Source organism: Xenopus laevis, chromosome 1L (assembly GCF_017654675.1).
Source record: "Xenopus laevis strain J_2021 chromosome 1L, Xenopus_laevis_v10.1, whole genome shotgun sequence".
Taxonomy (NCBI): Eukaryota; Metazoa; Chordata; class Amphibia; order Anura; family Pipidae; genus Xenopus; species Xenopus laevis.
Window position 1 is genome coordinate 6,296,797 of NC_054371.1, and position 72,089 is coordinate 6,368,885.

The following is a 72,089-nucleotide window of genomic DNA, read 5'->3' on the forward strand; positions in this document are numbered from 1 at the left end:
CAGGAACTGTCTGAAGTGGAGATTATTTTTATTATAGTCTGCCCTGTTCTGCATAAATACCAAGCTCCCATTAAATAAAGTAAGTGCATAACCAAGAGCCAGGCTATTATATAACCAGTTAGATGGAAAGATAAAGGTCTTTTCACTAAGTAGATCTGATAGTTTGTGTAAATTTTCTGCATTCTCCATACTCATTATCCCACAAAAAATAACAACGCTGGTTGAGGATCTCTGGATGATCTCCTTACACAAAGGATAATGTTTGTGGAACTCTTCATAGTGGATCTTTATTGTGAAGTCAATGCAGATGCCTTCACTGGAGAGATACTTTGTAAGCAGTTGATAAGCTCTGTCTCCATTTATATCATCCGATGTAATAATTCCAACCCAGGACCATCCAAAATATTTCAGTAATTGTGTTATAGCAAAATACTGGCTTTCCTCACTTTGTACTGTCCGGAAAAAGAATGGGAAGGTGTCTCTGTCACTGAGGAAAGGGTCTGTAGCTCCATAACTGATCTGTAAAAACAAAAGGGCTGCACACTGAAAAAGATGGTATACTTCAGTCAACACAACACATAAAGAAGACAAGCACTATTCACTAGGAATGAGCAAATGATGAATCTGGACTTGAATTCTGCCATTCGTTTTTCCAAAAAACAATTTATTGCAAAAATTATGCAGAGAAAAGATGAAGAAGAAACTGTGTCAATAAAATGACCATTTTCCACACTTTCACAAATGTTTTCACCACTGGAAAACAGGACAGTTTTGCTCATCTCTACTATTCACTGAATCTTGAAAGCCATGTGCCATGAACCACTGAAGTCTGCTCCACCTGTAGTCCCCCATTATTTCTTTTTATTCCTGAGATTAGTGATCAGACACTAACCCTAACACTGACCTTTCATTTGTCCCAGGCACATTGCACCCAAATAAAATCTGTATGGTACAACCATGAATGAACTAGCAGGAGAGCTGACATGTGTATGGTCTCTAATATTAAGTGCCTTTAAATGTCATAATATATATTTATAATACCACATGGGAGACCTAGAATTAATTGCATGCTCTAAAAATTATGATATAATTGGTATCACTGAGATCTGGTGGGATGAAACATGGGACTGGATTGTGAATTTAAATGGTTACACCCTATTTAGGAGGGACAGAAGGATTAAATAGCGGGTGGAGGAGTGTGTTTGTATGTAAAGCCTGAATTAAAGCCATGCACTAAAGAAATAACAATAGCTGCCACTGGTGAGGGTGTAGAATCCCTCTGGGTAGAGATTTTGACTGGGCTAAAGGTAACAAAAAGAATTATCATTGGTGTATGTTATAAACCACCTTGTATAAGTGTCGAGTATGAAGCCCAGCTACTCTTGCAGATACAAGCGGCTTCACAGCTGGGTCAAGTTGTTGCTATGGGTGACTTCAATTATCCAGACATTGACTGGGGTAATGGGGTTGCTAAGACAGAAAAATCTAGTAGGTTTGTAAATATGCTGAATGACAACTTTTTATTCCAGCTCGTTCAAGAACCTTACTAGGAATAACTCTCTTTGTACTGTAATAACTAACAATACTGAACTCATCTCTAACATTTGTGTGGGTGAGGGGCATTTAGGGAATAGTGATCATAACATGGTCTCCTTTGAGATTCTGTTGCAGAAGCAATTCTATAAGGTACGAACTAAAACACTACATTTCAGACGTGCAAACTTTGACAGTAAAAGGGCATCTCTGCAACATATTAAGTGGGAAATGCTTTTCACAGTGTTAAACACGGAACAAAAAGGGGAAGTCTTTAAAATGCTTCTTAATAAATATACTTGTCAGTATATTCCACTTGTAAGCAAGGAACGTCGTTGCAAAGCAAAACCTTTTTGGTTCAATAGAAGTGTTGGTGTTGAGGTGGGTAAGAAAAGACCTGCTTTTAAGGCTTTCAAGTTAGCTGGTACAGACGAAACATTTATAAGGTACAAGGAGGCCAATAAATCATGCAAAGAAGCTATAAGGCAAGCTAAAATTGCTATAGAAAAGGATATTGCAGCAAGCAGTAAAAGAATCCAAAATTATTTTTTAAATATGTTAATAGTTAAAAAATGAAGCAGGAAGAGGTGGGACCCTTACTATCAGAGGGGGGGGGGGTCAGCTGGTTGATAAAAACAAAATAAAAGTGCAGAATCTGAACTCATATTTTTCATCTGTCTACACAAATAAGGAACCAGTAAGTGAAGGTTTCCTTCTTAATAGTCCCAATTCTAGTAATACAACTAATGATGCATGGTTCACACATGAAGAAATTCAAAAGAGACTAGAACATGTTAAGATTAACAAAGGTCCGGGACCAGATGGTATTCATCCCAGGGTAATTAGCGAGCTTAGCTCTGTGATTGCCAAACCTCTTTACTTAATTTTTCAGGATTCATTGCGATCTGGCATAGTGCCGAGAGACTGGCAAATTGCTAATCTGGTGCCTCTATTCAAAAAAGGATCCCGTTCTCAGCCTCAAAACTATAGGCCAGTTAGTCTGACGTCAGTGGTAGGAAAGCTTTTCGAAGGGTTAATAAAGGATAAGATACTGGACTTCATGGGCAAATCATAATACTATGAGTTTGGGGCCAGCATGGTTTTATGTGTAATAGATTTTGCTAGACTAACTTAATTTTTTTTTATGAGAAAGGTGAGCAGGGACCTTGATTCGGGGATGGCAGTGGATGTGATTTACTTAGACTTTGCTAAAGCATTTGATACAAGTGCCACACAAAAGGTTACTGGTTAAATGAAGGAATGTTGGCCTGGAACATAGTATTTGTACCTGGATAGAGAACTGGCTAAAAGATAGACTACAAAGAGTGGTGGTAAATGGAACTTTTTTCTAATTGGACCAGTGTTGTTAGTTGGAGTACCGAGGGCTCTGTATAGGTCCCTTGCTTTTCAACTTGTTTATGAATGACCTGGAGGTGGCCATTGAAAGTACTGTTTCTATTTTTGCAGATGAGACTAAATTGTGCAGAACTATAGGTTCCATGCAGGATGCTGCCACTTTGCACAGTGATTTGTCTAAACTGGAAAACTGGGCAGCAAACTGGAAAATGAGGTTCAATGTTGATAAATGCAGGTTATGCACTTTGGCAAAAATAATATAAATTCAAGTTATACACTAAATGGCAGTGTGTTGGGTGTTTCCTTTAATGAGAAGGATCTAGGGGTCTTTGTAGATAACACGTTGTCTAATTCTGGGCAGTGTCATTCTGTGGCTACTAAAGCAAATAAAGTTCTTGTATAAAAAAGGGCATTAACTCAAGGGATGAAACATAATTGTGTCTCTTTATAGGTCCTGGTGAGGCCTCATCTGGAGTATGGGGGCAGTTTTGGACTCCAGTCTTAAGAGGGATATAAATGAGCTGGAGAGAGTGCAGAGACTAAGTGCAACTAAACTGGTTAGAGGGAGGGAAGAGTTAAATTATGAGGGGAGACTGACAAGGTTGGGGTTGTTTTCTCTGGAAAAAAGGCGCTTGTGAGGGACATGATTAGACTTTACAAGTACATTAGAGGACATTATAGACAAATAGCAGGGGACCTTTTTACCCATAAAAAGAATCACGTACCAGAGGCCTCCCCTTCAGACTAGAGGAAAAGAAGTTTCATTTAAAGGAACAGAGTAGGGGGTTCATCACAGTGAGGTTGGGGAATGCACTGCCGGGTGATGTTGTGATGCTGATTCAGTTAATGACTATAAGAGGGACTTGGATGATTTCTTGGACAGACATAATATCAAAGGCTATTGTGATACTAAGCTCTATAGTTAGTATAGATATGGGTATATCGAATTTAATTAAAATTAGGGAGGGGTGTGTGTATGGATGGTGGGTTTTCATTTGGAGGGGTTGAACTTGATGGACTTTGTCTTTTTTCAACCCAATTTAACTATGTAACTATGTAACATAAATATAATATAATATTATATACGTCTATACAGTACAACTGTCCCTTCACTTGTTCTAATAATTCTAAGCTACATTCCTCCTTAATTTCTATTCTATAGTGTATTGGGTCCATGGAAGTCTTGACTGGACATCACCATGTTTTGGAAACCAAAATGGTACTTACATATAATTTTACGATTCTGCCTATTATTTCAAGCCACAAACTGACATGTGAGTTAAAAATCAATGTTTTTGAGGGAACAAGTCCTCCCTTTGTCAGTAGAGTGCAGGAATATTATATGTGAGTGATCTTCCTGTTTCTCTTTTATGAACCTTCCCTAGTTCTACCAACTGGAACAAATAACTGTTCTAATGATCCCCATAGTACAAAGACAAAACAAAATAATAATATTATTAGGCAAGTACATAAGACTCTGACTGTATCTCACTAGACTACACAATTACTTCCAGAACAAATCCAAATGAAGCAAAAGGAAATCAGGTTATTTGCTTAAACTGGTCAAGTAGTGACATAAAACAGCAGTATTTATATGATTCATTGAGTGGATTGGACTACACCAACTTTTCTCACTGCACATGTGCAAATATAGAGCTATGCTTATTTTATGGGCCTATGTTTCTTACCTGGGAATAGCCAAGCACACTGAGTATATGAGCAATGGGAATTGTTGTTTCTGAGGTGAGATCCCCAATAAATCCAACAATATTTCTCTTCCCTGCACAGGAGTAATTGGGAATTGGATCTTTCAGTCCAGATAATATCTGTAATATGCTCCTCTGTGCCTTATATACATCTCCACAGGAATCATATATGTGGTATCCCAGCGTCAGGTTGTGTTTCAAGAATAGGGTCTTGTTAAATTCATTGATGTAGTAAAGGAAATCCAAAAGATATTTGTAATTTTGGGGACTTGGCCTAAAAAATGTATATAATTTCTACAATGTAGTTATTGTTCATGTAATATTATTGCTAATTCCTTAAAGTGTCTCCATCTCCACTCCAAAACCAAAGCATCCATTAATCTCAGAAATAGATCTATCTGTGGACCTAATTAAAACAATTCTGAGTTATGCAATGGGGTCGTCTTGCACCATCTCATGACACTTTGGCTCTTTCTTGTAACAACCAACAGGACATGGATAATGTTGGTTATATAAAGGAGGTATTTTTTCTACCAATTAAGATTCCTATATTGTAGGCTTAGTCAGAGAGATATTAAAGGACCAGTAACATCAAAAAAATTCAAAAATTCGTTAATATACATAAAAAAAAAACATCAAGGCAAATAAAACTTTAAAATTGCAAAGTCTTTATTAAGAAATAACTTACCAAAACTCCACTTCCGCTCCTCTTCAGAAAAGGCGACACGGCGACCATCCATCTTGCGGCACTGGATTGCTCCTCCCTGGCTATGGACAGCTTGTGAAGCAAGTGACAGAATGGCACTGAGAGGAGGCGAGTGGCGGCGGATCGGGCGTTTGGTGTTTCTTGTGCACCACAGCAGCAGCTTCCACTCACTCCAGGGGGCCATCACAGCAGCTGCCTGGCGGGGGCACTTGCGTGTCTTCGTGCCCTGTGGATTGTAAATCCCCCTCTCTCTCTATTCCTTGCCGCCGCAGAGTCGCTGGTAGGAAGGCTCAGCTGGCGCTGTTAGATTTGTACTGCCGCATCCCATTCTTTTGCAAACAGCAAGTCAAGTAGAAATCAGCCGGCACCAGATATCACCATTATTCTAAACCTTCGCCAAAACACGAGCCGGCTGCACAAATAAGTGGCAGTTGTTGACTTCGCTGTTCAATTCAATAACTTTTTTTGTCGGAGCACGCGTGTATTTGCCCCCCCCCCAGTAATTCCTTAAAACTGTTTGTGCCATTTCTCTGTTTTTGAATCAGCGCTGGTGCGAAATGATCCGGGCGGCACAAACCTAACAGTGCCGGCAGATTTTCACAGCAAAAGAATGGGATGCGGCATTACCAATCTAACAGCGCAGGCTGCGCCTTCCTACCAGCGACTCTGTGGTGGCAAGAAATAGAGAGGGAGGGGGATTTACAATCCACAGGGCAGGAAGACACGCAAGTGCCCCCGGCAGGTAGCTGCTGTGATGGCCCCCCGGAGTGAGTGGAAGCTGCTGCTGTGGTGCACAAGAAACACCAAACGCCCGATCCGCCGCCACTTGCCTCCTCTCAATGCCATTCTGTCACTTGCTTCACAAGCTGTCCATAGCCAGGGAGGAGCAATCCAGTGCCGCAAGATGGATGGTCGCCTTTTCTGAAGAGGAGTTTTGGTAAGTTATTTCTTAATAAAGACTTTGCAATTTTAAAGTTTTATTTGCCTTGGTGTTTTTTTTTTGATGTATACTAACACATTTTTTTAATTTTTTTTTTTGATGTTACTGGTCCTTTAAACTTTCTATCAATCTTTGAAGGAGTTTAAGGTACCTGGGCTACATAATCCTATCTGTCTGATGCTATAAGTGCAACTCCAAACAGGGATAAGGCCAGCACTGTCCACTACCCTACTTCATCTGGAGAGGAGATCCATCTTCTTCACTATATATATATATATATATATATATATATATATATATATATATATATATATATATATATATATATATATATATATATAAATACAGATGAAGCCACTTGAATTTGTGTGTTAAATGCGTCACTACTCGGGATTAACTAAAGAAACTGTGTTATCTAAAGTCATCTTAACTCATTTAATGCATTTAACCTTTTCATTATCATACCAATGCACCATTGTTCATAATAGTGAACACTTTAATAGAATGGGATGCTGTGACGCAATTTTATGTATTAAATGGTATAATTGGGATATCTGGGTTTAGTTATTCTGTGTCAAACACACAAACCAAAGTGGCTTCATCTATATATATATATATATACATCAGAAGGTGAAACCGCACCAAACGGACTTCACATTGTGTCAAAAATTAGACACAACGTTTCGGCTCTAATGCTCTAACCGTCTTCAGGAATATATTATAATATTATTTTCCTCAAACCAGCAAACAGGCATTGGAGAATAATTTGCTGAGCGCACCAGTTGCAAATGGTCTGCTATATATATATATATATATATATATATATATATATATATATTATATATATACTTTCAAAAAATGTCTGCACATTATAAAAATGGAGGAAAAACAATAAGGGCATCCATTTTCTGATCTTTGTGCCATTAAGAATAAAGCATTATAGAATTGAATTTAAGGGGCAGATTGAATTAATTTTATTAAGGTTCGAGTGAATTTTTGACGTAAAAAAAGTTCGAATTTCAAAATAATTTTTGGATACTTTGACCATCGAATAGGATACTATGACTTTGAATTTACTTCGACTTCGGGATACTGTCATGGTAACGTTTTTTTCTCTCTAAATGCATCAGTTAATAGTGCTGCTACAGCAGACTCCTGCACTGCAATCCGTTTTTCAAAAGAGCAAATTGATTTTTTTTATATTTAATTTTGAAATCTGGGTCTAGACATATTGTCAGTTTCCCAGCTGCCCCCAATCATGTTACTTGTGCTCTGATTATCTTCAGTCACGCTTTACTGCTGCTCTGCAAGTTGGACTGCAGAACAATGGGAAGGTAACCAGATAACAGCTCCCTGGTAGATATAAGAACAGCACTCAGTAGTAAAAAACAATAGCCTGTCAGAAAGCAGTGCAGCACTGGCTCTTTCTGAAAGCACAAGACCAGGCAAAATGACCTGAGATGGACACCTTCATACCAATATTACAATTTAAAAAAATACAGTTGTTGGATTAGGAATGAAATGTTGTAGAGTGAGTTATTTACAGTTAAACTGTGTAATTTAGAAACAAAAACGACACCATAAAAATCATAACAGGATCCCTTTAAGGACAGAGCAGAAAGACAGCACTACGACAGTGAGCTTTGCTTTGGGAACTGAAAAGGGAATAAAATGGAAATATTGATGTTGGAAGAGGGATCTCAGTCATCATTTACAATTAGCAACATAGTGTAGTTGGTTTATATTGGTTCAAGGTACATTGAGACACATGGTTGTTATTTATCATATCAGCATTATACAGGAGGTATCCAGGTATTAGCCACCCGTTTCTTAAAGCTAAATATATTAAAAAAAATAGCAGCTTACTAGAATAGGGATCTCTTCCAGCCAGGACAATGTACCAAATGTACTTTTGTATCAGTAAAAATAAACTGAGCTTCTCCAGACACTACTGTACTGGTACATGTTTGAGATGTCTTCAGAAAAGGGAACCAATAAAATCAGCAATTGGAAGAAGATATTGTGGCAATATATGTAGAAACAGCCATGTACAGGGCAGCACACATCCTCACCACTTATGAGCGTCTACCTGAACATTCTTCCCACAAACCAGAATTACAAAACCTGTATTCAATGTTAATAAAAAAAATAGCACTTACTTCAGACACAACATGAATTTATCATAACTGTGTGTATTTCTGAAACGAGACACCAACGCATTCACAGTTATCACTCCTCCGATCATGATATTTCCTTCTTGAATATATTCATAGTCCTCAAGTGTCTTGATAATCTCCAGATTACAAGAAGGATTCATGTCTTTATCTCCAGAATAACAATATCCAGCATACAGGACTGACATGAGATGTATCAGAATTGTGAAAACTTCAGTTAAATCCATATATCCTATAGCTTTATCCACACAGAACAATGTATCTTTGATAGAAGAGCAGAGCATCGCCACAACAGTGGTTCGTAACACAGAGACCTACAGGGGATCCAGGACTGGGCTGCATGTGTAGAACAGAGTAAGGAGACTGGCCAATCCAACCCTCATTTTATAGAGAAGAGATTGAATATTTACACACAATCTCCTGACAATACTCTGTGTATTCCAGATTTGATATGTTTACCACATAAACAGCCATACAAATAACATTCCAAATTTATTTCCTTTAGTTCTCTAAATAACTATATTATTTTCTCTAAAATATCTTCTTTTTAACTGAATCACAAAGAAGTTCTCAGATGTTGTATCTCTGGTGCAACTTCTTTGCACAGACTATTGAATAAAGACTTTACCCTAGAATAATCTAGAACAATAATTTAAACAAGGGCAAAAGACACATATTAAATCAAGCCACCTTAACTGAACTGCCCTAGCCTCTACAGAACTTGGACCAATCAGAAAAAAACTTCTCTTGAAGGCCCTCTACTCATAGGAATTTGTACATAACAAATAAAGAGCTCAAAGGGTGAGAAATATTTTCGTTTAGCAATGTGAGCATAATAATATTGGGAAATGAACTCCTGGGAGGTAGAACCACAACCTGTCACTGAATACATATAAAATGCAATAGGACATTGTGCCCAACACTGTCTGTTACAGTAACTACATACTAGGATGTCAGCTCTTTGTCTTGCGGTCACATTTATTCCTCTCCATACAATCCCTAGCAAAATCTTGCTGATTACATTTCAAAAATATTACAAGTATATGCTGCTCTCTCTGTCAGGAAACACCAAAAATACCAGTCCCCGTTTAATCATCTCCCATTGACATCCTGGTGATTGCAATCTCCTTATTGGCCAACCACTCACTCTCTTATCCTCTCTATGATTCACCCAGACTACAGCTGCCAGACTCCTCCACCTCACTAGCAAAGCTGTTTCTGCTGCACCTCTCTGTAGATCTATGTATTGCTATCAATACATTCAATTTCTAACATTTAAATTCCTCAAATGCACCTACAAAGCTCTCAATAGTGATGTTCCTCCTGACATCTCAAGCCTCATCTCCAGCTACTCTTCAAACTGACCACTTGGCTCCTCTAATGACTTTAGACTTTCCTCCTCTCTAGTACCATACCATACATTCATTACCATACAGCATCAGACAAAATTCTTTAAAGCTCACCTCTGCTGTGAAGCAAACACACTTACCTGATAACCAGACAGATATAGGATATCTCATAGCTCATTAATTTCACATTCTGCTGACTCATTATCTCTTTACTAACACTGTTAAAACAAATGTATTGGGTAATGGAGCAGTGCAGAAAGTTCTGTAGATGGAGAATGGGTTGGTAAGGAACATTGGGGCAAATTTACTAACCTCTGAAAATTTGCCAGCAATGGCTTCGCTCACATCGCAACACTTCGCCAAGGCGCGAATTGGCCTGGACAACACTAATTCACTACAATGTAAAGTTGCATCCAGGGCACGAATGATGGCGAAGTTGCGCTAGCGTTGGCTAATTTACATACAGCGGGAAGTTAAAGTTGAATGGACGTATATGTTGCAGCAAATACATTACATTATACCAGGGAACCTTAATAAATAAAATAGAGTTGTTATAATGCCCTACACATGAGCCCACTGTATAGTTTATGTTCCATATGATAGGAAATGTAGGGGGGAAGCCAGGTGCCCTAGAAAAAATGTACTATCTTTTGCAGCCTATCACCCTGAAAAATGAAAAATCGCCATCATTTTTTGGGACTTAGAAAAATGTTCAACTATTTTTTGAGGAACTCCTCCTTACGTTCAGTAAAATCCGCATCTTACTGAATTTGCATAGTTAAGTCCATTCGCCAGAAAGCAAATTCGCCAGGCATTAGGGAGCGAAGTACCACTATAGTCTATCTCCTTCCATAGCGAAGTTACACCTGTGACCATTAGTAAATCGCCCTTTAGTAAATTTGCCCCATCATGTTCTTTGTATTGTTTCTCATAGTGGAGTTGGTGCTGTTGGTAGAGAGGAGTTTTTGAACTATAAGGTGCAATACAATTATTACTAGGGATGCACCGAATACAGTATTCAATTCAGGATTAGGCCAGGATTTGGGCTTTTTCAACAGGATTCGATTCGGATTTGGCTGAATCCTTCTGCCTGGCAGAACCATTCCGAATCCTAATTTGCAAAACATTTGCACCACCTATGTAACCCGCCTTTTGTCACAGCCAATTTGACAAGAGGGAACACACACACAATATAGACACAAAGCTGCTCACAAAAGGACTTGCAGCTCAAGTCTTGGTGTAGGAAGGAAGGGTTTGGGATTTCTAAAGCACTGGGCTGATTTTTCCTTGGGGTACAACCTATACAGTCGTGACGGTTTGCACCTCAATGGAAGGGGGTCCACGGTGCTAGGGGAAAGAATGGCTAAGAGGTTGGAGGAGTGTTTAAACTAGGCAAGGGGGGGTGAGATAAAGAATTATGGGGAAGCTAGGGTAGATGGGGCAGTGGGATTAGTAAGGGGTCATGGGGGAGGAGTGAGGGGGGCATACAGCTAAGGAGGTCCCTCTGTTACAAGGAAAACAGAATAATACTAACTTAACATATAATTCACCACTAAGTAATTGTAACGGAGACTCACCCTGGTGGTCTAGTGGTGCGGCGGGGACGCCCGCTGCGCCGATCCTCTTCCCTGCTGCCGGCTCGCTCCTAGTGTGCACCGCGCGGGCACTTCTGGGTTTAGTATGCGCATGTGCGCTGGCGTGATGACGTCAGCGCACAATGGCGAGAAAATTTAAAGGTATAAAGGGACATTTTTACTATTTCTCATTGCCGGTGATAGAATTAGTTTCCTGGTGGTTCCTGAGCCTTGTGCTAGTACCTGTTTTGCCTGGATTCTGTCTTGAACTTCTGACTTTTGACTTCTCTGACCACCGTAACCTGACCCTTGCCTGAAACCGACTCTGATTCCGTCTGTCCCTCCTGATTGACTTCCTGGTTTGACTCCTGCCTGTTGTTTGATTCCGATTCTGCCTCTATCCCATCTGATTGATTACCCGGTTTTGACCCTTGCGTGCCTGACAATCCTTTCTATCTACCTGCCTCGATCCTGCCTGTCTCACAACAAATTTGCCTATTCTTGCTTGTACGATGACCTTTGGCCTTAAAGACTTTATCTACAGTCGTGCCCCTCTACAAAACCGTTTTGGTTCAATAGAAGCGTTGGTGTTGAGATGGGTAAGAAAAGACCTGCTTTTAAGGCTTTCAAGTTAGCTGGGACAGCCGAAACATTTATAAGGTACAAGGAGGTCAATAAATCATGCAAAGAAGCTATAAGGCAAGCTAAAATTGATATAGAAAAGGATATTGCAGCAAGCAGTAAAATAATCCAAAATTATTTTTTAAATATGTTAATAGTAAAAAAAATTAAGCAGGAAGGGGTGGGATCCTTACTATCAGAGGGGGGTCAGCTGGTTGATGAAAACAAAATAAAAGCGCAGATTCTGAACTGATATTTTTCATCTGTCTACACAAATGTGGAACCAATAAGTGAAGGTTTCCTTCTTAATAGTCCCAATTCTAGTAATACAACTAATGATGCATGGTTCACACATGATGAAATTCAAAAGAGACTAGAACATGTTAAGATTAACAAAGGTCCGGGGCCAGATGGTATTCATCCCAGGGTAATTAGCGAGCTTAGCTCTGTGATTGCCAAACCTCTTTACTTAATTTTTCAGGATTCATTGCGATCTGGCATAGTGCCGAGAGACTGGCGAATTGCTAATGTGGTGCCTCTATTCAAAAAAGGATCCCGTTCTCAGCCTCAAAACTATAGGCCAGTTAGTCTGACGTCAGTGGTAGGAAAGCTTTTCAAAGGGTTAATAAAGAATAAGATACTGGACTTCATAGCAAATCATAATACTATGGGGCAAATTCACTAAGCCGCGAAGCGCCGAACGCTAGCGTTAATTTGCTAGCGTTTGGCATTTTCCCTACTGCGCAAATTCACTAACGAACGCTGGCGTAGTTTCGCTAGTGTTACTTCGCAACCTTACGTCAGGCGAATTTTCGCTAGTGATGAAACTACGCAAATTCACTAACTTGCGCAGTGTACTGAACGCTACCTTTTACGCTAGACTTCCTTCACCACCTCAGACCTGGCGAAGCGCAATAGAGTAGATAGGGATTGTTTAAAAAAAAGTCCATTTTTTTTCTAAGTCCCAAAAAAACGCTGGCGTGTTTTCTACATGATGGCTTTAGTGAATTTGCCCCTATGAGTTTGTGCCAGCATGGTTTTATGTGTAATAGATCTTGTCAGACTAACTTAATTTCTTTTTATGAGAATGTAAGTAGAGACCTTGATTCTGGGATGACAGTGGATGTGATTTACTTAGACTTTGCTAAAGCATTTGATACAGTGCCACACAAAAGGTTACTGGTTAAATGAAGGAATGTTGGCCTGGAACATAGTATTTGTACCTGGATAGAGAACTGGCTAAAAGATAGACTACAAAGAGTGGTGGTAAATGGAACACTTTCTAATTGGACCAGTGTTGTTAGTGGAGTACTGCAGGGCTCTGTACTAGGTCCCTTGCTTTTCAACTTGTTTATTAATGACCTGGAGGTGGCCATTGAAAGTACTGTTTCTATTTTTGCAGATGATACTAAATTGTGCAGAACTATAGGTTCCATGCAGGATGCTGCCACTTTGCACAGTGATTTGTCTAAACTGGAAAACTGGGCAGCAAACTGGAAAATGAGGTTCAATGTTGATAAATGCAGGTTATGTACTTTGGCAAAAATAATATAAATGCAAGTTATACACTAAATGGCAGTGTGTTGGGAGTTTCCTTAAATGAGAAGGATCTTGGGGTTTTTGTAGATAACACGTTGTCTAATTCTGGGCAGTGTCATTCTGTGGCTACTAAAGCAAATAAAGTTCTTGTATAAAAAAGGGCATTAACTCAAGGGATGAAAACATAATTCTGCCTCTTTATAGGTCCCTGGTGAGGCCTCATCTGGAGTATGGGGGCAGTTTTGGACTCCAGTCCTTAAGAGGGATATAAATGAGCTGGAGAGAGTGCAGAGACTAAGTGCAACTAAACTGGTTAGAGGGAGGAAAGAGTTAAATTATGAGGGAGACTGACAAGGTTGGGGTTGTTTCTCTGGAAAAAAGGCGCTTGTGAGGGACATGATTAGACTTTACAAGTACATTAGAGGACATTATAGACAAATAGCAGGGGACCTTTTTACCCATAAAGAGAATCACGTACCAGAGGCCTCCCCTTCAGACTAGAAGAAAAGAAGTTTCATTTAAAGGAACAGAGTAGGGGGTTCATCACAGTCAGGACAGTGAGGTTGGGGAATGTACTGCCGGGTGATGTTGTGATGTCTGATTCAGTTAATGCCTTTAAGAATGGCTTGGATGATTTCTTGGACAGACATAATACAAAGGCTTTTGTGATACTAAACTCTATAGTTAGTATAGATATGGGTATATAGAATTTAATTAAAAGTAGGGAGGGGTGTGTGTATGGGGCTGGGTTTTCATTTGGAGGGGTTGTACTTGATGGACTTTGTCTTTTTTCAACCCAATTTAACTATGTAACTATGTAACTATGTAACTATAAGAAGACATGTTGTGGCCTTTCAAGTGGAGTGTACTTGGCTGTTGTTCTGTATAGCCGCATTGAAACACACAACAGTCACGTATACTGCAAACCCACTTCTCCTATAGATCTTAATGTCCTCCGTTTAGGGACAAGACAGGAAGATCATATATATCAGTGCTGTGCAACTGGCAGCCTGTGGGTCATAATTGAGCCCTGGATTCTTCCACCTCAGATTCAGACTGTAACTGCTGCATTGTTCTACCTCACACTCACATTGTAAGTCTCAATATGGCCTAAGCAATGCCCACAAAAGTCAATGTACAGCTGGACGTTCAGTAAACTTGGGTAAATGAAGTCAAGTAGAAGTGTAACTTTCACATATATTTACTACTAATACTGGTACAAATAATTAGCAGAACATCAAATTGATTCCGTGTGATTAAAATAGAAAAAATAATTTTATTGTCCAACATTCTCACATGGCAGTCAGCAGTATCAGCTATTGGGCTCTGACATAATGATATCACCAGTGCTTGAAGAAAGAAAGGGACTGCAGCGGCAAATTCCATAATTATACATGAGTAGAATCTAATTTAGAGAATGATAATCATTTGTCTCTGTGCCAACAACTGCATCATTATCAGATTGATGCAAAAAAGAAACCTAAAATTCAAATATAAAATAGATAAAGATGAACCTCTTCAAGTACATACACTAGTAATCCTCACTGAAAACCACATAGAGCAAAATTGACTATAGTGACATGTATTAAGAATGAGCCCTAAAACTTCACTCTTTATTGTCAGCCCAGTTGCATTCATAAGTACAAGAAGAATGGTCCAGAAATAGGCACAACTGGGATCTTGTAATTGACTTTCGCTTGCGGGGAAATGCGGAAATCCGCCGCAAATTTGCTCTTGGCGAATACATTCGCCCATCACTAGTCTCTTATCATGCACATTGGCTCCTTCATGCACATTTAGCTATAGATAATTCTGTGTGATTATTTCTATATAAAATATATTTCTTTGTAAAATATAACAAATTGAGCAAAAAAAAATCAAGAACATCAAAAACCTGTATATTTTTTATCTCATTCTCGTTGTAATATGTGAGACTCAATTGGCACACAGCACCTTATTTCTTTTTGCAGTGCTCACTGAATTCACAGAAACAATGATTTTTTATATCAAATAATCAGATTTATGCAAAGCTCTTTGTTGCCCCCATATACTTCCTACAAGAATCCTTAACTTCAGTATCTCTCTCTCTCTCACACAAAATCGGCCTAAAATGGTCAAGTTATCACACCAGTAAACAGCAAGCCTTCACAATATGGGAGTCAAAATATGTGGCTCAATGTTTACTATTAGATATAAAATGTTCATTATTATTGCTGTGCTAAAAATTATAGCAATGCTGTTTACTATGTTTTTTAAACATTACTACCCAAACACCACAATACAATACTAAGCTTTATACACACTTAGGGCATTATTGAATTTGCATTTGTGTAATTTTACAGTTTTTATTTCTAACATGAATTAAATCACAATTAAAAGCACATATGTTTACTTATTTATTTAAATTAATAAAAATTGTGAATGAATAAAATCAATGAATAATGAAATAAATGAATAAAAATAACTCAAAAGCCTCATTTATGTAAGAATTTTTGTGCATTTACAAGCAAAACAAATCCTGAAGAAATTGTAAAACCTCAAAATAAAATTATTGTAAAATATTTTGCTACGGATAGCTCCATTGACTTCTACATGACCGTTGCAGCTTTTATGTGGCAATGTTTTATATCAGCGTGTTTTGTGGATTTTACATTTAATAAATTACAAAAAATCCATTGTTTTAGAGTAACTATTTAAATACACAATTTTTAGCAATAAAAAGTTCAGTTTGTGGAAAAGGAAAAATATGAACGTTAATAAATTGGCCCCAAAATGTCAACCATTCACATAGCAAAATGTTGCGTATCTATTTTTGTATGAATCAATCTTTAGTCAACAACGGTATTCCCACCCAAAAATGTAACTTCTTATTAAGAGCACAAATATGCCCTTTTGACATGAGCTCAGTTGTTTTATGTAGAAAAGTTGAATAAAAATTATCTGAACTTCCAGAAATACATATATTTTCTAAAACAGGTATACCTGGTTCACAGATTGAAAGGAAAATCAGGAAAATCAGAAAAATATTGAACAGATAAATACCTGTGATTAAAGGTACACAATTTCTACAGTGGCTTCATTTATTTCTAGAAAAAAGTAGATTTTACAGTGATTTTACAGCTAAAGTGACATAAGATAAATTAAGTAAATAAGATAAATTAATTCTGAATCGTTTCTTTACAAAGCATTATACGACACAATTGAAGTTTGCATAAAAAAAGAGAAAGTGCTTTTTCATAAAACAGGGTAATTAAGAGATAACAATTTCCGTTTAGCTATGTATTCATCAATGTGTCAGAGTGATCTTCAGTCTTGGTGTAAAGTGTAAAGTTCTCCACACCAGTTCTAGATTCTTTAGACAATAATAGATTACAGTGGATTCTGTAAAAAAGAATAAAAAATAAACCTTAAACTAGTTCTAGTCAGCAGACAAAGTCAAGGACACTAAGGAACTGATCTGAACAGACCAACTGCATCCTGACAAAATCACAAACAGATCTGAAAAAAAAATTCAAGAGGCCTTAAATATGGCAGATGAAGAAGCACAAAAACTTTATAGTAATCGGTAACTACTATATATAGATATACTATATTCAATTACATACCCAACATTATCTAAATTGGCCCTGGCTTAAAATTGTGCCACTTTTACATTTTGATGTAAATATAAATGCTATGCATTGGATTTAAAAAAAACTGATACATAAATTATATTTGGAACATTTTCAGGTTTTGACTAAAAATAAATTTGATTTTTTATTAATATCAGGTCTAAACAAAATTGTGTAACATTTTGGAAGAAATATACAGAATAAAAGTCCAGCACTTGAGGTGAGTATGGCAAATATCTCCACACACACAGTGTTTTTGCCTTTGGTGCTCAGATAAGCCGGGATCATTGTGATCCAAACACTGCAGAAGAGCAGCATGCTGAAAGTGATGTACTTGGCCTCATTAAAACTGTCCGGTAATGTCCGAGCTAAAAATGCTAAAACAAAACTAACAGCTGCCAGAAGCCCCATATACCCAATAACTGAGTAAAAGCCAATAGCTGAGCCCTCATTGCACTGAATGATGATGGTTCCAGGGTAAGTGTGAAGGTCCAGTTCCTGAAAGGGAGGAGAAATGGCCAACCAAGTCATGCAGATTATTATTTGAATGGATGAGCAGAACAAGACTACAGAATTGGACAGTTTGACTCCCACCCATTTTCTCCATGAGCTCCCTGGCTTGGTGGCTTTGAAAGCAACACAAACCATGATAGTCTTGGCCTGGAGAGAAGAGACAGCTATGGAGAAGGTGATTCCAAAAGTGATGTTACGCAGCATGCAGGTTATATCCACAGGGCGACCGAGGAACAGAAACACACTAAGGAAGCTCAGCTTGATGGAGACAAGGAGGAGAAAGCTCAGGCTCCTCTTGTTGGCTCTCACAATGGGGGTGTCCTGATATTTAATAAAAACTGTCAATATCATCGCTGTTACAGCAAAAAAGAAAAGTGACATGAATGTGAAAACCACAGAAATCATGTCAATTGTATATGAGAGAAAGTGTTCAGATTTGGGGATACACTGATTTTTCTTCTCGTTGGGCCATTCCTTGTCTGAGCAAAGGAAACAGTTGTCACTGTCTGCAAAGAAAACAAAATACATGGCTGATGTTATTATAACAAGTATTTATTCATATTTTAAGATGTAACTTTAACAGGGGAAGTTATGCACTTGCAGATATGTAAGGTATTACTTGAGTAGATGATTGTTATTAGCAGTGACATACATTGATACAGTGAGACATGCACTGGGACATAAGCAGAGAATATGAGCTTACACTCCACCAGCCTCTATAATTTCCCATAGCACATTGGACCCCCTTCCACTATGGTGCAATCCATTCTGACTACAGCTTACATGACCTCAAAGAAAATGATCCTGCTAGGAGTCTCTTTTCTGTTTATTCTACAGAAGTGATGAGTTTGCTAAGTTTTGCAGCAAAAATGATGCCCCTAGACGCACATCAAAAAAATGTTGTCATCGGGGGGTGGAGTTTGCCTGCTGACTGGGATGGACGCTTAGGCTGAGCGCTCCATCAGAAAGAAGGAAAAACCGAGGGAGAAATAAAAGATCATCTCCCCCAAACAGTACAAAACTACAGCGCTGCATCGATTAGGTGACTAGGGCAAAGCAGACGCAAAAAAAACAACAAAAAGTTGTCACCACTTTCTTCCATTCGGCCTCAGCTAAAGCTGCGCGTGAGGAAATTCACGCTGATGCCATCTTGAACTCACACTATAATTTAAGGTGCCGAGCACAGATAAAAGAAATACTTCAGGACATGAAGCACACATTGCGGTGTGACCTCAAACAACTCACTGAAGAACTCAAATAGGACATCAGGGATCTTGGAGATTGCACGGCACATTTGGAGGACAAAATGGGTGAGTTCACTGAAGCCCATAACGAGAAAAGAGGCTCAAAGCAAGTTCCAGACAGAAATACAGAGCCTCTCAGATAAAGTGACAGACTTAGAGGATAGGTCCCGAAGGAACAATTTAAGGTTCAGAGCCATCCCAGAGGCTATACTCCCTAGAGATCTGGAACAATACATCACTGATCTGCTTAAAACAGTGCTCCCAGACCTACATGCCCTGGAATTAGCAATTGACCCTATACACAGGGTTCCTAAACCCAGAGCAGCTCCAGACAATGTACCTAGGGATGTGCTAGCATGGTTTGTGTTTTACCAAACAGGGGATAAATTACTTTCTCTGGCTCGCAAAAAAGACAGTTGGCCTAGAAATATATATGGACCTATCCCCTGCAACTCTGCTGAAATGCAAAGCCTTTGCAGAAATAACCAGAATACTAAGGCACAACAATATCCCATATCGTTGGGGATACCCAGTCACTAATTATTCAACGCAATGAACACCTACCACTTTATCTACAGTGAGTGAGGCCAAAAAAACATTGGCAAGGTGGGACCTTCCCTTGACTATTGACAACGAGTCGCCTAGTAGACGTCCAAATACTCCACAAACACCGAGGAAGCTGCAAAAAAAAAAGAATGGCAAACAGTGTCACGCTCTCCTGAATGCTTACAGTTCTCTCCCATGCTGGCTTTGATATTGCATATCACTTCAACTCCTTTTGAAACAAAACTTTGACATCTTTCTCCTACCCCACAGACTCCGTAGCAAGATCTCTGGAGTCGCTCAGTGGTTTCCATCAGATAACCACATATGCCAAATTGGCTCTTTATGCACCGTATGGCTTACATATCTCTTTTTTGTTTAATCTAGTTTTAAATGTTGCTTGTTTTTAATTTCTTGGTACATGGATATATCGGTTTTCTTCCTTTTATATTTACTCACTGTATTGGGATGTAATGTCAATATTAGGGAACAGCATGCTCTCCTTTAAAAAAAATGGTACGATTTTATTCAATTAACTGTAGGGGGGTTAAACTCCCCTAATAAACGTAATCAAATTCTTAATGACGCTTAAGTCTAAAAAAGACATTCTGTTTGGTCAAGAAACACATTTTTGTAAAATATCTCCTCCTAAATTCTTTAATAAAATAACTATCATGCGTATGCTAATAACAAATCTAAAGGGGTTTCAATCCTAGTCACATCCAACATGCCATTCCAGTTTAAAGGCATGCATGCTGATCCTGCAGGTAGATACTTGATGTTAATATGCAAACTGGGTAATGTCACATGCTCTTTGATAAACATTTATGCCCCAAACGAAAATCAAAATGTCTTTCTGAAAAATGTTTTTGCAAAACTTTTCCAGTACAGGGTTGGGAAATGTGTTATAGCAGGGGACTTCAATATGATTTCTGATCCCAGCGTTGATGCTTTGAAAGGTAGGGGGAGACCTATTTCACAAGCACAAAGGAATCAGGCTAAAACATTCAGTAGTCCACTTCACACACAAAGGCTGATGTATGGAGGGCCAAAAACCCGTTAGCCAAAGATTATACTTACTTTTCCCCTCGTTTTCAGACACATACAAGGATTGATGCATTCCTGGCAGACCCCCAAACTACCACGCAAACCACACGAACTTGGATTGGGTAAAGGACATGGTCGGACCACGCTTCAATAGGAATAGAAATCCATAACACCACTTCTTTGAGAGATAAACTACCATGGAGATTAAATGATAGGTTGTTGCTTAAAGAAGAAAATAAACTCCACATAGAGCAGCTTATTACACAATACTTTAACCTAAACTCAGGGGTGAAGTAAATTCGCAGACAGTCTGCCTTGCGCACAAAGCAGTGATACGGGGTGAATTCATTTCCTTAGCAAAGAAATTTAAACAAGGAAGAGAAGAGTCCCAACTCCAAATAGAAACAAAATTAAGAGATCTAGAAAAACAAGCATACCAGCAAAATACACCTCCTCACCTAAAAGAGGTAGCTGAACTAAGAAGTAAAGTAAATGAAATCATCACAGCAAAAACTGCTTATAGGCTAAAACTGCTTAAAAAACTATATTACACTAAGGGAAATAAAGCAGATCAGCTACTTGCAAACCAACTTAAAAAACAACAAGCTCAAGCCAGAATTAGCCACCTAACTTCTGCGCAAGGGAAATTAACTGACCCTAAAGCAATAGCAGAGGAATTTGCTAAATATTATGCATCCTTGTATAACTTAAAATTGGTACATTAAAGCAACCAAATTTTAGTACTATTAGGACGTTTTTTTGTAAGTTGAAACTTCTCAACCACAACTCGAAATGTTGAATGCACCAATATCAGTAGAGGAGATTGTAAAGTTTATAAAATACCTAAAAATAAACAAATCCCGAGGCCCAGATGCGTTTTCTAACTCTTACTATAAAGTGTTTACAAAGCTACTTCAACCCCATCTCCTTAAAGTCTTCCAAAGCATTGTGGATTTGGGATTTGTTTACCAGGAATATCTCCAAGCTCATGTATAACCAGGAAAACGTCAAGACTTATGCCAAAATTACCGCCCAATAGCTCATTCAATAACAGACCTTAAGATTTACACCAAACTTCTGGCACAAAGACTTAACCAAATCCTTCCCTCCCTAATAGACCCTAATCAGGTAGGATTCATCCTCCATAGACAAGGCTCAGAAAGTACACGAAGGATCCATTATATAACACATATACTGAAGACACAACAAATCCCTGCACTGCTGTTGTCGCTTGACGCAGAAAAAGCGTTCAGTAGGGTCAACTGGGAATACATGGGAATAATCTCGCTACCCAACCTTTTCAAACAAATAGAAAGTTTTCAGGCAGTCTCATGGTTTAAAATAAATCATTCTAAAACACAAGCACTCCCCGTTAATATCCCGCAATGTATATTGCAATGATATAAGCTTGTGATATACGATCTCAGCCTGGCAATTATAGGCCAGTAAGCTTGACATCTGTGGTGGGCAAATTATTTGAAGGCTTGTTAAGGGATCACATTCAAAATTTTGTCCTAATGAATGGCATTATGAGCAACAATCAGCATGGCTTTATGAAGGATAGGTCATGTCAGACGAATTTGATTGCATTTTATGATGTGGTAAGTAAGATTCTGGATAGTGGGGGGGCAGTAGATGTGATCTATTTGGATTTTGCCAAAGCGTTTGATACTGTGCCCCACAAACGACTGCTTTCTAAACTAAGGTCTGTTGGGCTTAATGAAGTCGTTTGCACATGGATAGGAAACTGGCTACAGGATCGGGTACAGAGGGTGGTTGTTAATGGGACATTCTCTACTTGGAGTAAGGTTCTTAGTGGGGTCCCCCAGGGCTCAGTATTGGGTCCACTTTTATTTAACTTGTTCATTAATGACTTAGGGGAGGGTGTTGTAAGTAATGTATCAGTGTTTGCAGATGACACAAAATTATCCAGCCCAATTAATTCCATCCAGGATGTGGCATCCTTGCAACAGGATCTTGACAAACTGGCAATCTGGGCAGCTAAGTGGCAAATGAGATTCAATGTTGATAAATGTAAAGTCATGCACCTGGGATGTAAAAATATCCAAGCCACTTATACCCTTAATGGGACTGCACTAGGCAAATCCATTATGGAAAAGGACCTTGGAGTCCTTGTAGATGATAAACTTGGTTGTAGCAAGCAATGCCAGTCAGCAGCATCAAGGGCAAATAAGGTCTTGAGCTGTATTAAAAGGGGCATAGAGTCACGGGAGGAGGGGGTCATTCTTCCACTGTATAGAGCACTTGTAAGGCCCCATCTGGAATATGCCGTACAGTTTTGGTCTCCATCACTCAAACAGGACATTATTGTATTAGAGAGGGTACAGAGAAGGGCAACTAAGCTGGTAAAAGGTATTGAAAATCTTAGCTATGAGGAAAGACTGGCCAAATTGGGGATGTTCACGCTGGAGAAGAGGCGCTTAAGGGGTGATATGATGACTATGTATAAATATATAAGGGGATCATATAACAATCTCTCTAATGCTTTATTTACCAGTAGGTCTTTCCAGCTGACACAAGGTCACCCATTCCGATTAGAAGAAAAGAGGTTCCGCCTAAATATTCGGAAGGGGTTTTTTACAGTGAGAGCTGTGAAGATGTGGAATTCTCTCCCTGAATCAGTTGTACAGGCTGATACATTAGATAGCTTTAAGAAGGGGTTGGATGGCTTTTTAGCAAGTAAGGGAATACAGGGTTATGGGAAATAGCTCATAGTCCAAGTTGATCCAGGGACTAGTCCGATTGCCATTTTGGAGTCAGGAAGGAATTTTTCCCCCTCTAAGGCAAATTGGAGAGGCTTCAGATGGGTTTTTTGCCTTCCTCTGGATCAACTGGCAGATAGGTAGTTAATAAACAAAAAAAAAAAAAAAAAGGTTGAACTCGATGGACAAGTCTTTTTTCAACCTTACTTACTATGTTACTATGTTACTATAAATTTGATTGGAGAGACTCATACTTAACCTTAACCAGTAATGCAACGTACTATTAACAGATTCATTTGGGTAAATAAGCCCCCTAGAACAGTTGTTCACAGTTTTCTAGGAAGCCCGGGGGGTTGGGAATTCCAAATATTAAAATGTACTATTTTGCAACAATCTTGGAAACAGTGGCTGCCTACACCCCCCTTCATCTATAAGGAATTAGGTTGACCTTGAAACAGGTTCAGCTAGAGACTAGGAACTTGATTCAACTATTTTGGCTTCCTAAACATAGCAGACCTAGGAACACACTTCTGCGACCAACAACCCAACTCTCACTTCACTATTGGGACATTCTAGCTAAAAAACTCAATGTTAAAGTTTCTCCGTCAATACTAACCCCACTTACAGCACTGAAATACATAATTCCAAACGTCAACCTTCAAGAGTGGGAAGACAGAGGGATTAATAATATCGGCCAACTCTATTTTGCAAACTTTCTCAAAAGGTTCGAAGATCTAGTGGAAAGATTTGACCTACCACAGTCTCACCATTATACTTATCTTCAAATAGTTCACCTTTTGAGAACTAAGGCCTCATGTGAACCTAAAACCCAATACAACACAGATATGGAACACCTATGTGGCAAGGCATGGAATTGTAAAGCTATCATCTCGGAATGTTATAAACAGCAATTACAAACTCCGGAAGTTTGGAGGCAAATAGCTCTTCTCCAGATATATCCAGAACATACAGTTGGCCTCAACAACAAAAAGCTATTATTCCATATCTTCAACTCAGCAGTCACCTTGATTGCACAAACTTGGAAGCAACCTGTAACACCAAACATACATCTCATTTCGCAACTAAAAGTCAGAGAGAGCATTGAGAGAATGGCGGCATCTACACCAGAAACCAGTATCAAATGTGCGAAAATATGGGACCCTTGGCATTCTACCCAAGAACCACAGAGTGATGCTTCCTGACATCCATAAATTTGAATACTCTCTTTGGTTGAGATTTTCCTCTTAGCAAGGGTTGAATATCCGATATATCAACATGTACCAGGTCTTTGTTTTCTATATTCTCTTTTCCACAATCTTTTTCCTTTTACTATTACCTAAGCATATAATTTCTATGATGTAATATTTCCTTATTGTGATGACTGTGCTTATTTAAAGATTTACATGGCTCTCATGTGTTATTAACCATGTAGAATCAATGTTCATGCTATGTCAATGCACAATAAACTTGCAATTTGAAAAAAAATGTTGTCACCCATAGACTTCAATGTATTTTGGAAAATGTCATAATTTTGCTAATTTTTGGCGAAGCGAAACAGGTCAGATTAGCCCATCAGAATTTTACAGGTAATATTTGCACTATTTATTTCAAATCCATCTGTACTATGGCCCTGAATATTGCATTATTACTTTTATTATAGGTAATTGTTGAATTATTTTATTTCTTGTACTTTTACTTTCCAATCTATCATGCCAATATTCCTTTGCTCGCCCAATTAATTGATTTTATAACCCCCCCTTGTAAAGTTCTTTAAGCTTGGGGGACTATCTTCACTCTTCCACTGCTCTCGTCCCGTGACATGGCTGAGGGATTTTATTTGTTAGTTAAGTGGCTGCAATCAGCTGGAATTCCTCAGTCATGTGTCCAGGAGTGGCCCAGTCTGATCTCCCTACAGATGCAGCCACTTTGGTTTGTCTGTTTGACACAGAATAACTAAACACAGATATCCCATTTATCTCATTTAACACAGAAAACTGCGTCACAACATCCCATCTAATTAAAGCATTCACCATTGTTCACAATGGTGCTTTGGTATGCTAATGGAAAGGTTAAATGCATTAAATGAGTTAAGATGACTTTAGATAACGCAGTTTCTTCAATTAACCATGAGTCATGACGCATTTATCTCACAAATCCAAGTGGCTTCATCTGTATTTCTTAAGAAATCATTTGGGAAAGCAGCACAAGGGTGAATCCTTTAAAGTGAATCATTCACAAGTGATCTGAAAAGGAGTTTAACAAGAAGAGCAACAAGGGAGCCACAGTAAAAGATTTGTCAGCCTTTCTGTTTAGTAAACTGGAATCTAATTTTCAAGATCTACTGGCAGAATGTCACTAGTCCTGTCTATGCTTCCACACAATAATGGAGTGCTCTAACCTTGCGTGATGAGTCCCTTAGGACCAGGTGCTCGAACAGTGTTAAATCCACAAATTCAATGTAATAGTCCAATACACTGCAGCACACTGTAGAGTTTTTTTTAAATAAGTGAATTTATTGGCTTTATAGTTTTTGAGAAGACAACATGATAAAGGGTCCTGTGAGGCCCGAAACATTGCCACTTAGTTGTCTGCTCAAAAACTACCAGCCAATAAATTCACTTATTTAAAAAAAAGAATTTACTCTACAGTGTGCTGCAGTGTATTGGAGTATTACATTGAATTAGTCCTGTCTATGCTCTCATTTATCTTTGTGCTTCTGAAAGTAGCTTCTTCCTTTACAATTCCAGCTGACTATTTCCACTCTATCATAATATATCCCTCTCTGCTCTCACTCTCTCTTCTACTGTTACTTGTTGCCATCAATATCTCTACTAATTCAGGTCCCTGCCATATACTTATCTGCCATCACCACAAATGCTGCTATCCTTTGTAATCTTATTCAAATTTCCACTCTTCCTTCTGCTCATCTCCCCTTCTCCTGTGTGCTTCTTAATACCCACTCTGTTACTTACAAATCCACTTTAATTCATGTTGTCTTCTGCTTTAAGTTGTTTAAGCTCTTTTCCCTAACTGAGACCTAACTCTCTCAGAATGACAATCAGCGCCGATCCGCGCCTTTATGCCGCCTGAGACGGCCTTCCGTTGCCGCCCCTCCTCACGGCGCTCACATTTTCTGCGCAGGAGGGGGTCGGGGGGGTTCACGACGCTAGTGCAGAGAGCGCAATTTTTTCCAATGCTCTGACAGCCCTGCAATTATATTGGGTAACATCAATTGTCACATCCATGACCCCTCCCAGTCACGGCCATTACAATTTCTCCATCTAGTCACCTCCTTTGCTCTCCATCAGTGGACAAATACAGCAACAGGATGGTCACTTCTTGATCAGGTCTTTACTAAAAAACAGAACATTCATTCAACATTGATCCTGTTCCTCTCTCTGATCACCATCTTATCTCTTTTTCTATTTTGCAGACTTAGCCAAAAATACTGGTTAGTAACACCCGCACTGTTGATATAAGAGCTCTATCTTATTCTCTCAGTTCTAGCTTCTCCTCCATCACTAATTCCTCTGATACTGATTCACTGGTAAATACCTACAACTTGGTTCTGTCTGCTGAAATCAATACCCATGCCCCTCTGCAGCAACAACGCAGTTGGGCCCACAATCCCCGTCACTGGATGAATGGCCAGACGTTATTTCTGCAGTCCTGCACCCGAGTGGCAGAGCACATGTGGAGGAAATCCCATACAAAAGCGACTTCCTCCACTTTAAATTACTCATGACTTGCCTTGTACTGCCATGACCCAGGCTAAACATGTACACTCATAAAAAATAATTAATCCAACCCACTACAGTTGTTTTCAATATTCAACTCACTGCTCCATCTTCTACAAATGAAACGTTGAAATCTAAACATGTCCCCCTGGACTTTGCTGACTACTTTAAAAGCAAAGTCAATTACATCCACAATTTCCCCACCCTTCAGATACTAACATTCTTACTCTTTCTAAATCTCCTCTTTCCCTTTTCAGCTCTTCTGATCGTATAACTGAGTCTGAAGTCTCAAAACTTCTCTTGTCGTCCCCATCAACAACTTGCTCACTTGATCCTATGCCGTCACCAGTAATAAAACAGTGTGCCCCTGTCCAGCACTTACTCACACTGTATATTCAATTACTCACTCACTTCTGGTACTTTCCCCTCATTGTTTAAACAGGCCTTTGTCAAGCACAATCTGAAAAAGTCTACACTGGACCCATCCTGTTTGTCTAATTATCCCGTGTCTCTTTCTTACCGCTAACCACTAAACTTCTGGAACGTCAGGTCTTTTCTCATATTACTTTCTCTGCACCAATAATCTGCTAGACACTATACAGTCTGGCTTTCAACCTGCACACTCCACTGAGACTGCCTTATGTAGAGTTACAAATGATCTCCACACTACTAAGGCCAAGGAACATTACTCTATTCTCATTCTCCTGGACTTATCTTCTGCTTTTGAAACTGTTGACCATTCTGTTCTAATTCAACTTGTGTCCGGGACCAAGCTACATCCTGGTTCTCTTCCTACCTTTCTTACATCTCATAGTAACATAGTAAGTTAGGCTAAAAAAACACATTTCATCAAATTCAACCTTTTAAATTTATATATAACCTGACTAACTGCTAGTTGATCCAGAGGCGAAAAACAACATTTGGTCCTCCCAGTCCTTAACAGTACCTACAACCATATTTCCACCTCCATTTTCCCTTCCTATGAACATTTTAGAACATAAGTCTAGTCCTGGTACCTATTGGACAATGCATTTACCTTGTGCCCTTTATCCCCTCCCACACACTGCGGGGCAGGGACCCCCTTCCTACTGTGGCTCTTACCACATACAGTTGCACATAAGCTCTGTGTAATCATATGAGCTCTGTGTACTGAGTAATATTTAATCTAAAGTGACTTGTCCTCCCTTTGAGTACTTTTTTATATTGTTTATATTGTACTTTTATATATATTGCACTTTTATGCATTGTACAGTGCTGCAACTCTTTACAAATAAATTTACACATACATAAATAAAAGAATACACACAAGAGCATTAACCCTTTGCCTGCCAAGAACGTACGCCGTACGTTCTGGCAGGCAAGGCTCAGACTGGCAAACACGTACATAGTACGTTGTTTGGCACTTCCGGTATTCTTGTGTGATCTGCGGCTTGCAATGCAGCGAAAAAGCTGCAGATCACTTGGCAAGCCCCTAGGCAATGGGCAAAGGGTCCTCAATCCCCTGCTGGGCCCCCCGATCGACCCCCCACCCGACCCCAAGATGGCCGACCACATGGACACGTACCTTGTGCGATGTGCGCATGTACGATGTCCGCATGTGTAAATCTTCTGTGATCTGCGGCTTTTCCCTAGCATCGCAAGCCGCAGATCACTTGGCTCTCCCTAGGCAACGAGCTCCGGGTTGCCTGCAGGCAACTGATCGCCCCACCGACCGCCCCACCGACCGCCCCACACATGACCAGAAGCAGCGCCGACATCAGACACGTGGCTGCTTCTAGGGGCTGCCTACCAGCACTGCCCCCTTCTCTACTGGTGCTGATCTGTCTGGGAGCCTTCCTGCTGCGGTCCTCCAGTGTTGCTTGAGAAAGAGAGACTTTCCAGGTACAAAATTTGCTTTATTTCACATTTGTTTTTATCAAACTTGTCTTTTTTTTTTGCTTTTTCAATTTTTCACTTCTTTCTCCCACTAATTGTTGTACACCCATATACCCACACATATACTCGCACATATACACACCTACACACACCTATACACACCTATACACCTGTATAATTGTATTTATTTGCTGTAATTTTATCATTATTGCATTTTCTGTGATTTTTTATTGAATATTATTTTCTGTTTTGCTTATGTATCTTTAGTATAGTTTTGGTGTTTGGTGTTTTGGTATAGAAATATGTTTTTTACTTTGTTTGATCCGTGAGAATTTGTGCTTTCCAAAAATATATGGGGTTTCTGGGTTTTTTTTTTTTTTACAGTTTGGGGGTCTTACCGCACATAATGCAGTCGGGGCTGAGTTGGCCAGCGTGAAAATTCATATGCACTATTTTTATTTGGGGTCTGCCCATGCCATTTGCTTTGGTATATCTATGCATATTGGGCATCAAACTGATCGGTAGACCCTTGCCATCAATATTTAGGGTGTTTTACAATTGTATGTAAGAAATTGGGTGAGATATATGCGGCCAATTGCAATATTTTTAGGCGATTTTCAGAAATGTCATAAAAACCGCTGCCTTTAGCGTAGATTTGCAGTATGGTAGTTTGGAGTAGAAAGACATAATTACCTATTTTTGATTCGTCAGCATGTGTACTTTCCAAAAATATATGGCTCTGGGGGGTCTTTGTACTGTTAGGAGGGTCTTGTGGCAGACAATGCTCAGTCACAGATCTTTGTTCACAGAAAGCGAATCGGCAGCGGAAAAAAGAATGTGCACTGTTTTTATTTGGGGTCTGCACATACCAGCTCCTTTGGTATATCTATGCATATTGGGCATCAAACTGTTCCGTAGACCCTTGCCGTCAATATTTAGGGCGTTTTACAATTGTATGTAAGAAATTGGGTGAGATATATGCGGCCAATTGCAATATTTTTAGGCAATTTTCAGAAATGTCATAAAAACCGCTGCCTTTGGCGTAGCTTTGCAGTATGGTAGTTTGGAGTAGAAAGACATAATTACCTATTTTTGATTCGTCAGCATGTGTACTTTGAAAAAATATATGGCTCTGGGGGGGTCTTTGTGCTGTTAGGAGGGTCTTGTGGCACACAATGCTCAGTCATAGGTCTTTGTTCACTGAAGGCGAATCGGCAGCGGAGAAAAGTCAAATTCACTGTTGTTATTTGGGGTCCGCACATGCCAGCTGCTTTTATATATCTATGCATACAGGGCATCAAACTGTTCCATAGACCCTTGGCATCAATATTTAGGGTATTTTACAATTGTATGTAAGAAATTGGGTGAGATAAATGCGGCCAATTGCAATATTTTTAGGCAATTTTCAGAAATGTCATAAAAACCGCTGCATTTAGCGTAGCTTTGCAGTATGGTAGTTTGGAATAGAAAGACATAATTACTTATTTTGGATTCGTCAGAATGTTTACTTTCCAAAAATATATGGTTTTGTGGGATCTTTGTGCTGTTAGGAGGATCTTGTGGCAGACAATGCTCAGTAACAGGTCCTTGTTCACAAAAGGCGAAACGGCAGAGGAGAAAATTCATATGCACTGTTTTTATTTGGGGTCCGCACATGCCAACTGCTTTGGTTTATCTATGCATATTGGGCATCAAACTGTTCAGTCAACCCTTGGTGTCAATATCTAGGGTGTTTTCTAATTGTATGTAAGAAATTGGGTGAGATAAATGTGGGCAATTGCAATATTTTTAGAAATGTAAAAACAGCTGCCTTTATCGCCAAATTTCGGAAAGGTTCTGGCTTGGTGCTTTGGAGTAGAAAGACATGCATATCCAATTTGGATTCGTGGGAATGTGTACTTTCCGAAAATATATGGTTTTCTGGGGTGAACATATTTTTTCTACCTTTGCCGCCCCCCAAAACAATGTAAATGTTGATTTTGCAGCACCTGAAATGACAGACCATATGGGGGGTCTTCGTTTTGGGGCCCCTATATGCCACGTGCTTTAGTACACCTATACATATTGGGCATCATACTGTTCAGAGGACCCCAGGCTTTCATATTTGGGGTGATTTATCTTGATACTCAATAGTATGTGGGACATACAATGCCGCAGGCTGGAAGTTTGGAGGTGATTTTTGGAAATGTCACCAAAATTGCCAAATTTAGGATTGTTTTACAGCTTGGTGCTTTGGTGTAGAAAGACATGCATACCCAATTTAGATTCGGGGGAATGTGTACTTTCCGAAAATATATGGTTTTCTGGGGTGAACGTATTTTTTTCTACCTTTGCCCACCCCAAAACGATGTAAATGTGTTGATTTTGCAGCACCTGAAATGACAGACCATATGGGGTCTTCATTTTGGGGCCCTTATATGCTACGTGCTTAGGTACACCTATACATATTGGGCATCAAACTGTTCAGCGGACCCCAGGCTTTCATATTTGGGGTGATCTATCTTGATACTCAATCGTATGTGGTACATACGATGTGGCAGGGTTGATGGTTTGAGGGGATGTTTGAAAATGTCCCTAAAATTGCCAAACTTAGGAAAGTTTTGCAGCTTGGTGCTTTGGAGTAGAAAGACATGCATACCCAATTTGGATTCGGGGAATGTGTACTTTCCAGAAATATATGGTTTTCTGGGGTGAACGTACTTTTTTCTACCTTTGCCGCCCCCCAAAACAATGTAAATGTGTTGATTTTGCAGCACCTGAAATGACAGACCATATGGGGGGTCTTCGTTTTGGGGCCCCTATATGCCACGTGCTTTAGTACACCTATACATATTGGGCATCAAACTGTTCAGAGGACCCCAGGCTTTCATATTTGTGGTGATTTATCTTGATACTCAATAGTATGTGGGACATACAATGCCGCAGGGTGGAAGTTTTGAGGTGATTTTTGGAAATGTCACCAAAATTGCCAAATTTAGGATTGTTTTACAGCTTGGTGCTTTGGAGTAGAAAGACATGCATACCCAATTTAGATTCGGGGGAATGTGTACTTTCCGAAAATATATGGTTTTCTGGGGTGAACGTATTTTTTTCTATCTTTGCCCACCCCAAAACGATGTAAATGTGTTGATTTTGCAGCACCTGAAATGACAGACCATATGGGGTCTTCATTTTGGGGCCCTTATATGCTACGTGCTTAGGTACACCTATACATATTGGGCATCAAACTGTTCAACGGACCCCAGGCTTTCATATTTGGGGTGATCTATCTTGATACTCAATAGTATGTGGGACATACAATGCTGCAAGGTGGAAGTTTTGAGGTGATTTTTGGAAATGTCACCAAAATTGCCAAATTTAGGAACGTTTTGCAGCTTGGTGCTATAGAGTAGAAAGACATGCATACCCAATTTGGATTCGTGGGAATGTGTACTTTCCGAAAATATATGGTTTTCTGGGGTGAACGTACTTTTTTCTACCTTTGCCGCACCCCAAAACGATGTAAATGTGTTGATTTTGCAGCACCTGAAATGACAGACCATATGGGGGTTTTCATTTTGGGGCCCCTATATGCCACGTGCTTGGGTACACCTATACCTATTGGGCATCAAACTGTTCAGGGGACCCCAGGCTTTCATATTTGGGGAGATTTATCTTGATACTCAATAGTATGTGGGAAATACGATGCTGCATGGTGGATGTTTTGAGGTGATTTTTGAAAATGTCCCTAAAATTGCCTAATTTAGGAAAGTTTTGCAGCTTGGTGCTTTGGAGTAGAAAGACATGCATACCCAATTTGGATTCAGGGGAATGTGTACTTTCCAAAAATATATGGTTTTCTGGGGTGAACGTACTTTTTTCTAACTTTGCCCCCCCCAATCTATGTAAATGTGTTGATTTAGCAGTATCTGGCATAACAGAACAGATAACTCAAATGGGGTGTCTATATTTTAGGGCCCCTATACACCACATGCTTAGGTACACCTATACATATTGGGCATCACACTGTTCAGTGAACCCCAGGCTTTCATATTTGGGGTGTGTTACATTGATACCTAATGATGAGTGGGAGATATGATGCTGTAGAGTGGAAGCTTTGAAGTCATTTTTCAAAAAATTCACCAATTTCTATAAAACATTATAACTTTAGGAAACAATTGCAACTTTGTAGTTTGGAGTACAAAGATATATTTACCCATTTTTGATTCACCAGAATCTGTTCTTTCTAATAATGGGTAGTTTTCTAGGGTAAACCTATTGTTAGTGGAATGTTTGGCCTTGAAATCAGAAGTATGCCGTTTGGGGAGTGTTGCTTTGCAAATTTGGTAGTGTACTGCTTGTAGATTTTGATCTATACAAGTGAGAAATCTCCATAAAACTATATATATTTGGTATTGCCGCATTCAGGAGGCATAGACCTTTCCAAATCAGCTGTGTTCTTGTACATAAAATAAATGATGTTTCTGATATATGTGATTGTTCTTTGTGAAATGTGATTTTTTTCATTTTATTAGACACTTAGAAGCCTATATTTTTTTACAGAAGTAGAATTACACCAAAATTCTTGCATATTTTGAAAGTTCAGGTTCTCCTGAAAAAAACAATATATTGTTATACTGGGTAAACTAAAAGACCACCCCAAGAAAGGCCCTTAAAGTGAAAGAGTACAAAATGTCTAAAAACTGCTTGGCAGTAGATGTTCGCATCTAGTACAAAATGGCTGGCAGGGAAAGGGTTAAACCAGCAATGTTAATTTAGCTATTGCCTAACCTACACTTTTTCTTCATGAAAGGATCAAGATCAAACACAATACCATTTTACATGCAGTTATACCAGTAACAATGGAGATCTCTCCTTCGGAACACAGGACACAATCATAACAACAGGACTTGGCTCCAGACTTTGTTGCCTTCCTAAAGCCAGGGAGACAGCTTTGTGAACACTGAGCTCTTGGAATCTAAAATCAAAATGTATGAAACTGAGAATTAGGTGGGTTCTTACCAATAAGTGGAGAACAATGTGGAGCCAAATAATTGTGTATTCATTAACATGGAACTGGACTATTCACAATAGAGTATGTCTACTCAGTTACATAGTCATGTATTACTGGAGATAGAAAGAATGAGGCAAATTAAATCAGAGCTCCCAATTAACCTGTCCTATTTTTACTTAATGTTTCTGTTTTGTGAAACCCTTTCACTTAAAGTGAAAAATAAAGAGATGAAGAAATCTTTGCCTACTTCGTTGTTTGTTGTTTTCCATCTGATTGTATCCAGTGTGATATTGAGTTTCTGATCTCTCGGGGCCCAGGCTACATATTGTCCAATTCTGGTCTCTGTTACTTGTTGATTAGGCTGAACATAGAAATTAGTAATCTGATAGGGAGAAGCAAACTCCCCATTGTCATTGAAAGATTTCAGTAATTGACCTTGGAATTGAATCTGCATTTCTTTCAGAAGTTGGTGTATCTGTAAAGGACATGTTAGATGGCAAGTAAATGTCAGGGTTAGTAAATGTTGGACAATCATTCATTTTATTAGTTTGTCATTTTTAACATATAAAAGAAATGTCTCAATTGCATCTATAATGGGAACTAACTATACTTATAATGAACAAGCATTGCATTGTGTTTGGGAATTCTTCTCCTTGTTTATACTGAACCCAGTTGAAGACACCATTAATACAATGAGATAAACCATCTATACAAAACTGCTCTTAAATAAATGAAATATGGGCAAAACAAACTGTACGTTTTGTGTGACTAACACAATGAATTATTATCTATGTTTTTGTACAGTAGGATCTTGGTTTCAAGCAAATGTCTTTGAGTTAAATGATAGGGATAGTAGGATCGTTTTTGCACTTCCTTTTTCCAACATTTATAATCAATCAAGTTTCAGATTAGGCAAGTATATGGAGAGGAATGCCATGGTAAGATAGATGAAGAGCAAGAACATAACACTTATGGTTTATTTACTAAAACTCAAATTAGCTCCTTTTTTTATGAAAACAAAGCCAACCAAACTACCTTCCACAAATTGAACTCATTTATCAATCATTTTTCTCAAAAAAATCTGAGAGACAAAACGTCAAAACAAAATGGAGCATGAATTTGTAACGTACATTTGACATTATGAAAACTCAACTTTTTTGGATTATGGGAAGAAAATGTTGACTTTTTTGGATTATTCAGCTCAGATCACAGTATCAAGAAACAACTTCAGGGACATCTGCAATTGGCTTCTACATGGCTGGATTTTTAGCAGCTTTTTGGTATAATAAATCTCTAAAATAGTTTTTTTCCCCACAAAAAATTTGAGTTTTCCCCTAAAAAATCTTGACCAGAAAAAACTGAGGTTTAATAAATGGACCCCAACAAGATTTCATATTTGAACTACTAGGGATTAGCATTTCTTTTCACCAAGTATGGAGTAATAGCAAAATTCCACATTTCACCATCTGCTAATATTTTCATAAAACCACATCAAAATGATGTAAAAATTTAGAGAAAATTTACACTGCAAAAATGTCAAATCTCTATTGCTTCATATCGATTACATATGACTGTATTGCACCTTCTATCTCTAATCAAATTATAAAGTTTGTAGTAGGTCTCATCCCTGATAATAATAATTTATAGAGAAGAGGGTAAAGAGCTGGCAGTTTGGTGTGAGGAATACAATCCATCACTAAGGGGCTAATTAACTAACATTCAAATTTCTATTTTTCATTTTTATTTTTTCAACAAAAAAAGTATAAAAATCACAAAATCTCTAATACAAACATTTGTAGTTGAGGGCTTATAGAAGTCAATGGGAGATGTGGTTAGAGGATTTAATATTTCTCAGAACATTGTTCATCTTTTTTTTTGGTTTGTTCCTTTTACATTTGGATATTTTAATGAATTACATGGCATTCATGGTTTTAGATAGAATGAGTTTATTAGTGGTTTCCAAAGCTTCTAAAACCACTAAAACAAGAATGTTGATAAATGGGAATCTGAATGTTGAAACAACAAAAGAGATAATTGTAGATTTTGGGAACTCCATTTCATAACCCACTAGTGAACTAATCACAACATAGACCACATCGTCTATTTCTGCACACTGGACTATTTTGAAAATTCTTAATTTCATCTCACTGTGCATTTTTATATATTTGTGATGATAATAAAACCTAATCTGAATCTGATTCATTTAAGCAAGAGATGCAACTTTTCCAAGCTCATGAAAAACAACATCTCAGAGCTGTATAATTATAACACACCCTCTGTATCAAGAATGGACCTAGGATGTACAAACATATGTAATAATCTGAGACTTAAATGGAAAGAAATAACAAACTAACTGTCATTCAGACACACAAGTTAGCAAGTGGCAGAACACGCAGGTCACAATGGATTCCTATCCTTAAAACTAGCTCATCTTTAAGTAATTGCTTATTGTCATTAATATAGAATTTATTTCTGTCCGCATATAGGAAATATAATTTAAATCCCTATAAAAACCACATGGAGTCAACTAATGAAACAAACTGCCAATAAAAGTGTCCAAGTGATATGTGGCTACAATCAGTGACAAGACATGTTTCAGAGAAAAGGCATCCTTTAACCTCCCTCTGCTGCATAACAATGGACTCTATTCCACCTCTAAATAGAGAAACATATTGGATTGAAAACAGCAGTGACCCAATGGCAGTGGAAGAACAAACAATTGTTTAATATAGTGCCCCTTTGTGCTTATGAGCTCTTGCATCTGGGCAATGTTCTTTTACAAAGCACTCCAAAGGCAGGTGGTAAAGTCAGGGCAGTCTTGCAACTTCAGGCCCCTGGATACATTCCATGAATATAGTGCCTTCATCCAGAAAATCTCCCAGATCTGCAAGGGGCCAATGCTTAACACAACAACACAGTGCCATCTTTACCAGCATGCAATATGATAAACTACCATAATCTCTAAAATGTACCTGATACTTATAATGGATCACCTTGCTAGTTCCCAAATTCTGCTGATTATGTAATTGCAAATAATGCAGCCCGTCACTCACTACAGCCAAGGTATGAACTGCAACCATGATACTAAACGTATGAAATTCATCATCAAAGGCATTAATATCTATTAGTCGTTCTGCTCCTGTGCATTTATGAAGATGTTGTGAATAAAGGAATTCATGTAAAATATTCCTTTTTTCATCTTTTGACAAACATAAGTGATAGAACATCCAAATGTCTTCTAGCAATTTATCATCTGGGTATGCTGAAGGATGGACACTTTCCAGGAACTGTCTGAAGTGGAGATTATTTTTAGTATAGTCTGCCCTGTTCTGCATAAATATCAAGCTCCCATTAAGTAATGTAAGTGCATAACCAAGAGCCAGGCTATTATATAACCAGTTAGATGGAAAGATAAAGGTCTTTTCACTAAGTAGATCTGATAGTTCATGTACATTTTCTGCATTCTCCATATTCATTATCCCACAAAAAATAACAACGCTGGTTGAGGATCTCTGGATGATCTCCCTATACAAAGGATAATGTTTATGGGAATCGCCATAGCGGATCTTTATTGTGAAGTCAATGCAGATGCCTTCACTGGAGAGATACTTTGTAAGCAGTTGATAAGCTCTGTCTCCAGTTACATCATCCGATGTAATAATTCCAACCCAGGTCCATCCAAAATATTTCAGTAATTGTGTTATAGCAAAATACTGGCTTTCCTCACTTTGTACTGTCCGGAAAAAGAATGGGAAGGTGGCTCTGTCACTGAGGAAAGGGTCTGTAGCTCCATAACTGATCTGTAAAAACAAAAGGGCTGCACACTGAAAAAGATGGTATACTTCAGTCAACACAACACATAAAGCAGACAAGCACTATTCACTAGGGATGAGCAAATGATGAATCTGCACTTGAATTCCTCCATTAGTTTCGCCAAAAAAAAAACTTATGCAGAGAAAAGATGAAGAAGAAACTGTGTCAATAAAATGACCATTTTCCACACTTTCACTAATGTTTTCACCACTGGAAAACAGGACAGTTTGGCTCATCATTACTATTCACTGAATCTTGAAAGCCATGAACCACTGAAGTCTGCTCCACCTGTAGTCCCCCATTATTTCTTTTTATTCCTGAGATTAGTGATGAATAACCAGACACTAACCCTAACACTGACCTTTAATGTGTCCCAGGCACATTGCACCCAAATAAAATCTGTATGGTACAACCATGAATGAATTAGCGGCAGAGCTGACATGTGTATGGTCTCTAATATTAAGTGTCTTTAAATGTTATAATATATATTTATAATATCATATAAATATATATTTATAATATCATATAAATAGATATAATATTATATTATATAAGTCTATACAGTATAACTGTCCCTTCACTTGTTCTAATAATTCTAAGCTACATTCCTCCTTAATTTCTATTCTATAGTGTATTGGGTCAATGGAAGTCTTGACTGGACATCACCGTGTCATGGAAACCAAAATGGTACTTACATATAATTTTATGATTCCGCCTTTTATTTCAAGCCACAAACTGACATGTGAGTGAAAAATCAATGTTTCTGAGGGAACAAGTCCTCCCTTTGTCAGTAGAGTGCAGGAATATTATATGTGAGTGATCTTCCTGTTTCTCTTTTATGAACCTTCCCTAGTTCTACCAACTGGAACAAATAACTGTTCTAATGATCCCCATAGTACAGAGATAAAGCAAAATAATAATATTATTAGGCAAGTACATAAGACTCTGATTGTATCTCACTAGACTACAAAATTACTTCCAGAACAAATTCAAATGAAGCAAAAGGAAATCAGGTTATTTGCTTAAACTGGTCAAGTAGTGACATAAAACAGCAGTATTTATATGATTCATTGAGTGGATTGGACTACACCAACTTTTCTCACTGCACATGTGCAAATATAGAGCTATGCTTATTTTATGGGCCTATGTTTCTTACCTGAGAATAGCCAAGCACACTGAGTATATGAGCAATGGGAATTGTTGTTTCTGAGGTGAGATCCCCAATAAATCCAACAATATTTCTCTTCCCTGCACAGGAATAATTAGGAATTGGGTCTCTGAGTCCAGATAATATCTGTAATATGCTCCTCTGTGCCTTATATACATCTCCACAGGAATCATATATGTGGTATCCCAGCGTCAGGTTTTGTTTCAAGAATAGGGTCTTGTTAAATTCATTGATGAAGTAACGGAAATCCAAAAGATATTTGTAATTTTGGGGACTTGGCCTAAAAAATTTATATAATTTCTACAATGTAGTTATTGTACATGTAATATTATTGCTAATTCCTTAAAGGGTCTCCATCTCCACTCCAAAACCACAGCATCCATTAATCTCAGAAATAGATCTATCTGTGGACCTAATTAAAACAATTCAGAGTTATGCAATGGGGTCGTCTTGCACCATCTCATGACACTTTGGCTCTTCAATGTAACAACCAACAGGACATGGATTATGTTGGTTATATAAAGGAGGTATTTTTTCTACCAATTGAGATTCCTATATTGTAGGCTTAGTCAGAGAGGTATTAACCTTTCTCTCAATCTTTGAAGGATTTTAAGGTACTTGGGCTACATAATCCTATCTGTCTGGTGCTATAAATGCAACTCCAAACAAGGATTAGGCCAGCACTGTCCACTACCCTACTTCATCTGGAGAGAGATCCATCTTCTTCAATATATATATATATATATATATATATATATACAGATGAAGCCGCTTGAATTTGTGTGTTAAATGTGTCATGGCTCGGGATTAACTAAAGAAACTGTGTAATCTAAAGTCATCTTTACTCATTTAATGCATTTAACCTTTTCATTATCATACCAATGCACCCTTGTTCATAATAGTGAACACTTTAATAGAATGGGATGCTGTGACGCAATTTTATGTATTAAATGGGATAAGTGGGATATCTGGGTTTAGTTATTCGGTGTCAAACACACAAACCAAAGTGACTTTATATATATATATATATATATATTCTGTACATTATAAAAATGGAAGAAAAAAAAATAAGGGCATCCATTTGTTGATGTTTGTGCCATTAAGAATAAAGCATTATAGAATTGAATTTAAGTGTTAAAGGGATACTGTCATGGTAAAGTTTTTCTCTCTCTAAATGCATCAGTTAATAGTGCTGCTACTGCAGACTCCTGCACTGAAATCCGTTTTTCAAAAGAGCATATTGATTTTCTTATATTTAATTTTGAAATCTGGGGCTAGACATATTGTCAGTTTCCCAGCTGCCCCCAATCATGTTACTTCTGTTCTGATAAACTTCAGTCACGCTTTACTGCTGCTCTGCAAATTGGACTGCAGAGCAATGGAAAGGTAACCAGATAACAGTTCCCTGGTATATATAAGAACAGCACTCAGTAGTAAAAAATAATAGCCTGTCATAAAGCAGCACTGGCACTTTCTGAAAGCACATGACCAGGCAAAATGACTTGAGATGGACACCTACATACCAATATTACAATTTAAAAAAAGTACAGTTGTTGGATTAGGAATGAAATGTTGTAGAGAGAGTTATTTGCAATTAAACTGTGTAATTTAGAAATAAAAACTACACCATAAAATCATAACAGGATCCCTTTAAGGACAGAGCAGAGAGACAGCACTACGACAGTGAGCTTTGCTTTGGGAACTGAAAAGGGAATAAAATGGAAATATTGTTGTTGGAAGAGGGAGCTCAGTCAGAAAGAAAATAGCAGCTTACTAGAATAGGGATCTCTTCCAGCCAGGACAATGTACCAAATGTACTTTTGTATCAGTAAAAATAAACTGAGCTTCTCCAGACACTACTGTACTGGTACATGTTTGAGATGTCTTCAGAAAAGGGAACCAATAAAATCAGCAATTGGAAGAAGATATTGTGGCAATATATGTAGAAACAGCCATGTACAGGGCAGCACACATCCTCACCACTTTTGGGCATCTACCTGAACATTCTTCCCACAAACCAGAATTACAAAACCTGTATTCAATGTTAATAAAAAAAATAGCACTTACTTCAGACACAACATGAATTTATCATAACTGTGTGTATTTCTGAAACGAGACACCAACGCATTCACAGTTATCACTCCTCCAATCATGATATTTCCTTCTTGAATATATTCATAGTCCTCAAGTGTCTTGATAATCTCCAGATTACAAGAAGGATTCATGGCTTTATCTCCAGAATAACAATATCCAGCATACAGGACTGACATGAGATGTATCAGAATTGTGAAAACTTCAGTTAAATCCATATATCCTATAGCTTTACACAGAACACTGTATCTTTGATAGAAGAGCAGAGTATTGCCACAACGGTGGTTCATGGTACAGGGGATCCAGGACAGGGCTGTATGTGTAGAACAGAGTAAGGAGACTGGCCAATCCAACCCTCATTTTATAGAGAAGAGATTGAAGATTTACACACAATCTCCTGACAATACTCCAGTGTGTGTATTCCAGATTTGATATGTTTACCACAGCCATGCAAATAACATTCCAAATGTATTTCCTTTAAATAACTATATTATTTTCTCTAAATTAACTTCTTTTTAACTGAATCACAAAGATGTTCTCAGATGTTGTATCTCTGCTGCAACTTCTATTTACAGTGAAAGGTTTCTATAGATGCAGATGTAAATATGATGAAGAACACATGCACAGGCTATTGAATAAAGACTTTACCCTAGAATAATCTAGAACAATAATTTAAACAAGGGCTAAAGACACATGTTAAATCAAGCCACCTTAACTTAACTGCCCTAGCCTCTACAGACCTTGGACCAATCAGAAAAAAACTTCTCTTGAAGGCCCTCTACTCATTGGAATTTGTACATAACAAATAAAGAGCTCAAAGGGTGAGAAATATTTTCGTTTAGCAATGTGAGCATAATAATATTGGGAAATGAACTTCTTGGAGGTAGAACCACAACCTGTCACTGAATACATATAAAATGCAATAGGAAATTGTGCCCAACACTGTCTGTTACAGTAACTACATACTAGGATGTCAGCTCTGTGTCTTGGGGTCACATTTATTCCTCTCCATACAATCCCTAGCAAAATCTTGCTGATTATATTTCAAAAATATTGCAAGTATATGCTGCTCTCTCTGTCAGGAAACACCAAAAATACCAGTCCTCGTTTAATCATCTCCCATTGACATCCTGGTGATTGCAACCTCCTTCTTATTGGTCAACCAATCACTCTCTTATCCTCTCTATGATTCACCCAGACTACAGCTGCCAGACTCCTCCACCTCACTAGCAAAGCTGTTTCTGCTGCACCTCTCTGTAGATCCATGTATTGCTATCAATACATTCAATTTATAACATTTAAATTCCTCAATTGCACCTGCAAAGCTCCCAATAGTGATTTTCCTCTTTACATCTCAAGCCTCATCTCCAGCTACTCTTCAAACTGACCACTTGGCTCTAATGACTTTAGACTTTCCTCCTCTCTTGATCCATACCATACATTCATTACTATACAGCATCAGACACAATTCTTTAAAACTCACATCTTCTGTGAAGCAAACACACTTACCTGCTAACCAAACAGATATAGGATATCTCATAGCTCATTAATTTCACATTCTGCTGACACATTACCTCTTTATTAACACTGTTAAAACAAGTGTATTGGGTGGTGTAGCAGTGCAGAAAGTTCTGTGGAGACAAGTAGATGGAGAATGGTTTGGTAAGGAACATCATGTTCTTTGAATTGTTTCCCATAGTGAAGATGGTGCTGTTGGTAGAGAGGAGTTCTTGAACTATAAGGTGAAATAGAATTATTACAATATGATAATAGTGCAGACTATCATTAGTTTTGTGCTTTTTCATTTGAACCACCTATGTAACCCGCCTTTTGTTGTTGTGTATAGCAGCAGTGAAACACACTAGCACAGTCATGTATACTGCAAAGCCACCGGCCCACTTCTCCTATAGATCTTAATGTCCTCAGTTTAGGGACAGGACAGGAAGATCATATATATCAGTGCTGTGCAACTGGCAGCCTGTGGGTCATAATTGAGCCCTGGATTCTTCCACCTCAGATTCAGACTGTAACTGCTGCATTGTTCTACCTCACACTCACATTGTAAGTCTCAATATGGCCTAAGCAATGCCCACAAAAGTCAATGTACAGCTGGACTTTCAGAATACTTGGGTAAATGAAGTCAAGTAGAAGTGTAACTTTCACATATATTTACTACTAATACTGGTCCAAATAATTAGCAGAACATCAAATTGATTCCGTGTGATTAAAAAAGAAAAAAAATAATTTTATTGTCCAACATTCTCACATGGCAGTCAGCAGTATCAGCTATTGGGCTCTGACATAATGATGTCACCAGTGTTTGAAGAAAGAAACGGACTGCAGCGGCAAATTCCATAATTATACATGAGTAGAATCTAATTTAGAGAATGATAATCATTTGTCCCTGTACCAACAACTGAATCATTATCAGATTGATACAAAAAAGAAACCAAAAATTCAAATCTATAATTGATAAAGCAAAACCTCTTCAAGTACATACACTCGTAATCCTCACTGAAAACCACATAGAACAAAATTGACTATAGTGACATGTATTAAAAATGAGCCCTAAAACTTCACTCTTTATTGTCAGCCCATAGAGTTGCATTTATCTGTACAAGAACAATGGTCCAGAAATAGGCACAACTGGGATCTTGTAAATGACTTCAGCAGATACAACTGCCGAGATACATTATTGCTATGGAAAATTTTCAATTAATAGACAACACTATCATAGAAGGACAGCACCAACTCAGAAGAATGATAACATGATGAATTTTCTGTTGATTTGTATTGCTCTGAAGTCACAACATGTGTTATTTTCTTACTTACATAATACTGCAGATATATTAATTGGTTGGAGAGTGAAACCTAATATCTTGCTCTATATCATATAACATAGAAGCTCAAAACTGCAGCTCACATTAGTAGATTGTCACGACCGGCACCCAATACCAGAACAAGTGCCAAGCACCTCGGTCTTGTCTCGGCTTCACCAGTAGTGTGACCACCGTTGGGCTTCGGGAGGAGCCCTCAGCTTACTTGGGTGACACCTGGACTTAACGAGGGGTACAAGGCAAGATGTTCTGGCTGGCAAAGGGGCACGGCGGTTAGCAAAGTCTTTTGGGCCGAAGGTCACGGTACAAAGGATTAGGCAGAAGGATGGTCAGACAGGCTGGGTCGAGGCAGGTGGATATCAGAATCGTCAAACAGGCAAAGGGTCAAACCGGATGATCAAACAAAGGGTTAAGCAGAAGAGTTGTCGTAGGCAGGTAAAGGTCAGGATACAGATTGGAGAGTACTCAGGAAGCAGGCTGGGTCAAAACACAGATAATCAGATCAGATCAAAATACAAACAGACGCACAAGGCTCAGGAAACCAGCAGAACTTAGTTCTATCACGGGCAATGTCTGTACACTGAATTGCCCTTAAATAGGATTCAAATTTTAAATCCTGCTACACTGTAGATCATTTAGACATGCACAGGAGACAGATTTTTGGTAAAATGTAACAGTTACATGTCTTGAGATTATGTGATGCCACCCGATTTGATTTGCAGTTACATATTACCATGGAAGAGAAGTGTAGCCTTCTTCTCCACTTAATTCTAGCTCCACAGATTCTAATACCTAAACAACGGAGGGATTTCAGAATTCCTATTATTGGCCAATTGCTTGTAGGTGTAACTAAAATATATTTCAACTTCCGGTTCTGCGCCTGAAGGAATGGAGGCACAGAACTAGAGCTCCTGTTTGACGGGGTTAAAATCAGCTTCACTTATCTGCACCCCCCTAAGGAATTTATCTTTACCAATTCCAGGAGTCGCTGTGAGAGCTTGGGAGGGTGAGGGGAAGATTTACTTGGCTGAGCGATGCGGCTCTGTCTTCCCTTGGTCGCTCGTGGTGCCTGAGGTGCGGGCTACGGGACCCGCCATTACTGCAATGAGGCCTGCTTCTGCAATTTAGCCACTTTCCTGAAGTTAGTCGACGCTGCTGGATTCTTTGGGGCAAATTCACTAAGCGCCGAAGCGCCGAACGCTAGCGTTAATTCGCTAGCGTTTGGCATTTTCGCTACTGCGCAAATTCACTAAGGAATGCTGGCGTAGTTTCGCTAGTGTTACTTCGCACCCTTACGCCAGGCGAATTTTCGCTAGCGACGAAACTACGCAAATTCACTAACTTGCGCAGTGTACTGAACGCTACCTTTTACGCTAGACTTCCTTCGCCACCTCAGACCTGGCGAAGCGCAATAGAGTAGATAGGGATTGTTTCCAAAAAAGCCAAAAAATTTCCAAAAAGTCCCAAAAAACGCTGGCGTGTTTTCTACATGATGGGTGATAGGCTGAAAATTTTTTGGGGCTCCCCTCCTTCCCCCCTACATTTCCTGACTCATGGCAACTTACCTAGACAGTGGGCACATGTGTAGGGCAAAATAAAATTTTTATTTGCAGATTTGAAGGTTTTCTTGGCATTTGTAGTGCAGATACGTGTTCCTCCATTGAAATTTGAATTTCGCGCCGTATGCAAATTAGCCTTTGCTAGCGTAACTTCGCTTTACATAGCGAATCAACGCTAGCGCAACTTCGCAACCTTACGCTACCCCTGAGCGCAACTTCGGATTTTAGTGAATTTGCGGAGCGCTGGCGAAACTACGCCTGGCGAAGTGCGGCGAAGTGCGGCGAAGTGCGGTGAAGCTCGGTGAAGTTGCGCCTGGCGCAACTTCGCATCTTAGTGAATTTGCCCTTTTGTGTCCCATTCAAGTCTCTTGCAAGGCTGGTCTGGATGCCACCTTGTGGCGGGAAAATAAAATGACGGCCCCTCACTGACTGCTCTTATTAATGCTAAGCTGAGGCTTCAGGAGGGGTGACACAGAGCTGCTGTTTATGAACATAATTTTGCCATTGACTCTTGCTGTGGTTGTTTGTTCTCCCCCTCTCTACTTTATTATTAAAGGTGTCCTGCTCTTGAGGGGAGATTTGCCTTCATAAAGGTCTATATATTGTTGCTATACAAATGCCTCTTCATCCATTATAAATTTCTATTCTATTGACACGAGTTCAGGAGGAATTTTATAAGAATCCTTCAGATACTTTTTGGAAAGTCTATAAATATAAACTTTGAGTCATTTAGTTAGAGGAAAGAAGGAAAAAAATCGGAAAAAAAATATAAAGAGGAAAAAATAATAAATAAAAGAGTGCCTTCTTTACATTCAGAACTATAAGTTGTGCACTTGTACTCTTCTTATATTTATGGAAACATTTTCTCCTTTATCTACAATGTCTTCCAAAGCCAATGGCAAGACGTATGAAAAAGCTAACAGAAAAAGTGGAAAACAACAAGATTCTTATGCTAATAATACTCTCACAAATATACTTCTTCCAGACCCTCTTTATCTGAAGATTATTCTCTCATTGCTGCAGAAGTTGCCAGATTTATTAATCCGGTCATTGAGGCTACTATTAATAAAGCTATTGACAAACTTCAGATTAAAGTTTCAGACATCTCAGAAAAACTTTTGACTTTTGACAAACGTTTTGGAGAGTTAGAAAATGCTGTTACACAAATCCAAAATGATACATTTGATTTAGTATACAGAATGGATTTTCTAGAGAAGCAAAATCTAGAGTTTAAGCTGAAGCTTGATGATTTGGAAAACAGATCTAGGAGAAACAATCTCAGATTCATTGGCATACCTGAGTCATATCAAAATGACTCTCTTTATATTCTGATATCCAAAACTTTTCCCCAAAAGTTGGGTCTTTCCCCAGAATATAGTAATTTCAAAATTGAAAGGCTTCATAGGATTGGACCTTTAAAAGATATCCAACCTCAAAGAACAAGAGCTGTTATTATGAAATATCTGGACTATGCTGAAAAAAAATAAAATAGTTCAAGCATACAAAAAATCCAATGCTCTAGAGATAGAAGAAAAGAAGATTTTGATCTTCCAGGATTATTCGGTGCTTCTCTCCCAAAAACGAAAAGAATTTTCTAAGACTTGCCAGTCTCTAGCAAATCTTCATGTCAACTTTTCTCTAATGTATCCTGCAAAATTAAAAATCGCTCTGCCTTCTGGAACAAGAATTTTTAGTGACCCTAGAGAGGCATCAATCTTTGCCCACCATCTGGAAAACAAAGGTATTGGGTCTCATACTTCAGTGAATCTTTCTGTTCCAAAACTATGTCGAACTCCTAAAGATCAGAGATGGCAGAGATATGAAAAACATCGTCCATCTAAGTCACTTATGACTCGAAATCTTCTCAAGCTCAAACCAAATCGAGATCAAGATCTAGATCTCCTCTCCCTCCGAGATCTGACAACCCTTCACATTCTAGTGAATAGGGATGTAGCGAACGTCGGAAAAAATGTTCGCGAACCCCATAGACTTCAATGGGAAGGCGAATTTTAAAAGCTAGAAAAGACATTTCTGGCCAGAAAAATGATTTTAAAGTTGTTTAAAGGGTGCAACGACCTGGACAGTGCCATGCCAGAGGGGGATCAAGGGCAAAAATGTTTCTAAAAAATCCGTTGTTGACACAGCGCTGCGTTTTGTGCTGTAAAGGGCAGAAATCACACTACATTTCTAAACCTGTGTAATAAAATGCTTTAAAACGTCTGGCGTCTACATGCCAATCAAGTCGTGTAAAAGTTACAGCCTGTTCACACGCAAAGACGAAACGCGGTGCTTACTGCAACGCAAAAAGACGCAAAGAGCTTTAATGAATGATACCGTCAAGTGAGCAAATAATAGTTTTTAATTACTAGTTGAGCTTGTCACCTCCAGGATGTTCGTCCTGTTGGTGGCAATATTTCTGTAGTGGTGTGTTTAGCAGTCACCGTGCTTGTGCGCACGTGCACGGTCAGGCAGAGGTAATTCAATGTACAGTGAAGTGAACCAAAAAACACTGATTCTGCAGTGTGGGCCCAGTTTTGGTCTACTTTATTGATCACCTGCGGTGACCATAAAAGATGCGATTTTGCCACTGTTGCAGAACCCTGAAAAATTAGGCATGTGTACTTTCCTGAAAAATTATGTTTTTTTTGTCGCAGCCACTGAACCAGAAGTCCAGAAACAATATGCCATATAAATGCTGAAAATATTCATTTTTTTTTGTGGCAGCCACTGCAGCACAGAGGCCAGAAAAAATATGCCATATAAATGCAAACAATATTAATTTTTTTTGTCGCAGCCACTGCAGCACAGAGGCCAGAAAAAATATGCCATATAAATGCAAACAATATTAATTTTTTTTGTCGCAGCCACTGCAGCACAGAGGCCAGAAAAAATATGCCATATAAATGCTGAAAATATTCTGTTTTTTTTGGCCGCAGCCACTGAAGCACAGAGGCCAGAAAAAATATGCCATATAAATGCTGAAAATATTCATTTATTTTTGTCGCAGCCACTGAAGCACAGAGGCCGAAACAATATGCCATATAAATGCTGAAAATATTCATTTTTTTGTCACAGCCACTGAAGCACAGAGGCCAGAAAAAATATGCCATATAAATGCTGAAAATATTCTGTTTTTTTTGGTCGCAGCCACTGCAGCACAGAGGCCAGAAAAAATATGCCATATAAATGCAAACAATATTAATTTTTTTTTGTCGCAGCCACTGCAGCACAGAGGCCAGAAAAAATATGCCATATAAATGCTGAAAATATTCATTTTTTTTGTCACAGCCACTGAAGCACAGAGGCCAGAAAAAATATGCCATATAAATGCTGAAAATATTCTGTTTTTTTTGGTCGCAGCCACTGAAGCACAGAGGCCAGAAAAACTCAGGATTTACCTGGATTCAAATTAAACCAGTAGGGTTTGCACCCTAGTTTGTAACGGTGGTGGAGGGAGGAGGACGCTAAAGGACAGCTGTATGTGGAGTCATGAGGCGTGCAGAGAAGGACAGCTGCATGGGGAGTCAGAATCAGAAACTCAGAACAAGTCTTCCGGCGTGCAGTAACCCTCCGAGATCCACCCCTCATTCATTTTAATAAAGGTCAGGTAATCCACACTTTTGTGACCTAGGCGAGTTCTCTTCTCAGTTACAATCCCTCCTGCTGCACTGAAGGTCCTTTCTGAGAGGACAATTGAGGCGGGGCAAGACAAGAGGTTCATGGCAAATTGTGACAGCTCTGGCCACAGATCAAGCCTGCGCACCCAGTAGTCCAGGGGTTCATCGCTCCTCAGAGTGTCGATATCTGCAGTTAATGCCAGGTAGTCCGCTACCTGCCGGTCGAGGCGTTCTTTGAGGGTGGATCCCGAAGGGTTCTGCCGCTGCCTTGGACTGAAAAACATTTGCATGTCTGACGTTACAGAGTGGCCAAAGGGCTTTGTCCTTGCAGGTGTGCTCGTGGCAGGATTACTGGCACCTCTGCCCCTGGAATGTTGATGAGTTCCTGAAGTGACATCACCCTTAAAAGCATTGTACAACATGTTTTGCAGGCTGGTTTGTAAATGCAGCATCCTTTCAGACTTGTGGTATGTTGGTAACATTTCTGACACTTTATGCTTGTACCGAGGGTCTAGTAGAGTCGCGACCCAGTACAGGTCCTTCTCCTTAAGCCTCTTGATACGGGGGTCCTTCAACAGGCATGACAGCATGAAAGACCCCATTCTCACAAGGTTGGATGCAGAGGTATCCATCTCCGCTTCCTCGTTATCAAGGACTGCATCATCCACGGTCTCCTCCCCCCAGCCACGTACAAGACCAGGGGTCCCCAAAAGGTCACCACTAGCCCCCTGGGAAGCCTGCTCCTGTTGGTCCTCCTCCTCCACAAAGCCACCTTCCTCCTCTGACTCCACTTCTGACACCTCTCCCTGCGTTGCAGCAGGTGCCTGGGTTCGTTCTGGTGATTCCGACCAGAAATCGTGCGCTTCCTGCTCCTCGTCACGCTGGTCTACAGCCTCATCTGTCACTCGTCGCACGGCACGCTCCAGGAAGAAAGCAAAGGGTATTAGGTCGCTGATGGTGCCTTCGGTGCGACTGACCATATTTGTAACCTCTTCAAAAGGGCGCATGAGCCTGCAGGCATCGCGCATAAGCACCCAGTAACGGGGGAAAAAAATCCCCAGCTCTGCAGATCCAGTCCTACCACCCAGTTCAAACAGGTATTCGTTGACGGCTCTTTGTTGTTGCAGCAGACGTTCCAACATGAGGAGCGTTGAATTCCAGCGAGTCTGGCTGTCGCAAATCAAACGCCTGACTGGCATGTTGTACCGCTGCTGAATGTCAGCAAGGCGTGCCATGGCTGTATAGGAACGTCTGAAATGGGCCGACACCTTCCTGGACTGCCTGAGAACGTCCTGGAATCCTGGGTACTTTGAGACAAAACGTTGTACTATTAAATTCAGAACATGTGCCATGCAGGGCACATGTGTTAAATTGCCCAGTCTCAGTGCTGCCAACAGATTGCTTCCATTGTCACACACCACTTTTCCGATCTTCAGTTGGTGTGGGGTCAGCCACCGATCGGCCTGTGACTGCAGAGATGACAGGAGTACAGATCCGGTATGGTTTTTGCTTTCCAGGCACGTCATCCCCAAGACAGCATGACAACGGCGTACCTGGCACGTCGAATAGCCTAGGGGGAGCTGGGGGTGCACAGGTGTGGAGGAGGAGGAGGACCCAGCAAGCAGAGGACGAAGAAGAGGAATAAGACGAGGTAGAGAGCGAAGGAGGAGTAGAGGTGGTGGCAGAACCGCGTGCAATCCGTGGCGGTGACACCAACTCCACTGTCGTTGTTGAGCCACACATTTCCTGCTTCCCAGCCATGACCAAGTTCACCCAGTGGGCAGTGTAGACATACCTGCCCTGACCATGCTTGGAGGACCATGCGTCAGTAGTCATATGGACCTTTGGCCCAACACTAAGTGACAGAGATGCGGTGACTTGGCTCTGCACATGGTGGTACAGGTGTGGTATTCCCTTTTTTGAAAAAAAATTGCGGCTGGGTACCTTCCACTGCGGTGTCCAATTGCTACAAATTTGCGGAAGGCCTCAGAGTCCACCAGCTGGTATGGTAAAAGCTGGCGGGCTAAGAGTGCAGACAAGCCAGCTGTCAGACGCCGGGCAAGGGGGTGACTCGCAGACATTGGCTTCTTACGCTCAAACATGGCCCTCACAGAAACTTGGCTGGGGGCAGATGACTGGGAATGGGAACTGGTGGTCAAGGTGGAAGGCGGAGTGGAGGGTGGTTCAGACGGGTAAAGGACAGCAGAGGTAGAGCAGTAAGATGCTGGACCAGAAGGAGGGTGGCTTTTAGTTTGCCTGTTGCCTTTGAGGTGTTGCTCCCAAAGTGCTTTGTGCTTGCCGTTCATGTGCCTTCGCATAGAAGTTGTACCTATGTGGCTGTTGGGCTTCCCAAGACTCAGTTTCTGACTGCACTCATTGCAAATTACAACGCTTTTGTCAGAGGCACACACATTAAAAAAATCCCACACTGCTGACCTTTTTGAGGCTGGCAATCTGGGGGTAAAAGTAGAAGTCGGCGGCGTTGGCGGCAATGGCGGGTGCGTTGGCCGGCTGACCACAGGTGCCGATACATGTTGTTGCCCTACTGTTCCCTGCGAGCTGTCCTCCCTGCTTCTTCTAAGTCTTATTCTCCTCCTGCCTCTCTGACTCTCCGTCTCTCCATCTGAACTATCCTCCTCTTGCTCTCTTCTACTGGGCACCCACAAAACATCAATCTCCTTATCATCATTCTCCTCAGATGCATCAATTTCTTCTAACAGCTCACAGAAGGAAGCAGCAGCGGGGACCTCCTCGTCATCACTCATTATGTCCATCTCTGTTGTGTTCTCTGCCAGAATTAAATCTGGTGTAACGTCCTCATCTCCTTCATCTTCTTCTGCCCAATAATGGTTGCGCATCACTCAGTTCAAGAAACTCATGTGAAAATAACTCCTCTGACTCCAGTGAAGAAGGGGCGCCGGTGGTGGAGGAAGTGTTACGTGGGGTGCCCATAGCAGTGGAGGATGAGGATGTTGTGGTAAAGTTAGAAACGGTAGAGGATGGGGAGTGCTGTGTAAGCCAGTCAACTACCTCTTCAGCATTTTGGGAGTTCAGGGTCATTGCCTTTTTAAAACTGGGCAATTTCCTAGGGCCACAGGATAGCATAGCAGCACGGCCCCTAGTGCCTCTGCGTGGCGGCCTGCCTTTGCCTGGCATTATTTTTAAAACAAAAACAACAACAACTCAGGTGGTGTTTCTGGAGACGGTATTATTATTGATATTTAGACAGAATGTGAACAAGCTCACAGAGCTAGATGGGAGTGGTTTGAAAATGAAGAACACACTGGGCAAATAATGCCTACAAGGTCAACGTATACACTACAGCAGTGGTGGATACGGAATATATTATTGCTGCTTGAAAAACGTCACTCAGGTGGTGTTTCTGGAGACGGTATTATTATTGATATTTAGACAGAATGTGAACAAGCTCACACAGCTAAGTGGCAGTGGTTTGAAAATGAAGAACACACTGGGCAAATAATGCCTACAAGGTCAACGTATACACTACAGCAGTGGTGGATACGGAATATATTATTGCTGCTTGAAAAACGTCACTCGGGTGGTGTTTCTAGAGACGGTATTATTATTGATATTTCGACAAAATGTGAACAAGCTCACACAGCTAGATGGGAGTTGTTTGAAAATGAAGAAGAAGAAGAACACACTGGGCAAACAAGGCCTACAAGGTCAACGTATACACTACTACAGCAGTGGTGGATACGGAATATATTATTGCTGCTTGAAAAACGTCACTCAGGTGGTGTTTCTGGAGACGGTATTATTATTGATATTTAGACAGAATGTGAACAAGCTCACACAGCTAAGTGGCAGTGGTTTGAAAATGAAGAACACACTGGGCAAATAATGCCTACAAGGTCAACGTATACACTACAGCAGTGGTGGATACGGAATATATTATTGCTGCTTGAAAAACGTCACTCGGGTGGTGTTTCTAGAGACGGTATTATTCTTGATATTTAGACAAAATGTGAACAAGCTCACACAGCTAGATGGGAGTTGTTTGAAAATGAAGAAGAAGAAGAACACACTGGGCAAACAAGGCCTACAAGGTCAACGTATACACTACTACAGCAGTGGATACAGAATATATTATTGCTGCCTGAAAAACGTCACTCGGGTGGTGTTTCTGGAGACGGTATTATTATTGATATTTAGACAGAATGTGAACAAGCTCACAGAGCTAGATGGCAGTGGTTTGAAAATGAAGAACACACTGGGCAAAATAATGCCTACAAGGTCAACGTATACACTACAGCAGTGGTGGATACGGAATATATTATTGCTGCTTGAAAAACGTCACTCAGGTGGTGTTTCTGGAGACGGTATTATTATTGATATTTAGACAGAATGTGAAAAAGCTCACACAGCTAAGTGGCAGTGGTTTGAAAATGAAGAACACACTGGGCAAATAATGCCTACAAGGTCAACGTATACACTACAGCAGTGGTGGATACAGAATATATTATTGCTGCTTGAAAAACGTCACTCAGGTGGTGTTTCTGGAGACGGTATTATTATTGATATTTAGACAGAATGTGAACAAGCTCACACAGCTAAGTGGCAGTGGTTTGAAAATGAAGAACACACTGGGCAAATAATGCCTACAAGGTCAACGTATACACTACAGCAGTGGTGGATACGGAATATATTATTGCTGCTTGAAAAACGTCACTCGGGTGGTGTTTCTAGAGACGGTATTATTATTGATATTTAGACAGAATGTGAACAAGCTCACACAGCTAAGTGGCAGTGGTTTGAAAATGAAGAACACACTGGGCAAATAATGCCTACAAGGTCAACGTATACACTACAGCAGTGGTGGATACGGAATATATTATTGCTGCTTGAAAAACGTCACTCAGGTGGTGTTTCTGGAGACGGTATTATTATTGATATTTAGACAGAATGTGAACAAGCTCACACAGCTAAGTGGCAGTGGTTTGAAAATGAAGAACACACTGGGCAAATAATGCCTACAAGGTCAACGTATACACTACAGCAGTGGTGGATACGGAATATATTATTGCTGCTTGAAAAACGTCACTCAGGTGGTGTTTCTGGAGACGGTATTATTATTGATATTTAGACAGAATGTGAACAAGCTCACACAGCTAAGTGGCAGTGGTTTGAAAATGAAGAACACACTGGGCAAATAATGCCTACAAGGTCAACGTATACACTACAGCAGTGGTGGATACGGAATATGTTATTGCTGCTTGAAAAACATCACTCAGGTGGTGTTTCTGGAGACGGTATTATTATTGATATTTAGACAGAATGTGAACAAGCTCACACAGCTAAGTGGCAGTGGTTTGAAAATGAAGAACACACTGGGCAAATAATGCCTACAAGGTCAACGTATACACTACAGCAGTGGTGGATACGGAATATATTATTGCTGCTTGAAAAACGTCACTCAGGTGGTGTTTCTGGAGACGGTATTATTATTGATATTTAGACAGAATGTGAACAAGCTCACACAGCTAAGTGGCAGTGGTTTGAAAATGAAGAACACACTGGGCAAATAATGCCTACAAGGTCAACGTATACACTACAGCAGTGGTGGATACGGAATATATTATTGCTGCTTGAAAAACGTCACTCAGGTGGTGTTTCTGGAGACGGTATTATTATTGATATTTAGACAGAATGTGAACAAGCTCACACAGCTAAGTGGCAGTGGTTTGAAAATGAAGAACACACTGGGCAAATAATGCCTACAAGGTCAACGTATACACTACAGCAGTGGTGGATACGGAATATATTATTGCTGCTTGAAAAACGTCACTCGGGTGGTGTTTCTAGAGACGGTATTATTCTTGATATTTAGACAAAATGTGAACAAGCTCACACAGCTAGATGGGAGTTGTTTGAAAATGAAGAAGAAGAAGAACACACTGGGCAAACAAGGCCTACAAGGTCAACGTATACACTACTACAGCAGTGGATACGGAATATATTATTGCTGCCTGAAAAACGTCACTCGGGTGGTGTTTCTGGAGACGGTATTATTATTGATATTTAGACAGAATGTGAACAAGCTCACACAGCTAAGTGGCAGTGGTTTGAAAATGAAGAACACACTGGGCAAATAATGCCTACAAGGTCAACGTATACACTACAGCAGTGGTGGATACGGAATATATTATTGCTGCTTGAAAAACGTCACTCAGGTGGTGTTTCTGGAGACGGTATTATTATTGATATTTAGACAGAATGTGAACAAGCTCACACAGCTAAGTGGCAGTGGTTTGAAAATGAAGAACACACTGGGCAAATAATGCCTACAAGGTCAACGTATACACTACAGCAGTGGTGGATACGGAATATATTATTGCTGCTTGAAAAACGTCACTCAGGTGGTGTTTCTGGAGACGGTATTATTATTGATATTTAGACAGAATGTGAACAAGCTCACACAGCTAGATGGCCACTGGGCAAATAATGCCTGCAAGTGCACTACTATTGGTGCACTACTATGAAGAACAGCAAACAGCACTGGACACCTTAAAGAACAGTAAGATAAGTAAAATAAAAAAAAAATTATATGTATATTAAAAAAAAAAAATATTCTCGGGTTGGTGCTGCTGAACTACTAGGAGCAGCACAGTAGCACACCAGTCCCACTCCCCAACACTGCTAGACTAATAGCACTTGGCTGTTAAAGTAGCAAAGTAAAACAACAAAAAAGAAAATAAAAGCAGTCCTTACAAGGACTATTGGGTTATTACAGCAGTCAGCAGATGAGATCAGAAGAGATCAGTGCCCACAGCAGGCAGCTACATACAGAGCACTGCAGTAGAAGGTAGATTACTAGCCAGCAAAGCTACCCTAAAATGTCCCTCAAATCCCTGCAGACTTCTGTCCCTCCAATACAGAGCAGTATCAAGTAGATTACTAGCCAGCAAACTTACTATCAACTGTCCCTCAAATCAGTGAAATCACTAGCAGCTCTCTCCCTACACTAGCTCTTCCAAGCACACACAGTCAGAATGAAAAAACGCTGCAGGGCTTCAGTTTATATATGGAAGGGGAGTGGTCCAGGGGGTGTGGGGGTGGTCCAGGAGGGAGAGCTTCCTGATTGGCTGCCATGTATCTGCTGGTCTGGGGTGAGAGGTCAAAAAAAAGCGCCAGGTAAGGCGAACCCAAAATGGCGAACGTCGCGCGACGTTCGCGAACTTGCGGCGGACGCGAACAGCCGATGTTCGCGCGAACAAGTTCGCTGGCGAACAGTCCGCGACATCCCTACTAGTGAAGAGACATGATTTTAATACTTGATGTGAACCTGGGTTTATTCATTCTTTATATGACCCCATAGCGGATGCTGTGATCTCTGTTTTACTCTTCTCATTGAGAGTTTTAAGACCTCCATTCTTAGAGAAAAAAGGAAGGGCTTCCTTATTTGCTGTTTCAATTGTTCACTTGTTATCATTATACTAGTTATTATTGTTAGGTTAACTAGCTTACAATGATTGTTTTTTGTCTCATTTTTGTTAATCCAGTGGATGTTATTCTTAATATTTTGCTTTATTTAAATCTGCCCAAGGTTGATGTTCTCACCTAAATCAATTTCTTTGTCCTTTGTTTCCTGGAATGTTAATGGACTAAATCACTTTTCTAAGAGAAGGAGTATACTCATAAATATAAAAAGTACTAAATGTGACATAGCATTTATACAAGAAACCCATCTTAATGGTCCAGAGAATGCTTGGTTGAAAAAAGATTGGGTTGGTGAACTAACATTCTCCCCTGCTGTTAATAAAAAATGTGGAGTAGATATTTTATTTCACCGTAAACTGAATGTTGCTATAACAAATTCAATCAAAGATGAGCTTGGTAGATTTATCTACACCGAAGTGCTCATTAATGATGGTGTGTGGCACTTATGTTCTGTATATGCTCCAAATAGTTCTAAATCTGATTATTTTAATTGGCTTGAAAAACAAATTTCTTTGCTTCCTGGTAATAATATAATTCTAGCAGGGGACTTGAATGAGTCCTTTCTTAGTAGTGATGGGCGAATTTGCGCCATTTCGCTTCAGTTTTTGACACCGGCGCCCGTTTTTTTGCGCCGGCGTACGTTTTTTTGTAAAAATTTTTTTGGCGCCGGCAAATTTTCGCGGGTGTTTCGCAAATTTATTCGCTGGCGGCGAAACGCGCAAATTTGCTGCAAATTCGCGCCTGGCGAATAAATTCGCCCATCACTATTTCTTAGTTCTTTAGATAGATCTGATTGGAAATTCAATAATCCTGGTAAAAAATCGAATCTCCTACATAATTTTTGTAGAGTTACCAACCTCAATGATGTTTGGAGGCTTTTTCACCCTGCTGGAAAAGATTTTACCTTTTTCTCTTCTGCTCACTATGTAGGTACAAGAATAGATTATTTTCTAATTTCCAATAATCTGATAAATAGAACTATTGAAGCAACTATAGGGAATATCAATATCTCAGACCATGCTCCAGTTTCATTTGTGGTCTCCATTTTACCTACTCCTAGAAACTATGGGGCAAATTCACTAAGATGCGAAGTTGCGCCAGGCGCAACTTCGCTGCACTTCGCCAGGCGTAGTTTCGCCAGCGCTTCGCAAATTCACTAAAATCCGAAGTTGCGCACAGGGGTAGCGTAAGGTTGCGGAGTTGCGCTAGCGTTGTTTCGCTATATAAAGCGAAGTTGCGCTAGCGAAGGCTAATTTGCATACGGCGCGAAATTCAAATTTCAATGGAGGAACACGTATCTGCACTACAAATGCCTAGAAAACCTTCAAATCTGCAAATAAAAATTTTATTTTGCCCTACACATGTGCCCACTGTCTAGGTAAGTTGCCATGAGTCAGGAAATGTAGGGGGGAGGAAGGGGAGCCTCAAAAAATTTTCGATCTTTTTCAGCCTATCAGTCATCATGTAGAAAACACGCCAGCGTTTTTTGGGACTTACAAAAAATTTTGACTTTTTTTGAAACAATCCCTATCTACTCTATTGCGCTTCGCCAGGTCTGAGGTGGTGAAGGAAGTCTAGCGTAAAAGGTAGCGTTCACTACACTGCGCAAGTTAGTGAATTTGCGTAGTTTCGTCGCTAGCGAAGATTCGCCTGGCGTAAGGTTGCGAAGTAACACTAGTGAATTACACGCCAGCGTTCGTTAGTGAATTTGCGCAGTAGCGAAAATGCCAAACGCTAGCGAATTAACGCTAGCGTTCGGCGCTTCGCGCCTTAGTGAATTTGCCCCTATGTCTCTTGGTCTTTTCCTGATTTGCTTAAAGATAATCCAGACTTCATAAAGATGCTACATATTAGATGGGATTTGTTTTTCAATGAAAACAAAATACACTCGAAAGATCCATCCTTATTATGGGAAACTTGGAAGGCAGTAGCTAGAGGGGAAATATCTTCTTTTAAATCTCACTTCTTTAGAAAAGTCCACAAAAATTTTCTTGATTTGAGTAGAAAACAAAGTGTTTCTTACCTTCGATTTAAACAGCATCCCATTTTTTTAAAATGCTCAAAAATATAAGAATATTTTAGATGAACTTAAAGTCAGGATCAAATTGAGGCAAAATCTTTTTGCATCTTTTTCGCAGGCTAGGCTTAATAATTTAAGTAACAAAGCAAATAATTTGCTTTTTAATCTTACTAAGGCTGAAAATAAGCAGGCTAAACTTATTAAGATTAATGATACTCATAACCAGCTAACTAATGATCCCAATAAAATTGTAGGCATTTTCAAAGATTATTATAAAGATTTGTACTCTAATCCAAATATAAACTCTGAGAAATGGAAAAAAAAATTGAAAATTGTTAAATCCCCCAGATTTCGAAAGATCAGTTGGAGAAGCTAAATAGTCCAATTTCCTCCGAGGAAGTGTCCACTATTATTAATAATTTCAAAACTGCAAAGGCAGGTGGCCCTGATGGCTTAACTCCTTCTTTTTACAAAATTTTGAAGGATAAAATCTCACCTTTTCTAATAAACTTATTTAATGATATTTTATCCCTTCCCTCCTCCTACAGGCCTATTTCCTTATTGAATCAAGATATCAAGATACTATCCAAGGTCCTTTCTGATAGGCTTTCTTTAATTCTTACCTCTATAATTTCCGAGGTCCAAAAGGGTTTGATTAAGAATAGATCAGGAGTTAAAAATATTAGGGCTTTGATCCATATTTTATATTTTGCTAAAAAACACAAAATCCCTAGTTCTATACTTAATATTGATGCTGAGAAGGCATTTGATAATATTACTTGGGAACATCTATTCATTTTCCTTAAAAAATTTGATATCACGGGCGCTTTTTTCCAATATATCAAATATCTTTATAAGAATCCTTGAACACAAATAATTTTGGGGGGTGCGAGGTTGCCACCTCTTGAAATTTTTAAAGGGACGAGACAGGGCTGTCCTTTGTCACCCCTTTTATTTAATATTGCATTAGAACCGCTAATTCGTTTTCTTGATCAGTCCAAGTCAATTAAGGGAATTACCCTTAATAGTAGACATATTAAGATATTAGCATTTGCCGACGATTTATTATTAATTTTAAAAAATCCTGAGTCTTCACTTAAGGTTATTTTTGATTTATTCCAAGACTTTCAGTCTTTTTCTGGTTATAAAGTTAATGTTGAGAAATCTGAAGTAATGAATATATACAGATGCAGCCACTTTGGTTTGTCTGTTTGACACAGAATAACTAAACACAGATATCCCATTTATCTCATTTAACACAGAAAACTGCGTCACAACATCCCATCTAATTAAAGCATTCACCATTGTTCACAATGGTGCTTTGGTATGCTAATGGAAAGGTTAAATGCATTAAATGAGTTAAGATGACTTTAGATAACGCAGTTTCTTCAATTAACCATGAGTCATGACGCATTTATCTCACAAATCCAAGTGGCTTCATCTGTATGGTTATTTTTCTAATTCTCTACTTAAGAAATTTCAATTTAAAACCCTAAAATATCTGATAAAATATTTAGGATTAATAATTCCATCAGATCTAAATAATTTATATTCTTTGAATATTTCTCCAGCCTGTCAAAAGGTTTTTTCTATGTGTGAAAAATTGGCCAATTCTCCCCTTAATATAAAGGGACGAGCACTCTTTTTTAAATCTTTGATATTTCCCAAGCTAATATATCCATTAATTAATCTCCCTTTGCTTCTTAAACCTTATGATATTAAGAAACTTGACTCTTTAAATAAATTTATTTGGAATGGTAAAAAAGAGAAAATTGCCCTTTATAAATTGAGAGCTCCAGTTAAACCTTCCTGATTTCAGAATTTTTAATCTATCAGCCCTCATCAGATATCTTATTGAGGGGATCTCTCAAGGCAATAAATTTATAAACTGTGACATTGAGATCTTTCAGGAACCCTTCTTTGATATTTTATCTGTTTTACATAGCAAATGGGGAAATGTTCCTTGTGATTTTAAGAGGAATCCTCTCTATAATGACTCTATTTTTGTGTGGAAACATTTATTTTCTCGACATGGGTATAGTTATACAGAAACCCCTTTCATGCCAGCTAAACTCTTACTCAAACCCTCAGATTATCAAAAGTCAGACTCCTTTGTATTTTCTATTAAGAGAAATTTATTAGTCTTAGTAAAAGACATATTTGATCCACTTAAGAAAACCTTAATGTCTTGGTCAAAACTTAAAGAAGAGTACAAACTTCATGATTCTGATAGATATTATTACTCAGCTTGTCAATGTGGTCTTTCTCTGCTACATAATATCAAAAACCTGATTTTAGCTGATCACAAACTAGCAGACGATCTGACAGAATTTTTGGAACTCCCCTGTTTGATCTCTATTAGCTCTCTATCTAAAAAATGTTGGAGTGTTTATGGTACAGACTCACACCCATTATCAAAACCTTCTATCAAATGGTCTGAGTTTTTACAATGCCAAATGTCTTGCTCAGATTTGGTGAAATCTATTAATGATTACAATAAATTAATTTTAGCAGAGAGCAGGAGGATACAACATTTTAAGCTTATCCATCTAGGCTATGGAAACATTTTCTCTAAAACTTCCTCTAATAGTCCTATTTCATATTTTCCTAAATGTGACGAGACTAATGTGTCACTTTCCCATTATCTATGGTCTTGTCCAAAGATTGATCTATTTTGGAGGGAAGTCACTAAATTTCTGAATTATAAACTGAAGATAAAAATTAAATTGTCTCCTTGCTTTGCTTTATCGCACCTAGATAACATGATTCTTTCTTCAGTTCCTAAGACACATTTTATCTCCCATGAGAGTAAGTTCTTGACTATTTTTTTTCTAGCTGCTTCTAGGAAAGCTTTATTTAATTCACGGTTACATAACATTATCGGATACCATTTCCTATATGAACCAGCTTAGCTGGCAAGAAGCTTTAATATCTAAAACCAAAGGGAAAAATTCCAAAGATTCTTTTAGGCTAATTCGGTCTCCTTACTTTGTGATCTGTAACTCCAATACTGGTGATCAAATAATGCGGTTTCTTAATTTGTAAGAATATCTTTCCTGCATTCCAGTCAATGAATGGGCATTTTTTCTTTCATTCTTTTATTTCATGTGCATCCACTGGCTTAGATAATTTTCATTTGTTTTTGTTAATTTTCTTGAATGGTATACAGTTTTGATAGCATCATGCCACTGTATCGAATGCAACATATTTTCTTCATCTGCATAACATTTGCTGTCATCCTGATTTCATTTGTTTAATATGAAAATCAAATAAAATGTTTTAAAGTATAAAATATATTTCAAAACTAAAGTATATTTAACAGAGCAAATTACCAATTACCATTACTTTATTGCAACATGGCATTTGCAGATCTTCTCCATAAATGCTTAGAATAAATTGTGAGGATTTAGCTATAGATAATTCTGTGTGATTATTGCTATATTTTTATTTTTTTTTTGTAAAATATAACAATAAAAATTTTGAGCAAAAAAATCAAGAAAATAAAAAACCTGTATAACTTTTTTGTCATTCTCATTGTAATATGTGAGACTCAATTGGCACACAGCATATTATTTCTACTTGCAGTGCTCACTGAATTCACAGAAACAATGATTTTTTTTTTATCAAATAATCAGCTTTTTATGCAAAGCTCTTTGTTGCACTTCTCTAACTGCCCCCATATACTTCCTACAAGAATCCTTAACTTCAGTATCTCTCTCACACACAAAATCAGCCTAAAATTGTCAAGTTATCACACCAGTAAACAGCAAGCCTTCACAATATGGGAGTCAAAATATGTGGCTCAATGTTTATTATTAGATGTAAAAGTTCATTATTATTGCAGTGCTAAAAATTATAACAATGCTGTTTTTTCCTCAGCTTTTTTACTATGTTTTTGCACATTACTACCCAAACACCACAATACAATACTAAGCTTTATACACACTTAGGGCATTATTGAATTTGCATTTCTGTAATTTTTCAGTTTTTTTTCTACCATGAATTAAATCACAATTAAAAGCACATGTTTCCTTATTTATTTAAAAATAAAATCTGTGAATGAATAAAATCGCAGGACGAATATGAATAACTCAAAAGCCATCTTTAAAGTAAGAATTTGTGTGTGATTACAAGTAAAAAATCCTGAAAAATTGTAAAACCTCAAAATAAAATTATTGTAAAATATTTAACAATTTGCGAAGATAGCTTCATTGTCTTCTATATGACCTTTGCAGCTTTTTTATGGCAATGTTTTATATCAGAGTGTTTTGTGGATTTTACATTTAATAAATTACAAAAATCCATGGTTTTAGAGTAATTATTTAAATACACAATTTTTAGCAATAGAAAGTTCCGTTTGTGGACAAGGAAAAATATAAACGTTAATAAATTGGCCCCAAAATGTCAACCATGTACATAGCAAAATGTTGCGTATCTATTTTTTTACTCCTTAGTCAACAACCGTATTCCCCGCCAAAAAATTTAAATTTTTATTAAGAGCAACATATGCCCTTTTGACATGAGCACATTGAGTTGTTTTATGTAGAAAAGTTGAATAAAAAGGATCTGACCTTCCAGAAATACATATATTTTCTAACACAGATATACATGGTTCACAGATTTAAAGGAAACATAAAATGAAGTCCCAACTATTTCCCACCCCGCTCCTTAGGCTCACAGTGATTCAACCCCCCACTCACATAGTTTCACTTCAATCAGGAAAATATTGAACAGAGAAACACCTGTGATTAAAGGTACACAATTTCTACAGTGGCTTCATTTATTTCTAGAAAAAAGTTGATTTTACAGTGGCTAAAGTGACATTAGATAAATTAAGTAAATAAGATAAATTAATGCTGAATCTTTTCTTTTCCAGAGCATTACACGACACAGTTAAAGTTTGCATAAAAAGAGAATGTGTTTTTTTTCATAAAACAGGGTAATTAAGAGATAACAATGTCCCTTTAGCTATGTATTCATCAATGTGTCAGAGTGATCTTCAGTCTTGGTGTAAAGTGTAAAGTTCTTCACATCAGTTCTAGATTCTTTTGACGATAATAGATTTCAGTGGATTTACTGATTATATCATTTATATTCTGTAAAAAAGAAACAAGATACAGTACAAAAGAATAAAAAATAAACCATAAACCAGTTCTAGTCAGCAGACAAAGTCAAGAAACTGATCTGAACAGACCAACTGTATCCTGACAAAATCACATACAGATCTTGTGGAAAAAAAATTCAAGAGGCGTTAAACATGGCAGAAAAGTCTAAAATGATGAAGAAGCACAAAAACTTTATAGTAATAGGTAACTACTATATAGATATACTATATTCAATAACATACCCAACATTATCTAAATTGGCACTGGCCGATGGAAATACAGTATATATGCTATGCATTAGATTTAAATAAATTGATGCATAAATTATATTTGGAACATTTTCAGGTTTTGACTAAAAATAAATGAGATTTTTTATTAATATCAGGTCTAAACAAAATTGTGTAACATTTTGGAAGAAATATACAGAATAAAAGTCCAGCACTTGAGGTGAGTATAGCAAATATCTCCACACACACAGTGTTTTTGCCTTTGGTGCTCAGATAGGCCGGGATCATTGTGAGCCAAACACTGCAGAAGAGCAACATGCTAAAAGTGATGTACTTGGCCTCATTAAAACTGTCCGGTAATGTCCGAGCTAAAAATGCTAAAACAAAACTAACAGCTGCCAGAAGCCCCATATACCCAATAACTGAGTAAAAGCCAATAGCTGAGCCCTCATTGCACTGAATGATGATGGTTCCAGGGTAAGTGTGAAGGTCCAGTTCCTGAAAGGGAGGAGAAATGGCCAACCAAGTCATGCAGATTATTATTTGAATGGATGAGCAGAACAAGACTACAGAATTGGACAGTTTGACTCCCACCCATTTTCTCCATGAGCTCCCTGGCTTGGTGGCTTTGAAAGCAACACAAACCATGATAGTCTTGGCCAGGAGAGAAGAGACAGCTATGGAGAAGGTGATTCCAAAAGTGATGTTACGCAGCATGCAGGTTATATCCACAGGGCGACCGAGGAACAGAAACACACTGAGGAAGCTCAGCTTGATGGAGACAAGGAGGAGGAAGCTCAGGCTCCTGTTGTTGGCTCTCACTATGGGGGTGTCTCGGTATGAAATGAACACTCCCAATATTATCATCGTTATAAGGAGTAAAAGGGCTGAAATGACTGAAAAAAACACAGGAATCACATTGTTAGTATATGAGAGATATTCTTCTGTTTTTGCAATACACTGATTCCTCTTCTCATTGGGCCATTCATTGTATGGACATCTGATGCAGTTTTCACTGTCTGTTATGATAACAAGAAAATGATACTTATTTTACTATGCCAAGGAGATATTATACAATATTCTAATGAAAAGTGATTTTTTTAATGCTACTTTTTTAAAATATAAATTACTGAAGCAAATATGTGGAATCATTTTTAAGCCATCAAAAATGCTAAATTCTGTCTAAAGTTGTGGTTAACAGACAAAACGTACTCTGGCAATATACAACTAAGTATATAACAAAAAATTTAATTCATACTTAAATTAGAGATATTCTCCTTGATAAATGACTTTGTTCCAAAACTATCTCACACACCACACATACATAATAGCATAGTAGATAAGGTTAAAAATGACACACATTACTTTTGGCATTAAAATTTTTATCATTTTTAAAAAGGTAATAAGTTCATAACACTCATCATGCTAATGTGCATGATACAGTTTCTTTTATTTTCCATATGTATGACCTAACATCTATTGTCTAGAAAACTTACAGGCACCCCTACTTGTCCTACTGGACAGGGAGGTAGGATCTCCCTCCTCACTCTTTTTATTTTTTGGTGAATTTTGAGAGAAATCAAACACAGTTTTTCTTTTTTCTTTTGTATTTTTTGTTTATTTTTTACCTCTGTGTGGACACAGAGAGATGATTCCCAGGTAATGGAGAAGATTTTACCTGATGTCTCAAGATGCATAATCTGTAAATTATCGCTTATTGGGAAGAAATGCAGGTGTGGGCATACCCATGGTCCTAGCCCTGTGCTAAAATAGCCCCCCTGCTATATGCCCAGCGAGGCACAGGTTTCAATCTAGTGCTTTTTGGGATGAGACACAGTTGTGGGCTTCCCACATTGTTACTTGTGAGCTTTTTGGACTCTCCTTTGCTTTTGAGTTATGTGAGGCTTTACAGAACTTTACAGATCTTCTGCAAAAGGGCCATGAGTATTCATATGGTCTAGTTATAACAGCCTGAAGCTGGTGAGTCTGATTCTTCAGTATCCACTGTGTGTTTTAAAATGCTCAGTGCACTGGGAAGTCTGCATGCTAATTATCTAATTATGTCCCTCAGCTGAGAGCTATCAGGGCTTTCACTGGAGTTTCCATCCAGCTAATTAGTCACTATCTGATAAGGTGCAGGTGTTCCTTTTGGCCCCTTTGCTATTGCTGTTTAATATTTTAAGCATTGTATGGGTGATATTGGCTCATGTTACAAGGCACTTCTAGGAATGGCTAGAGGTTTGCACTGCTCAAGCATTATGGCACCTCCTTCCTTTCTTATGAGTCTGCTCTTAACAAGCAGTGTTCCACCTGTCTGGATATTCCTGCTGACAAGTCTGAGCTATCTGGTAAGGTGCCTGTGTTCCTCTGACTTCTGGTATTATATGAAGTCTTATGTTGTGAGCTGGTGTCCTCTGTGCAAAATGCAGTATTGGCTCTTACACAAGGTACTTTCAGTACTGGCTGGTGAATCTCTCTGCTGAAGCAGTGTGGTACCTGAATCCAGTGAGTTTGATTTATCAGTATCCACGGTGTGTTTGAAACATTCTTTACACTGGGAAGTCTGCATGTTAATAAGCTAATTATGTCCCTCAGCTGAAAGCTATCAGGGTTCCAGCTGAAGTTTCCATCCTGCGGACTTTTCATCGCTATCAGGTAAGGTGCAGATACTCCTCTGGGCCTCTTTGCTACTGTTGTTTCTATTGCCCTCTGTGCAGACACAGAGGTCATATTTGCCTTTTATTATACAGGGTGCTTGCAGGGTTGGCTGGAGGCTTGCACTGCTGAAGCAGTATGGTAGCCCCTTCCTTCCTTACAATGAGGCTGCTCAGTGCTGTAACCTGATGTCATTGGGCCCCACAGCAAATTCATTTTAGGGCCTCTAACATATCCAGAGGTTGTGCTGTTTTACAAATGTATATTGAAATTGCTCTTTATTTGGGCCTCATGGGGACCGCAGGGTCTGCTTCCTCTGTAGTATGCCCCTGAGTCTGCTCCTAAGAAGCAGTCTGCCACCAAGGATTTGACTGGATTATTCCTACTGTCTAGCGCATATTTTCTGATTGTGTGCCAGTGTTCCTCTGACTTCTTGTATTGATGTCATCTGAGGTCTTAGGTTTGTGAGCCTGAGTTCTCTGTGCAGACACAGTAGGTAAGTGTGATCTTATTACACCTGGTATTTCCAGGACTGACTGGGGGTTTGTTCTGCTGTAGCAGCATTGTACCCCATTTTTTTCCTATGATGTTTCCACACTTAACAGGCAGTGTTCTCATTTGTATGGTGTCTTTTTGTGTGATGTAGGCTTTCTCTTAAATATTCTATTCCCATCTGGTGGTTTTTGTTGGGAGCTCAGTTGTAGTTACACTACATCTTCTGAGTTTTGGTGGCTGTAGGTTTCCCTTCTTAAATTGGTGGTATGTTGAAGGGCACTTACTGTTATGTCTGCTGGCACCTTAACAGGCTTAAAGTCAGCTTGTAGTCTATGGCCCTTTGTGTGGCCTCGGGCCTCTCGACAGGGAGCTGGCTTTGTGTGGCCTCTGGCTTTCATTATGGCCCTTGGCTTGGTTTAGTGCCCTTGTTTTGGTCCATGGCTAATGGGTCTGCTGGCCTTTTTCCATGGTCCTCAACTCATGGGTCTGCTGGTCTTTTACCATGACCCTCAGCTCATGTTTCTGCTGGCCTTTTACAAGGGCCCTTGTTCTGCTGGCTTGTTGCATGAGCCTTTGGCTCTTGTGGTCTTTTACCCTTGGCACATTTGTTTGGTTGACCTTTTACCAGGGTTATTGTGGCTGCTGACCTGTTTCCATGGCCCTTAACTTAGGTGCTTGTTTGCCTTTTACCAGGGTTCTTGGGCTGTTGGCTTTTTTCCATGGCCCTTGGCTAAGGTGGCCACTAGTTTTTATTATAGTCCTTGGGGGCTTGTGGTTGCCAGCCTTTGCTGTGACCTATGGTGCATAGGTCACCGGCTAGGCGGTGGCGGCTGATAAGCGTGACTACTGTTCTTGCTGTGGCCCTTGGTAGGTACAGTATGTCAGTTTGCCTTGCGGCAATCCTTAGCAGGACAACAGCCATTGGTTTTGTCTTGTCTACAATCCTTGCAGTCATGGTTCTGGTTACTGTACAGAGAGGTCACGTGCCCTTCACCACTGGTTCCGCTTGGTGCTAAACGCCTAAGGGAGACGGCACCCCCAATTTCCAAGTAGTCAAGCAATACAGGCTAGCACACACAGCGAGTTCTGCTTACACCAGCAGTAGGCATGATTGGCTATTTAATTGGATCTAACATGGGTTGTACCATCAGTTGGTGTTTCACAGCCCATAGATAATTTTGTTGCTGATTGGTATTCAGCAGCTGCAGTTGGTCATATGTTGTTGGTTACAGCTAATATTTGCTTCTGCCTTACATGCATTGTTTTTGGTCTTGTATGCCACTGCTTATTATCAATAAGGCTGACTTGTGGACCAGGGTTTTGCAAGTTCAACAAGTGACTTGTGCTCCATTGTTGCATGTATGGAAATTGACTTTTGTGTCCGATGCCAGTGCAGTTGGTGACTTTGTCTCCTAGGGTGGCATTCACAATAGCTGGCTTATGTACTATTGCTTGTGTAATAGAGTTCTACTCTGGTGTTTTGCATACACTGCAACATCTTGGCCTGCATAAAGACCTAAATTTGGCATAAAGACATAAATAAATTAAGATATACATTACAGTTTGTCAAGGATTTCTTGAGTTCGCATATTATCTACTGAGCATTACCCTGCTGTATGGTTGTTTCATAATTTCACCTTTGAAAACATCTTATTCAAAGCTGGATCCTAGGTATACTTTTTAAAATGACTGATATTATTAAAATATTATGCTATTTGTAGATAAAAATAAACATTTATACCAGTTCTGTTAGAAATGTCTCCTTCTGAACATGAGACACAATCATAACAGCAAGGCTGGGCTCTTAGCTTTAACATCTTTCTGAATCCAGTGGGACAACTGTCTGAACACTGGGATTTGGGGACCTTAAACAAAGAAATGTCAGATTAGGTAGAGATAAGGGAGATTTAAACATTAAAGAGTGAGAAAATGCAAAGAATTGAGACAAGATGAAGAAAAAAGAAACACTTGAGGAAAGAGTATTTTGAAAAGAGAAAAAAACTGATTACAATAAGAAGGTGAGTTTAGGAAACAATAAGGGAAAACTTTAGAAGAAATATGTTAAGTAGAATGCAAAAGCATTCCAGACAGATATATATATATATATATATATATATATATATATATATATACATTAAAACATTTGCAATTACATTTTTGAAAATTTTTTAGTTTTCTTTTAAAAAAAATCAGAAATTTGAATTTGAGTTTCTAGAAACTTGAATATTCGAGATTTACTAAACCCATCAAAAAAGTTGACGTCTAATATTGACATCTACTTCTGTAGAGGTCAATGGGAGTTGTATTTTTAAACCGTAAGCAATTTTTAAATTCAAGTTTCTGAGATTAATTAAAAAATTTGTCAGATAAAAAACCGGTGTTATTTATTCAAATTTTTTATAAATTAGGAAACTGTGATTTTCAAGTTTTTTGTTTTTTTTCTATTCAAATAGACTGGTTAACATTATGAAAATGTACAGCTCTTAGAATTGCAAATGTTTATATATATATATATATATATCTGTCTGGAATGCTTTTGCATTCTACTTAACAGATTTCTTCTAAAGTTTTCCCTTATTGTTTCCTAAACTCACCTTCTTATTGTAATCAGTTTTTTTCTCTTTTCAAAATACTCTTTCCTCAAGTGTTTCTTTTTTCTTCATCTTGTCTCAATTCATGTGCTCCAACAATGTTCCTTAGATCATATATAATACATAATTCTATATTTGTAGTGGGGGAAATGCTCTGTAGGAAGTAGCAGCAGCTCCTTTCATACAGATAAGAGGTGGGCATGCATTAGGGATGGGCGAATTTGAGCTGTTTTGCTTCGTCAAAAATATGCCGGTGGCGAAATTTCACCAATGCCCATTAAAGTCTATGGGCATCAAAAATTTGGACGTGTGCCAAATTTTTTTTGACATATGTCTTTTTTTTTTTACACACAATGATGGAGTGCTCAACTGTTGTGCATAATCCGATTGGATCAGGTGCTGAACAGTATGTTAACCAACCTGCCATGGGTCAGTAATTATACATGAAGTCCAATAAACTGCAGCACACTGGATGGGTGTTTCAATTTTGTGTAATTGTGATTTTATAAAATAAAATCACAATGACACAAAATTGAAACACCCATTTAGTGTGCTGCAGTTTATTGGACTTCATGTCTTTTTTTTTGTTTTTTGACGCGCGACTCCATTCAAGTCTATGAGCGTCATTTCCGCGTCGAAACAAGGCAAAAAGTTCTCCCATCCCTAACATATATGTCACAGAAGACAAAAAATGAAAGTTCATACAGCAGGGTTCTAAGTAGCAGTCTTGCTGATAAATAACCTTTCCTTCAAAAATTACCCTCAACCACCTCTTAATGTAAATATATTTCCTCAATTGTCAAAATATGTAAGGTTTTTATGATTTTGTGAGCTAAATGGGTCTCTACAAGTAAGGTCAAAACAAATTAGCAATTTAGTGACAATACCCTTGTAGCTGAAAGCCATTTTTGTTATTTTTTAAATAAAACTGCTTTTATTTTTTTTCCTGTCTGGTGGAATTAAAGACATTTTTCTTTAAGAGACTTTTTGGGGAATATTTACTAAGCTCTGAATACCCGAAATTCCCCAAAATCCGAAATATTTGTGATTTTTTTTTTTATTAAATCACATTTTTAAAAAAATCTTGAATTTTTAGGAATTTATTAAACCCCGAGGGCTAAAAAGCCCGAATATAAAAACACAGCATCTAAAACCTGTCGAGGTTGCATAAAAGTCAATGGGAATAGTCCCATTGATTTTTGGTTGTGTCGGGGGTTTCTGGCAATTTCACGATGTTCACGAGCTTTCAGGTGAAAACGCCGAAAAATTCGGAGTTTTCAGGGAAAATTCACGAAAAAAATCATGAAAATCTGAGCTTTTCCCGCAAAGCAAACTTTCGGGAAAATGTAATGATAAATAAGTGTTAAAAACCCGAGCGGGTTAGATCGGAGTTTGTAGCAGCCGATATTGAGATAAATTCGGACCTTGATAAATAACCCCCTTAATGTCCTGACACCTAATTTTTGGGAATCTGTCATAGCCCTGTATAAATAGATTCATCCTTCCCTAACTTAAGACTGTAGTCAGTGCAAAAAAAAAATCAGCCTAATAAAAAGGTTTCTAATTCTTTACAGTCTAAGCTTATTCATTACAATAATGTTGAAAGTGGGTTCGTTTGCCTCTTTGAATTGAAACTTTGCTTTCACAGAATGCTGTGCTTACTGATAGAGGTCTGACTTTCTCTCACTCCCCTCAGACCACTGGACATGGCGGGGAAGTAAGAGTTCTCTTTTCTTCTTACTGTCATTTTAAACCTGTTCCTGTCCCTCCAACATTTTCATTCAATTCTTTTGAAGCCCATAATGTTCCAATCTTCTACTGTCTTTCTCTGTATGTATGGGCTTTATTAACAGACCTCCTATTTTCCTTGTTGATTTCTAAACTTTGATTTCTGACAGCCATTGTTTATAACTGCATTAGTGAATAATTTGCCAGTTGAACACAAGTACACAGATGATCAAGGAGCATGTATAGGTGCCTTTAGTGTATTTTTTCAATGGCGCTGATATGCAGTAAATTTTGGAACAAATTGAATTCTTTAATTATGGAGCATTGGGGAATGATGAGCTTTGCATTAAATATTCATGTGTGGAATACTCTGTGGCTGTGGGATTTAGGGCAAATGGGCAAAATCTGAACTGAGGCAGTAACCCATATCAACACATCTGAGTTAAGCCTGCTTCAAGTAAAACAATGAGAGCAAAATATTGATTTGTTGCAAATGTGTACATAACATATGTATGAGAACATGACATTTCTGCATCAGATGAAACATATTATGAACAAGGAAAGCATGAAATGATAATTACGTGCAGCCAAAAAATGTTTTTGGATAAAATGAGAAAAGCATGAGTGTGAGCATGACCTTGTTATCTTTGGTTATCCATTGTATTTCTCTTGGTGTGATATTTAGTTGCAGATGTTCTGGAGCCCAGGGGATGTAAGCTCCACATATTTTCCAAGCAGATTGTTGCTCTGACATACCAAATATATTCAAAATCAGATATAGAGAAACAAATTCTCCCTTTTCATTTAAAGAAATAACATGATCGTCATAATCGAAGTACCAAATTGTTCTCACATAAAGATGTATCTAAAAGTGTAAGAAAACAACAATTACTATGAAACACTTTTGTTCAGAGTTGTCATAAGACACGATGGGGCCT

At 38.8% G+C, this 72,089-nt stretch overlaps 1 protein-coding gene across 1 annotated transcript; it reads right to left on the reverse strand.

Moving 5' to 3' along the window:
- Nucleotides 1–17,223: 17,223 nt before the first annotated feature.
- Nucleotides 17,224–41,146, reverse strand: LOC108704767 (vomeronasal type-2 receptor 116). The gene is made up of 5 exons (XM_041583380.1): nucleotides 40,833–41,146; nucleotides 38,754–39,045; nucleotides 36,757–37,584; nucleotides 33,625–33,748; nucleotides 17,224–18,128 (listed from the first exon to the last, which is right to left on the reverse strand). The coding sequence occupies exons 1-5, from the start codon at nucleotides 41,144–41,146 to the stop codon at nucleotides 17,224–17,226; spliced, it is 2,463 nt and encodes an 820-aa protein (XP_041439314.1).
- Between the last annotated feature and the right edge of the window lie 30,943 nt (nucleotides 41,147–72,089).

What these genes read in the sequence shown, in the direction of transcription:
- LOC108704767 (XM_041583380.1), bottom strand. Translation starts at nt 41,146, where the DNA reads ATGAACCACCGTTGTGGCAATACTCTGCTCTTCTATCAAAGATACAGT. An exon ending in AAATTCATGTTGTGTCTGAA is followed by an intron (nt 39,046 to 40,832) that starts GTAAGTGCTATT and finishes TAAATTTTTTAG; the next exon opens with GCCAAGTCCCCAAAATTACA. An exon ending in AGAGATCTCCATTGTTACTG is followed by an intron (nt 18,129 to 33,624) that starts GTATAACTGCAT and finishes TTTTCTTTGCAG; the next exon opens with ACAGTGACAACTGTTTCCTT.